Source organism: Cupressus sempervirens, chromosome 6, assembly GCF_028749045.1.
Source record: "Cupressus sempervirens isolate cs-2001-9-10 chromosome 6, ASM2874904v1, whole genome shotgun sequence".
In the NCBI taxonomy this organism is placed as follows: Eukaryota; Viridiplantae; Streptophyta; class Pinopsida; order Cupressales; family Cupressaceae; genus Cupressus; species Cupressus sempervirens.
This window is the reverse complement of record NC_143123.1, coordinates 404,194,523-404,266,611: the sequence shown is the minus strand read 5'-3', so window position 1 is coordinate 404,266,611 and position 72,089 is coordinate 404,194,523. Positions and strand designations below refer to the sequence as shown.

General features: G+C 33.6%; 2 pseudogenes; both read right to left on the bottom strand.

Moving 5' to 3' along the window:
* Nucleotides 1-33,831: 33,831 nt before the first annotated feature.
* LOC149552772 (casein kinase II subunit beta-1-like) lies at nucleotides 33,832-60,442 on the bottom strand (annotated as a pseudogene).
* A 2,655-nt stretch (nucleotides 60,443-63,097) lies between these two features.
* Nucleotides 63,098-65,452, bottom strand: LOC149552771 (U-box domain-containing protein 45 pseudogene; annotated as a pseudogene).
* Nucleotides 65,453-72,089: the final 6,637 nt, after the last annotated feature.

Genomic DNA, 72,089 nt, shown 5'->3' with positions numbered 1-72,089 from the left:
GCACATGTTGTTTCCTGGATAGCTTGGCACCTTAACAAAATTTTATTACTTGGCACCTTAAGTAGCTTGGTACTTTATGTTACTCGGCACTTGTTAACACTCGACACTTGTTATCACTCATCACCTTGTATTGCTCGGCACTTATACTTCACTTGGTAACTGATCTTTACTTGGTATCTAATTTTCACTCGGTATCTGATTTTCACTCGGTATCTGATTTTCACTCGGCAGCTGATCTTCACTTTTCATCTAAAAACTTCTCGGCACATGAAGTTCACTTGGCATGCATGATGTACTCGGCATCCAATGTGGAATATGTTTAAGTGTGTCGGCACTCAAGTGTCAAAAACCATTATGAGGTTAACAATCTCCCCCTTTAACATGAGTGACAAAAACACTTAACTGACCTTATAAGTACATTTACTAATCTGATTGGTATGTACATATTGAAAACTTTGATAAAAAATTTGTAACTTACAGTTTTACAATATATACCTAAAAAATTTTGTAACTCCCCCTGAGTTGATTGTGTCTTATCTATATATCAATGCTCCTCCTTTGTATTTGTTCTCTCCCATTAATTTATCTCATATCTGTATCTCCCCTTATTAATCTGTATCTTCCCTCTTTTTTTTGTATGACTCCTTTTTTATCTATATCTCCCCCTTTTTGACACTTACGTCAAAGAATGTTTAAGGGTTAAGACCATATTTGGCCAAAAATGTGCTATTTACCTCCATAATCATTCTAAGAGCTGCATCCCAATTGTTCAAAGCAATTTCTAGTGACTTATGCTGGATAGCAGTCTCAGTAGCAAGATGAATAAGTCCATCTAATGTAGAAATATTTGGATCTTTCTTGAGTACATTTTCAGCATATACTTGCTCTTTATGGAGTATTTCTAAATGTGGGGTAATGGAGGACTGGAGCTGTATCAATTTGGCCTTGATATTAGCCTTGTCCGCTGTTAATACAACTATTTCTTTGTTTGTGTGAAGCGTTTGAGAAAAATGCTTCACACTTTGAGCTGGATCACTTGGTAGTTGTATGCTTGAAATGTTTAAATTTCTTTCCAAGTTTAGTATCTTTTGGCTTGTTTCTTGTGTGAATTATGAAAAATCACACAACTTTTTGTATAGTGAGAATATATTCTCAAGTACCTTCTTCACCTTATCAATAAGCTTTGCCAATTCTACTTGTGAAAGTGTGATTTGTCTTGATATTTTCTCGTTCACTTTCCCTTGAAATTTCTTTTCTGACCATTCCATAAGTTTTGCATTGGTTTCTAGGTCTTCATTTGTTACCTGGTCAACAATATCTATTAGTTGCTCTGTGATATGCTTTGTCTCATCTGGTGATTGCAAATTGAAGGCATCCATAAAGATGTCCTTGATCTCATAAAGTGTGTGCTTATGTTTATATTATTTCCTGAGTATTTCCTATCTTTTCCTTCTATTCAGTGCATCCTGCACTTCATTGATTTGATCAATGGTTATTGATTTTGAGTAATAACTTGGTATAACTATCTCTTCATCTAATTTAGGGTCTCCATAGTGAAGTACCCTTGCAACTCTAGTAGTACTGGATGATGGTACTGAAATCTGCAATGGCTGGTGTGAAGGAGTCCCCGAGGTAGGCAAATTTATTAGTGTTTGTATTGCCTCCTATTCTTTAGGAGTTTTTACTATTTCCTCCTCCTCCTATCTACCATGATCAATTATTGTTATTTTTGGAAGTGCACCTTGTGTTTGTGCTATAGGATTAGATGTAATAGTCTATCCTATTTGTTGTTTGCCTTGTTCTACAACTGCACTTTTCTTTTGTCTTGCAGCATCAATTATACTTGTTGGTATTTCAAATTGACTACTAGTAGTTGTGATAAAAAGGTGGTTCTTGTGTATTCACCTTATCTTTAACTATATTTTCTACTAGTTTCTGTAACTCATCTATACTAACCAATACTGGATTTGTACACAATATTGCTTGTTGTGTTGATTGGTCAAGAATTCTTTTCAGATCTTCTGCAGTTAGTGGATTGATATTCTGACCAAAAGTATCAGGAACATCAGTAATTGTTATTGTATCTGCAGGTGAGATGGATGCTTGTGGAGGGCTAGGGGTTGGCATTTGTGTGTCTTGCACACTCTGATCTGGTTGCTCCTCTTGCTCAGCTATTGCCATTGTATCCTATTTTTGTGTCTTTTCCTCCTCTCCATCTTTCTTTTCTTCTTCTCTCTTCTCTTCTTCTCTTTTCTTTTCTTCTTCTTCTTTCCTCTTTCTCCTCTCTTCTATTGGTATGGTTACTTCTTCCTTGTATTCTTCCTGAACAAAATCTTCAATCTTTTTGTACAAATTCTTCCATGATTTCATTGTTCTTTGAACAATCTCTTCCATTCTGTTTTGAAGTATAAAGAATGCCCTATATTTGGGTGTGAACCTGTTATTATGCCTTTTGACTGCTTTGCTAACTTGTTCTCTAGTCAAATCTAGCAATACACTAGCTAGGGTTGATACCCTCATCTCCTTCTCCATTTTAAAACAAAAATGCCATCTGTCTTCTACAATTTTTGACAGCTCCTTTGGCAATTGGCCATCTAGTTCAAGTGGAGTGTACTTGAACTGTGCCATCATTCCATACACTGTTTCTTCTATCTTATTTTGTTCTTCTTTTTTAAATTTACTAAAATCAACTTTATTTAAATTAATCAAGTCACCACTTGCAATCTTTTTGCATAAGGTATCAACTGATGAATTGCTTACCTTTCTATTTGCTCTTCTTCACCAGTGTCAGGTTGAGCCACATACCTTCTTCTTTTCCTCAGCTCTTCCTATGATTCCTTGAATTGTTTCTTCTTGGTAACTTCCTCTTTAGTCTTTTGAGTAGAGGCTCTTGTTGATGCTCGTGTTGTTGACTTTTGAGGTGATGGAGTGGCAACTTTCTTCGTTCTGGGCTTGGCTGAAGGTTGTTCTGTTGCCTTCCTCTTTTTTGGCCCGGCTTCAGTTGATGCTTCCTTGGCTTCTTCTTCCTTTGCACCTTCCTCCTTGTCTTCTCTGAGACCTTGAGTTAGCTCCATTGGCCCTTGTTCCTACTCATCTTCATCCTCACTATCATCTTCTTCTTCTTCTGCCTCAGCCTCAATTTCCTTGCCAAACTTCTTCTTGATCTTCTTGATTAATTTGTCTTTCTTCTTTAGTGTGGAAGCAATTTTTAATTCCATATTTATTTTTGATCTTACCACATCATAAGTGCCAAAATGTGGTGCATTTTTATCTGCTTCCTCTACCAATAGTGCAGTTATTGCTGCTGATGCTTCGTCAATATTGATTTCGTAACAAAATGGCCTTAGCCATCTTACCCTTGGTATTACTGCTTGAATGTAAGTAAAATCTATGTCAACTAAGAAACATATATCATTAGTATTCTTTTCTACTAAGGATGCCGGTATCCTTGACCTTTGCTTCATGGATTTCTTGAAATCCTCAAAATAGCTTGTCATCAAAGTATCAAAATTTTCTCCCATTTGCTCAATATATTCATTAATTTGTGCAATGATGGTTCTATCATTCCTCCATGCTACTTTACCAAAAGAAGGAAATTCTTTCTATACATAAAAGAATATGCAAACTAGGATTGCTCCAAATTTGCAGCTAGATTTTCATTTATCTATTGTAATTGCAGTTCTGCAAGATCATAAGTATGATCCTTCTTCATCAATTTGTAACCTACATCTACTGCAATGCATGGTACACTGTTGAGTCTACTGGATTGATAAAATTTGTGAGCAATGACTCTAACAGAAAATTCAACTAGAGGATCCTGTATGGTATGAATTTTCATTCCTCTCTTGTTCCATTGAGCACCAGTATTCTTTTCAATGACCTCCTTTGATTTACTTCTTAGGGTTTTGTACCAATCTAGGGTTGGGTACCCTGTTACTCTATGTATAATTTCGTTTGTCAATTTGATGGGCATATCTTCTAACCATAAGTTTCCTCCATGGATTCTGCTTAATACAAGTCTAACCCATTCAGTTTTGAATACGGTGGGAAAACTTAAAACTCGGGTCAAACCCTTTCTTTCAACGATTTTGAATTCTTCTTTCAGTACTCCATCTACACATAGTTTATCATAAGCTTGTCTAATTTGCATATCTCCTAGGGCTCCTATCTTGCAATTGTAACATTTTCTCACATCTTGAACCATTACAACTTTTGGGGGAATGTGGGAAAGAGCTCTGGCTGGGTTGTTTTTGTAGGAAACTTCAGGAATAGGGCAGAAATCTGGTTTCTTAACTTCATTTGATACTAACTGGACTTCAAATGACTCTTTTTCCTCGACTTTCTTTGAACTTGACACCATTTTTGTAAACTAGGGTTTATACAACAAATGGGTATGAAACTACATAGCTCAGCATAGACGAAAATACCTTTAGATCGATGAAAAATGCTTTGAATGAGGTTGCAATCTGCTTGAAACATTGGATTCTTGCTATGAAGTCACTCAGCTCTCTTTCTTCTCCTTTGCTTCTTGATCATGATGCAAAAAACTGATTAAAATTGTGATAATATACCCTAATTTCATCGCATTAAATGCTCAACTGCCAACTCGACTTCTAAAGAAATTTAGACCTAACTCAGCTTCCATTGTAGTTTTCCAACTCGGCATCAGTTATCAGCTCAATCGCTGTTGGGAGCTTGACATCTGCTTTAAGTTTAACTCGGTATCCAAAGTTAGCTCGGCATCAACATTTACTTTTGTCTTGACATCTTGTTTCATGTAGATTTATACTTTTCTTAGCTTCTTTGTCTTGGGACTAATGTATGATATAGCTTTGTATATCAGTCCTGTGTACTTTTTAAGCTTAGTTTGATGAAGTGTGATCACTTGACCCATTGGGTGAAGTGATCCCTCCACTTGATGTGTTGCACTCATCTTTCTTTATCCAAGTCTTGTTCATTTGCCCCCTTATCCTTTCAATGTCAATCTTTTGTTTTCCTTTGTTATCTTCAGTCTTGGGTGCCTTTGATCTTGTAGGACAGTTTCTGCTAATATGACCAGTTTTCAAACAACTGAAACATGTAGTTTGATTCAACCATCTTTTGTAGTTCCCTTTCAAATGTGTTCTTATGCAGTTCTATGGTATATGTCCATATTCTTGACAATAGTGATAACTATACCTGGTGTTGTAATCCCAATGATAATGACTTCCATTCCCTTCTATTTTTGCTGGTTAATTTGATGTCCACATAGGTTTTGATCTACATTCAAATGCCCTATGTCCATACTTTTTGCAATTATAACAATGTCCATCAAATCTATGAGTCCTTATGACATTGGATCTGCAATTTTGTGTCATATGTCCTTGCATGTTGCACTTGTGACAGAAACTTTTGGGTATGTTCGATTGATTGAATCTTCTGCTCCTACACACATTAGCTGTATGTCCCTTCTTATTACAGAAATGACAAGTGGGTTTTGAATTCTTACCTTTATCACTTCTTTGTTCAGCACTCTTTGATGATTCCCCAACTTCAGTGCTATTGTATCCTAGTCCTGATGTGTCATGAGAAGATTTTGGTGATTTCAGCAACTGTTCAAAATACTTGATGGCTTCACTTGATTTGTTGAGATTCTCAGCTACCTCTTTTCTCTGTTTAATTCATTCTGCATCCGTTCATTCTGCATCTTCAGAGTAGAGATCTCAATATCTTTTACATTGAGTTCATGTTGAAGGTTCATCATTTGGTCAAGTGTATCCATCTGCATGTTTGAGATCCTTGTCAGTTCAGTACATTTTTCTTCAAGTCTATTTGCAAGATTTCTTTTGTTATTTTCCAACATCACTTTGTCTTCACCTGCTCTTTTCTTGTGTTCAGTAATTTCACATATCATTATGGCCTGTGATTCATGTTCCATCTTGAGAGATATTATCTCATTTGCTTGAATTTTATTTTTCTCCATTAGTTCTGCTATTGCTGCATTAAACTCTTTAGTGTCTCCACTAGAAAATATGTTGGTGGTATCAATCTCCTTGTAGTGTATATCATTTTCAGCTATGGCTAGATCTTTCCTCTTTTTTAATGAGTTTCTGAGCTTGTTTCTAAATTCCTCCAAGCTATGCAAAGCATGTTGCACATCTATCACCTGATTTTCAATGATCTTTCCAAGTTTGAAAGCTTCCATCTTTAGATCTTTTCCTCCAAGTTGTTAGGCTTTTCCTTAAGAGAACCTGGATTTAGCTCTGATACCAATTGTTGGAATATTCAAATATGGAAAGAGTACTTATGAGAGGGGGGGGTGAATCATAAGTATCATACTTTAATCAATAAAACTTTTAACTAAAAGTAAATTGCATGCATGTAAATACATCAAATAAACAGGTAACAAAACACATGCATCAATAAATCATAACACTGGAATTTGGTAGCCCAAAAACCCTCCAAGAATAAGAAGGTAAAACTGGGGTGGGGATGATACCCACAAAAATTACTGCAGCAATATTGTTCAACCACTTTTGATGGTTTTCCCTATTAAAGGCCTGCCCTATTAAAGGCTTTACACTGTGTCAATAGTGACCTGGTTAGAGGATTTCAAACACTTAACACGAAGTGTTACCCTATTAAAGGATTTCATCACCTAGTTAAAGGATTTATCAAAAATAGTTGTTAAGCTAACCTATCACCATAGGATTTTCATTCTAATAGAATTGCTAGAGAGTATTAGGTACAATAAACCTGACTGATTACAATCATTGATTGATGATTGCAGGCACTTGTTCTATTTTCTCTGATCTGGATCCTTTTGTGATCTAATAATCCTCACTTCTAAAAATATAATTCCTTCCAAACCCTTGTATGTCTTCTCACACCTCTTATCTCATTACCTCTTACACTTTACAATGAAGTTTCGTCTTCCTTATAAAGACATTTGAAAATTTAGGGTTAGGTATGGATCTACGATCCACGTTCAATCTTCATTTTCTGCTCAATACTTATCTTTTGCTAATTGGTTGCATGCCTTTAGCATTTTTCTTATTGGCTGCATGAAAATTGCATAGGAAAATAAAAGATTCGATCTCATCATTAAATTCTTCGAGATTTACCTTATGTCGGCTGTAAAAATTGTTTGCATCATAGTTTGTGCAATTACAAACTCTTATGCTGATCTACTGAGTTACTCGGCTCCTAAAGTATTGCAAATACTCGACACATGCTATTTCTTGGATAGCTTGGCACCTTAACAAAATTGTATTACTCGGCACCTTAAGTAGCTTGGCACTTTATGTTACTCAGCACTTGTTAACACTCGGCACCTTGTATTGCTTGACACTTATACTTCACTTGGTAACTAATCTTTACTCAGTATCTAATTTTCACTCGGCAGCTGATCTTCACTCGTCATCTGAAAACTTCTCGGCACATGAAGTTCACTCGGCATGCATGATGTACTCGGCATCCAATGTGGAATATGTTTAAGTTGTTGGCACTCAAGTGTCAAAAACCATTATGAGGTTAACAAGAACCAACAAGAACCACATGGGATTCCATGATCATTCAAACTCACAAACCATTCATTGATAAATATGGTTTGATTCCATCTATTCAAACCCAACAACAAACATAATTGACAAAAACAAGGGGGATAGATGATATGAAGTAAAAGTGAAAGGGGATAAATAAGAAATAAATCAAGGGGATAAGAAGATACAATGTACATAATTAATTAAGAAAAGATATAGAGCTTAGAATGGAAAAAGTCAAACAAGGTATTAAAAAGAAACAATTCGACTATTGGAGTCATGTAAATTATGTATTGTATATTGTCTTATAAAATAAAGTTTTGAGGTTCTATATGAACCAATTCATAGCAATATGGGGGTACTATTATTTTTGTAATGTAAAGATCTAATCATGACAAAGTTTTTTTGACACTAATGTCAATGAGGGAGATTGTTGGTCTCTCTAAGTTTTATTGTCTATTAATGTCAAACACTTAGTCATATGTAAGGCAGAGTTAGCTAGTCATCACTGTGACTAAGTTACTCTATATAGGCCAAGTCATGTAAAGACTTGTAAATAATCATGTATATAGTGAGCTCTATAGGATCTAAGAAAGTCTTTGGTCATTAAGTACTTCAATAGAAGTTCAATTTAGTAAATTTTGAGTAGTCAAAGCATATAGATGTTGAGTTATATAGAAGGAGCCAATTTAGTTGAGGCCAAGAAATAATATGAAGAACAATTACAACTGAGCATTAGAGACAATATGTGCCAAGTAAAATAGACTAAACAAGATTATCTAAAATGGTAGAAACTTTGAGGCAAACCATTTTGAGACAACATTTAATGATCATGGAGTTTGTTACAATGGTTATTACACATTTTGATGTAGATCACCGATCCCTATGAAGGGAAGACAACCAATATGAAGAGTTAAAAAGGGAAACATTGAGAAGACTATGATTAGATTAGATTGAAAAGATCATTGTTGAGCATAGATTGAAGAAGCTAATCAAAGAGGGAGATTGTTGAAGAAGACTATGTGTTTCAATCATTATTTTATCACTGATGTTAAATCTGCTATTTACTAGTAAGACAATTGCTTATATAACATTTAAGTACTATCACTTATTTGATTTATTAAGAGGATTTGATCAAAAGATGTAAGAATAGCACCTAGAGGAAAGGTTAAGTTATGATTATGTAATGAAGTACAAGGATAAGTTAAGATAGTGATGACATGATGTATTGATAATCTACTTAAAGTTACAAAGGTTGGTTACACTAAGAAAGTTTAGAAGAACAAGTCATACAAAGTTTTTCCTGCCAAGCTTGACCAAGTGGACAGTAGGTGCCGAGCAAAGTTAGTGCAAGCTGAGCAGAAAATTAGTTAAAACTGAGTAAATGCTTATTCTAGTTTATGTTGAGTAGAATAGTAGATGCTAAGTATAGTTTGTGTCGAGTAATTTCATAGTGGATGCCAAGCAATGCAGTATGTGTCGAGCATCAAAAGCTAGATAATGCTGAGTTGCTACAATATTTAAAAGATCATGAATTTAATGAATTTGTGCTGTTAAGTTTGTTTTCTTAGATTTTGTGAACGAGGTGAAAGATAAGGTTGATGAGCTAGTGGCACAAAATTCAAGATAAACCATTTGTAGGCAAATTCAAAGTGGATTCTTAGAGAAGTTTCTAGCAGACATATGAGATATGGGGTAGATACATTGTATCCTACCTAATCCATCAAAATTGTAAGTTGGATGATGGAGAATGAGTAGCAAAATATCTTAATTTCTTATTTATAGGACTAGCTGGTCATGAAGCAAGGTTGTCATGTGTGAAAACCTAAGGAAGACAAGGAGTCAAGGGTTTTGCTTCATCAGGTGACCTAAGAGAAGAGTCTACAATGGCATGTTAAGAAATAAGGCTTAAGGAGAAGAATTCTTGAAGGGTGAACAAGTAACAGAGCTGCAAAGTGGTGCAGGAGCATCATGAGTGTACGGTCAATCTTGCATCATTCAAAAATATTTTATTCTCAGTATTTTCTATTTTAATAAGGACTAGTAGATAGGGTGGTTACTATTTATGGAAACTTGTTATTTTTAGTAAGTTTTTCATATGAGATTGGAATGTTCTCATTTTCTACAAGATGGTTCATTTTAGAGATATAAGCCTACCAAAAAAAATCTCATTGCTCCAGCTTAAGTATGAAAGAAGTTATTGTAGATTTTCGATGGAACAATTTGCAAAAAAATCTTTAGGCTCATTGTTGGAGACCTTAGAGTGCTCATATGAGGTCAAAAAACTTGATAGAAGGGCACTAGCACAGTTCCAAGCCTGTAGATCAGAAGCTAGCATTTCTAAAAGGTGGTTATAATAGCCAATAGGAGCAACAGTTCATGAGTTATGACCTTCCAAAGTTGAACTACCCAAAACTTATAAAGTAATTGTCAAAGATGTATTCAACCAACTCTATATGTTTTGCTAGGGTTTGTCAACTTTAGGTATTAAGTTTGAGCATCTAGAACCTTCTTAGGCAGCCTAAAACTGCCTATTTAAGAAAGGCTTGAACATTGTCTAGGATAGCTCTGGGTGATAGTTAACAACTTGTCTTGCAAATTATTGTACTAAAAGTGCCCATGTGAGTTAGTATATTGTACTTACCAATTCTATAATTCTATATTTGTGGCACAAATAAGAAGTCCATATTTTGTTCTCACATTTGCTATTTTTTCTTTGTTTCTGTTATGAGTTTATGGTATTAAGGGGAGTGTCATGTCCCCTTTTCAAATAATTAAAAAATAATAATCTTTGCTAAGACAGGCAGGCCCAAGAAAGTGAAGTTTCAGAAAAAGGGAGTTAATCTTTGGAAACCGTTGGACTAATAAATGATAATTATTATTAAAATATGTTTCATTAACCTCTCTTGGACGTGAGTTACAGTTATGCCCTTTTTAAAGAGGTTTGGAGGCATTTTGGGGGGATTCCAGACTTGATTTTCACTCATTCTTTGTTATTCTTCAGAGGCTGCCAAACCTGTGGAGAAGGAGACCCAAGAACGGGAGTTTGCAGGTTCCCAGGGAGACCCAAGAACGGGAGTTTGCAGGTTTCTAGGAAGGCTAAGGACGGGAGTTTGAAGCCATTCCATGTGCATGCTCATACAGAGTTTGCCTTTGTGCTGAACAGTGCAGATTTGTGAGTTTCCGGGTGTATTTTTGTAAGAGTTTGGTGTTTCCGGTTGAGTATTTCATATCAGTTTTGGTTGCTGCTGTATTTTATACTTTAAGCTGTTAAAATAGAGCTGAATATATATATTGGGACGTGATTAAACTTTTGAGATAGATTATTAGTGTTCTTGTGGTGTTTCCGAGCATATTTTGTGCTATTTCGGGAGCCCGATGAGCATAGTTTTGGTCCTACATTTTCGAGCTGTTGTGTAAAGGCTATACGGATCTGGAAATATCAATTTGTGGGCTGTTATGCTGCTGAAAGTTCTGTAAAAATTTCCATTTTCAGATTCATTAATAATTTGTGAAGTTGTGAAGCTTTTAGCACTATTTTCAACATACCCGATTTGGGGTTTCTTAAGGAATTTGGTGGATCTTTGTGATAGCAGTTGTTTGATTTTAAAGATCTGATTAGAGGTTGGAAATATCATGAAAAATCAGAAAAGGGACATTTCAGTGGTATCAGAGCCATGATCTTGCCAGCCTGAGGGTTTGTAGAAGTTGCAGGTCAGTTTTGACAACTACCCAGATATTGCATTTCAGTTTTGAGAACTACCCAAATCTTGCATGTCATAATTTATGATTGCATGTTGCTTCTAATCAGCTGCATGTAAAAATTTATGGTTGCATGCTACTTCTAATCATTTTCATGTTAGTTCTTGGTGAATTTGGTGGTTGTAGAAGTTTGCATTTCAGTTTTGACAAGTACCCAGATCTTCCATGTCAGTTTTGACAACTACCCAGATCTTGCATGTCATAATTTGGTGGTTGCATGTTGCTTCTAATCAGTTGCATGTCCAAATCTATGGTTTCATGCTACTTCTAATCATTTGCCTATTAGTTCTTGGTGAATTTGGCGGTTGTAGAAGTTTGCATGTCAGTTTTGACAACTACCCAGATCTTGCATGTCATAATTTGGTGGTTGCATGTTGCTTCTAATCAGTTGCATGTCCAAATCTATGGTTGCATGCTACTTCTAATAATTTGCATGTTAGTTCTTGGTGCTTGAAGAAGTTATATCCTATTGGGGTTACACTCTACTTTATCCAGAATGGACAGGTATAGTACAGAGTCTCAGAGGGAACGATCTTGGACAATTGATAGCCAGAGTCAAAATAGTAGAAAGGATGGTTATTTAGACATTCGAGATAAACTTATGAAAATAAGCCATGACATGTCTAAACAGTTGGTTGAGCACCACCGTATAAATGACATGTTATCTGACCCAGCTAAGGTGGATAAGTTGACTGGATTTCTATTTGGCAGATTTTCTCACAGGACAGATGACACAATTCCCAAGAACTTGCATGAGGAGTTTGAGAAACTAGCTGATAGCCAGGTAGTGGTCTCAAATTCTACTTTGCCACAGGAGGTGGTGGGAAAGGATATTACACAGATTGATAGTAACAGTCAACTTGATACTCAAATTGAGACAATTGTTTACAGGTTGTCAAAGGGTGATGCCACAGGTATTCAGGATGGTATAGTTACAACAGGCAGTGACTACAGTGTAGTGGGTTCAGATGATGATTATGAGGATGTTGTTGTGCAGGATGGTGAGATACCTAGTAGAGATGAGCAGACATTGAGCATTCATGAATTTGCTGAGAAAGAGTACCAGGCGCAGTTAGATGCTTCATCACATGAGGTTGAGGCAGGTAGTACTTCACATGATTTATCCCGCCAGCTGAAGGTGAGTGAAGATAGTATTGTGACTTCATTACCTTATCATGACAGGTATGTGGAGTTAGTTGGTATTGGTCATATTACTCAGGTGAGGAGTTTGCTTGAGTTACCAGTTGATTCTAGTTTACGGATATGGACACAAGATTGTTATATTGGTGTTTGGGATTCAGTTGACTGGAGATCTTTAACACTTTTTGGTCGCAGTGTTTGTTTGGGTGCTATCATGGATTTGATTAGCAGATTACACGGTGTTGTCTTTTCTTGTGCCAGTATCTTGTCTGATGTTGGTATTAGTTTTTATACACCGGTGTTGGGCTTTGTTCATATATACAGTCGACCATACTTGCTGGAATGTGTTGATGATCTTTCATATTTGGCAGTGTGTACAGATGAGTCCCAGGATCATATTGGCATCGATGACATCCAGGAGGATGTAGTGGGCAATTTTGAAGACTTAGTTTCTTTGGGTACAGAGGAGTTGGACAGCAGTGCTACAAATTTTGATACTCTGTATGTTGATATGAGCTTTAGAGTTGATTCACAGGACATGGATGGTAATACTCTAGAGACTAGTAACTTTGAGGATACTCCTTTAGACAGTGCATCAAAGGAGGTTTGTAGGAGACAGTCAAGCCAATGCCATCATGTGTCTAATCAGTTGAGAGTTAGTGACCGAGACATTGCTATCACTTGCCAACATTTTGATGCTGCTCGTCAATTATTAGCAGTTTATGGATGGGGTTCTCCTACTAGTGATGAGCAGGAAGGAAGTTATCTTTCCTTGACAGAGATCCACTCTTTATGGGAGGCTATTCAGATTTTGAGACAGAATTATATGCAGTTGGTAGCTGATAGAGATTATCTTATGGAGTGGGGTAGTACAACATATGATGCATTGTTGGCCAAGGAAGATGAGGTGAGTGAGCTTACTGAGCAGCTTGAGGTGACTTTTGAGATTCTTGAGAGTACACAGTTGGCTTTCAAGGAGTCACAGTTTCATTTGGCTAAGGTGACCATGGAGTTAGAGCGACTACAGTCTTTATCTGATTCTATACAGTCACAAGCTATGGTGTTTGGTGATTCGAGGATGTCCATGACTGAGATTGTCAGAGACAATGGAGATGGGGATGCATCCATCCTTGATACTAACATTGGCATATCAGGTTCATTCCCACTAGAGTCGGGTTTAGTTGAGTTGGGTATTGTAGCAGATTATTGTATGCCTGACAGGGTGGTGGCCTCTAGTACTGAAGGCACAGAGACTAGAGATGTATCAAAGGTCATGTGTGATGTTGGTGAGTCGACAGTTGGCATGGTTCCTGATAGTAATACTACTCCCTTGGTGATATCTTTGGAGGTAGTAGTCAGTTCCAACATGGTTGATGATCAATTGCAGTTAGTTTCATCTGGATTACAGTCTGAGCCACTGACTGAGATTGGCGCATTCTATCGGCATTACACTGTGAGGTACGCTCATCAATTTACCTTTGATGACCATGTTGATGAGATTATGATACAGAGATGTACTTTGGTTCCTAGTGCTTATCATCAATTATGGAATAGTTTGATGCCTCGAGATGAGAGTTGTGATGGGCACGACATGGCGACAGGTTTTGTAGTTGATAGCTTGATAATACATGACTTAGAGCAGGAGTTTTGGAGTGATGCTTCAGCAAGTGTTGTTATTGATTCTACTCCTTTGGCTATGATATCTCCTGACTTAGCTAGTGATCAGTCACAGTGGGTTGTATCACTTGTTCATGGTGAGTTGTTGACTGAGGTTGGTTTTTTTAATCAACATTATATTGCAAGGTATGTACATCAGTTAACAATTGATCCTTATGCTGAGGAGTTGATGGCAGGAAAATTTGGTTTGGGTTCCATTTCTTGTTGTTTATCTTGTGATGGCTTTTCACCATCAGGGGTGCATGGGAGTTATGGTTATGAGACAGTGGCCAATGATCTACAGAGTTGTGTTGACTGCAGGAGTTGTATAGTGTGTGGATTCTCCATACTTGGTATAGTTTCATTTGAGAGCATTCACCATTGTTGCAAAGTTGGATTGTACATTCCATATAGGCCAGTGGAATGCATTGATGGTATTTACTATGTTGGTAGTCCACTTTACTTGGGTTTTGATATTCTAAGAGTTTGTGTCTCATGGGTTTTTGACTGTGGTAATGGTGATTTTGGAGTTTGGTTGAGCTATAATTGCCAGTTTGATTATGGATTCCTCTTGGTCATATTGCAGAGGATCTTGCAGGAGTCTGTGTTAATTGGTAGTAGTATAGTTCATGACTACATTTGGGATCCAGGAGGATTGATTGGTTTATTGTTCAGCCATTGCTTGAGGACAAGCAATGTTTGGGAGGGGAGGACTTGTCATGTCCCCTTTTCAAATAATTAAAAAATAATAATCTTTGCTAAGACAGGCAGGCCCAAGAAAGTGAAGTTTCAGAAAAAGGGAGTTAATCTTTGGAAACCGTTGGACTAATAAATGATAATTATTATTAAAATATGTTTCATTAACCTCTCTTGGACGTGAGTTACAGTTATGCCCTTTTTAAAGAGGTTTGGAGGCATTTTGGGGGGATTCCAGACTTGATTTTCACTCATTCTTTGTTATGCTTCAGAGGCTGCCAAACCTGTGGAGAAGGAGACCCAAGAACGGGAGTTTGCAGGTTTCCAGGGAGACCCAAGAATGGGAGTTTGCAGGTTTCCAGGAAGGCTAAGGATGGGAGTTTGAAGCCATTCCATGTGCATGCTCATACAGAGTTTGCCTTTGTGCTGAACAGTGCAGATTTGTGAGTTTCCGGGTGTATTTTTGTAAGAGTTTGGTGTTTCCGGTTGAGTATTTCATATCAGTTTTGGTTGCTGCTGTATTTTATACTTTAAGCTGTTAAAATAGAGCTGAATATATATATTGGGACGTGATTAAACTTTTGAGATAGATTATTAGTGTTCTTGTGGTGTTTCCGAGCATATTTTGTGCTATTTCGGGAGCCCGATGAGCATAGTTTTGGTCCTACATTTTCGAGCTGTTGTGTAAAGGCTATACGGATCTGGAAATATCAATTTGTGGGCTGTTATGCTGCTGAAAGTTCTGTAAAAATTTCTATTTTCAGATTCATTAATAATTTGTGAAGTTGTGAAGCTTTTAGCACTATTTTCAACATACCCGATTTGGGGTTTCTTAAGGAATTTGGTGGATCTTTGTGATAGCAGTTGTTTGATTTTAAAGATCTGATTAGAGGTTGGAAATATCATGAAAAATCAGAAAAGGGACATTTCAGGGAGCACCCTGTATCACAAAGTATGAAGGCCAAGCAGAATTGAGGACTAAATAGTGATTTGTAATCTGCAATTGAAGTTGTAAGTTGTATTAGATCAAAGCTTTACTGTTACTCTCTAACAATTGTATCAATCTAGGGTAAATCTTTTGGATTAAGGTTGACCTAATAGTCATTTTTAAATCCTTTAAATGGGTGACATTTCAAGTGAATGATCTAAAGTCCTCTAATAAGGCTCGCTTCTAACAAGGTGGTTGAAATCATGTCATATCCCCATTTTAAAATAGAATTTTAATAATAATTAGATAATAAAATGTTATTAAATAAAAAATGATAATAAAGTTATATTTATAAAACTAGGAAATAATAATTATTTAATCTATAGTATTAATGAAATAATATTTAGTATGATATTTTAAATAAATGAAAATAATAATTTTTCAAAAAGTAAATAAAGAAATAAAATTAAATACAAAAGACAATATTGTAGAAAGTATGTTAACTTTCCAAATAGAATTTTATAATAAAAAATAATAAACACAAATAAGTAAGTAAATAAATAATATAACATAGAATAATATAAATTAACTAAATCTAATGAAAATTCAAGAGAGATTTAACAAATAGACTGGACTCCTTAAAAAAAGATATAAAAGGGAGGAGAGATTATTTTAGAGGGGGGAGAAAAGGAGGAGGAGAAGAGAGGGGTTCAAAATGGAAAAATGGAAGAGGAAAGTAATATGATGAAGAAAATAAGGAAGTGACTTTTTGAAAAGGTATGAATGATATTGAAAGGATGTGAACCTTCGAAAGGGTCATAATTATGAATGGTTGTGACTCTTCAAAAATATTGTGATTATAAAGTATTGAGATTTTTCCAAAGGATTTGTATAATGAAAGGTTGTGACTCTTGGAAAAGAGAAATGGTAATAAGGTAAACATTTATTATTTTAAATGTTTTTTAATATTAATTATGATAATAATGAGGTAACATAATTATATAGAAATACCAAGGTAATAAGAATGAACATTTTCTTTCACTTGACATAATTAAATAAAAGAAAAATAATCTAATCAATGTTATTGATTAAGAGATGATAATGACTTGAAAACAATCTCAAGAATTACATTAATCAATAAGAACTAGGTGGATAAGAGGGTAAGGCTAAGTCCTAAGAAAGAGGGGAATATAGTGACTCTTAGGCTTAGGTTTATCGAGCTATGAGACCCCACAACAATGTTCAAGGACTGAGGTATGGTATAGCATCTAGGCATGGTGAGGGATGGAAAGCACTCATTTGTAAGGTGAGGACCAAGGTCCTGTCAAGCCTTTAATGTGGTCTCCTTCTCCAATCCCTAGGTGACCTAGCCTATATGTACAATGCAATAGATTGGGTAGGAATATATACATATATAAAGAATCATTAATAATACAATAGTAACTAAATTGATTATTTGAAAAAAAAAGGACAATATTATAAGCCCTTGCAGGTAGGGACATTACAGTGGTATCAGAGCATGATCTTGCCATACTGTAGGGTTAAAGAGGATCTAGAAAAATAATTTATATGAAAGACTAATGTAGAAAGTTAATGACTATTAGAAAGGATTATAACATATCCATGATAGCAACCTAATAATTTGGACTAAAAAAATATATATTTTAACTCAACAAAAGAAATTATCTAATTGCTTGAGGACAAACAATTTGAGGAAGGGCAGACTGTCATATCCCCATTTTAAGATAGAATTTTAATAATAATTAGATAATAAAATGTTATTAAATAAAAAATGATAATAAAGTTATATTTATAGAACTACGAAATAATAATAATTTAATCTATAGTATTAATGAAATAATATTTAGTATGATATTTTAAATAAATAAAAATAATAATTTTTAAAAAAGTAAATAAAGAAATAAAATTAAATACAAGAGACAATATTGTAGAAAGTACGTTAACTTTCCAAATAGAATTTCATAATAAATAATAATAAACACAAATAAGTAAATAAATAATATAACATAGAATAATATAAATTAACTAAATCTAATGAAAAGTCAAGAGAGATTTAACAAATAGAGATGACTCCTTAAAATTAAGATATAAAAGGGAGGAGAGTTTATTTTAGAGAGGGGAGAAAAGGAGAAGGAGAAGAGAGGAGTTCAAAAAGGAAAAATGAAAGAGGAAAGTAATATCATGAAGAAAATAAGGAAGTGACTTTTTGAAAAGGTATGAATGATATTGAAAGGATGTGAAGGATTGAAATGGTCATAATTATGAATGGTTGTGACTCTTGAAAAATATTCTGATTATAAAGTATTAGGATTTTACGAAAGGATTTTAGTTATGAAGTGCTGTGACTTTTTGAAAGGATTATAACAATGAAGTGTTGTGAATTTTCAAAGGATTTGTATAATAAAAGGTTGTGAATCTTGGAAAAGAAAAATGGTAATAAGGTAAATATTTATTATTTTAAATTTTCTTTAATGTTATTTATGATAATAATGAGGTAACATAATTATATAGAAATACCAAGGTAATAAGAATGAATGCTTTCTTTCATTTGATATAATTAAATAAAAGAAATAAACATTTAATCGATGTTATTAATTAAGAGATGATAATGACTTGAAAATAATTCCAAGAATTACATTAATTAGTAAGAACTAAGTGGATAAGAGGGTAGGGTTGAGTCCTAAGGCAAGAGGGCAATATATTGACTCTTGAGCTTAGGTTTATCGAGCTATGGGATCCCACCACAATGTATGAGGACTGAGGTATGGTATAGCATTTAGGCATGGTGAGGCATGGAAAACACTCATTTGGAAGGCGGGGAGCAAGGTCATGTCAAGCCTTTAATGTAGTCTCCTTCTCCAATCCCTGGGTGACCTAGCCTATACGTACAATGTAATAAATTGGGTAGGAATATATACATATATAAATAATCATTAATAATAAAATAATGAGATTTAAATTGATTATTTGAAAAAAATAAGACAATATTATAAGCCCTTGCAAGTAGGCACATTACAAATCCTCTAACAAGGTCACATTTAACAGTGTGTATTGTAGCCTTTAATAGGGTTGGCCTTTTATAGGGCATCGCTTTAGAAAAGTGAAAATAGTATCATGTTACTGGTGGTTTTTTCCAAATTGGGTTTCCACGTAAATCATTATGTCAAGTGTGTTGATGAATATGTTGTGTTTCATGCTTTACATGTTAGCAAGTTGATTTGATAGTAACGTTAAAGTTTTTAGTGATTGTATAATCTTATGGATGCATGCATGAGTATAAATGTTTTATGAGTTCACTAAGCTGTGAAAAATTTTATTTATACATCTAGACCCTAGGATAACTGATTCACCCCTCCCCTCACATTATTCTAAAATATTCCAACAATTGGTATCAAAGCCATCTACTTAAGAGGACTAGTTTGAAGGTGCTAGAAGCACAAAGATCAAGATGTTAAAAAGAGAATTACCCAAGCTCAATAGAGATAACTTCTTGCATGGCAAAGTTTGATGAAGCTACACCTTGGAAGAATTGGAGATCATGCACAATATATAATTTTAGTGGTGCATGTTGATCTTGTTGGTGTCCCTATTGCTGAGGATATGAAGAAGAAGATAGAACACAACCAAGCAATGTTGGAGATTGCCTCTGCCCTAACTTATGCTAAATTTGATGATATCAAAGGTCTTTATAGTGCAAAGAAAATTTGGGATGCCCTAACCACTATTTATTGAGGAGATGAAAATGTCCTTAAGAGCCAAAGCTAAAAGTGTTAGAGGTAAGTTTGATGATATGAGAATGAAAGAAGGTGAGAATATTGGTCAATATGTTGCCAGGATAAAAGAAGTTGTTAATGCAATAAGAGGAGCTATTGGTAAGTTAGATGATGACACTATGCTGAGTAAATTTTTAAGGAAACTGTTGCCTATTTATGTTATTAGAGTTTCTAAATTTTAAGAACTAAGATGTATTCCAAGGAATAAACTATCACTTGAAATTCTGGTAGGTAGACTCATTGTTTTTGAGCTATCTAACTTTGACAATTACAAATTTGAAAAGATTGAATCTGATTTCAAAGCTAAGGAATTTATTGCCCCACTTTTTGCTCTCTAACCAATTTGCAAAGTGGAAATTTATGCTTTAGTAAGGTCCTAAATGTATTCAAGTGTAAGTCCCCTTAGGTGGAAGGAATCTTCATCAAAAAAATTATTTTCCCCTTCTCCACATTTCATAGCTAGGTGGTTTCGTTCTTTTGTGTCAAGGGATGTTGTGAGTAGCTTAGTGCCTAATCTAATGGAAATTCATGAAACATGCAAAGATTATTTGCAAGAGTAATATTTGGTTGTGGCACATCATTTTCTCTATGAGAATAAAATCTTGCAAAAATCCAAACTTCGTCTTCTCCTCGGTGGGTTTTCAACCCATGAAGGCAATTTCCAACCAAGAGCACCAAATGATGCATATGGGTCAAAATAAGAGGATAATAAAGCGTCCTATGAAAAATTAATGTTCCTCTTACAATAATATATCTTGAGAAGTATTTAGGATGTGTTTCAGCTCATATAATCATTCCAGGCAAAAAACTAGAAATTGACTTCTCCTCGACAGGTTTTCAACCCATGAAGTCTATTTCCTAGAAAAGGTAATTTTGAGGGGAAAAAAATAAAAGGTGGGCCACTTATGATTTTTCACACTACTTTTCTACATTTATGAACTCAAGGAAAAACATAATTGAAAGGTAAAGTTAAAAAGCATATCATAGGCAGAGAAATGGAAATCATCTTCTCCTCGGCAGGTTTTCAACCCACGAGGACAATTTTTTGGATTTTAAAGAAAATCAAGTTCGTGAGCAGATTAAACCCATATTTTGTGTGCAAAACATCTCAAGATGATAATGGAAATAATCTAACCATTATAGGAAACATCTATTCAGTAGAATTCAATCAAGTGTATTTTTTTTATAGAGTACTCTGTTCATAACTTCTCGAAACTTAATGCAAAATGGGAAAGTAAACATGAGAGATAGAAAGTTACCATTGAGCCAATAGAAATAGTGAAAGGAAAACTAAATACCCATTAAAAAAATACATTTAGTATCCCAATAGATCTCTCCTTCAGGTCATTTGTTTGGTGCAAATTCTGAAGATCAACGAATGAATTGAAGCCCCTATATAGGTGGAAACGTGAATAGTTACAAAACTACCACTCTTTCTTGAACTATTTTTCTATTAAAATTTCATCATTTTTTCAAAAGGCTAATATATGCACATTTTCTATTCCTTTCATTTTCTAGATTCAAATTTTAGTTTCAAATAGAATGGCAACTAGATTTGCATTTTTTGATGGATTGAATTAGATTAAGTCTTCACTATAGAATTTCATGGACACTTCTCTTTGTTTCTATGATATGCAAGATTTTTAGAAGAGAGTGAGATTAAATCCCATTCATCCCTTTACTGAGAAGGTCTAAGGATGTGGGCTAGTTGAAGTAGTGAGTTTTCCAATTGCAATCCAAGTTTTGGAGTTGATATCATAATAACTCAGACAGTAGATAGATTGTGTTTCCAAATGACATAGTATTGATCTATATTGATAGAAAAAATGTGGTAAATTGCCTTCAAGTTTTGGAGTAGGAGAAGTTTTCAAAGTTGACAATTGGTAGAGCTATCTCTAAATTTTTTGCAAATAAAATGATTTTGAGAAAGGAAATCATGCAACCATGGTTTCAAAAACCATGGAGCACCAAGAGTAAGGTTCCTAAGACTCTTATTGGTACTAATCTCAAGCCTAAAATTATCGAAATCTTGGTTCTCTTGTACAGATTGAAAGGTGAGGTAGAAGCTTTAAACTTCATTGAACAATATTTCTTTTTGGTGAAAATTATCTTCTCTGACAGCCAATTTATTGATTGTGCTCATGAGGTGAGTGAGATTCTGTAAAATGCTCTCAGTGCTACGAAATTCTATGACACCTTCTATATGTCATCCTTTGTAATTTACATGTTAGCTTCTCTACAATTATGGCCAGGTCTCCCAAGGGTATAAAATTTCCTTGATGATGAGAAGACTTATGAGTTCTACCCATGCTTGCAATTGGAAAATAGTTATGCAGAGTATATAAGAGTTAATGATGCATTTACCATAAGAATTTTTTGGGAACTTCAAGGGTGCCTAGAAATGATATTTAGCCCCAAAGCTATGGTGGCCATTAGTTAGTTCAAGAGTTATTTTATCTAGTTCTCATTATTTCCATATTTGCATCTTGCAACTTTTGATGGATTCCCCTTAAAACTATTGAGATATCCAAGTGATATGATTGTGTTGATTCAGATCATGAGGCAAGTAGTTCAAGTGAATGTGTTGAGTGGGAGTCTAAAGAAGAAAGGTTATGGGTTTCCTATGAAGGTGGAAGCTTTCAGTTGTGAGTCCCATTCTAATCCAAAGAACATGTTAAAGGTGTTTGAGATGAAATATAAATTGTAGATGTATGAGGTTTTGAGGCCTATGTTTGATCCATCTTCTCCAGTAGCTGCTTCTGCTTCTTCCTCACAAGGTGGCATATCAGGTGTAACCTTGGCCATAACTCAAGGACCAGCTCAACCAGCAGGTGGAGGCGATCAACCTCTAGATAAAAATATTCCTATGGCTAAGACTTGTCAGGATGGCTCCCCCCCAGTGATAGGTACCTAGCCAAAGGCTAAGAAGAAGGTGAATAAACTAAAAGGTAGTGTCATTACTCTAGTTCCCTCACCTCATAGTAGTCCAATTCCATCTACAAGCACCACACTTCTCCTCCTAAGAATCCCTCATGTGCAAGTAGTGGACTTAGGAGATGGGGTAAGTAGCGATAGCAAGTATACTAAGTTCGATAAAGTAGCCAAGAAGACTAGAGAGACAAAGAAAGGCCAAGAGTCCTCAAAACTCATTTCACAAGCCCAAAAGAATCCCTTCTCTTTGACTATGAAAGTAATCACTCTGATCAAAAGGAAAATGTTTAGCATATAGTCTCTTAGGCTGGGCTCAAAAGTAATAGGCACAGATTCATGGTTGGAAGATACTCAAGATAGGAAGAGAAAGAGGAAGGATGAAGGTGCTCCCAACAAGGATACCTTATCCCTTGTTGTTCATTCTGGATCTGTATTGACTAAGGTTAAGAAACAAAAGCCATTTTTTATCCTTAGGTAAGACCCTAAAATAGGGCATTTAACAATGGAGATAGCCAAACCTACTAAAGAAAAAAGGATTGAAGACATGACTATAGATGATTTCACCATGCATTTAGTAGATCTTAGGGAAGCCAAACATGATACCAAAGTCAACTTGTGGAAGTCCACAAATGAGGTGATTGAAGGACAACTAGAAAGCCTTAAGTTGTCAAAGGTCTGGATGAAAGCATAAATATAGGAATTTAATAGTTTCATAAGGAAATTAGTCACCCCTTTGGCAAGCATATCTAGGATGCCCAATACTAGAGATCCCACCACTGTAGATGTCTAGACACTTATCTCCCAACTCTAAGAAGATAAACATTATGGGAAAATCGGTAGAGAGTGGAGCAAGAAGATCAAGACAAAGGGACTCTCCATTATAGAGCATATTGGTAATGCCATATTAATATTGGAAATAGAGAAATAAAACATATCATCAAATAGATCCACCTTGGCTGCAGAAAAAGTCAAGAGTGATGATTGTATTTCCTTGTTGAAGATGATCATTCACATGAAGATAAAGGAGGTTGTTGAAGCAAAGATTTTACCTAAAGGAGATGAGCCCCTAGTTGAGTAGTTTCAAAGCATGTAGTTCAAATTTGAAATGATCATAGTAGTAGAAGAAGGACTTAAAGAAATCAAAGTCAAAGTAAAAAAGGAGCATGATAGAGATTATGAACTATTAAGAGGTTTTCATATGGACTTGCAGACTAGTGGGCAAGGAAAGGCAATCATTGGAGTAACTATCATGCAAACAAATTTCTCCAATTTCATAGATGATCTAATAGGAATGGCATCTAGTCACTAGAATAGTATCTCCAAGATTTAGAGGCTTGGTGGATGTGTGCACATGGCCATGGAAGGATTATAAGATAGGTTGGGCACTTTTAAAGATCTAGCACAAGAGTATTCTAAATGGCTCTTGAGATACACTAATATACACGTCCATAAACATGAAGAGCTAATTCCAATCATTATTGTTGCCAAATCCTATAGAACAAAGGTAGAAAAAGGAAAGAAGGTGAAGTGATTCATATTCTTCCTTTCCTTTTTTGTTATGTAAATCATTGTAATAGACAAACTGGATCCTTGCCATTTGTCATTTTTGAGGAGATGAATCGATTGAACTTCTATTGTAATGGTCGTCTTAGAATCTCATATTTATGATAATGAAAGATTAATAAAAGGTTGGCAAATTTTTGGTGTGAAGTATTTGATGTTGTAGAGTTAATTGAATGCTATTTCTATATCAATTATTTTCTATTCCATTTTGTTAATTGAATGCTATTTCTATTAGTTGTTAATTGCTTGTTTTTCTCTTTATTTTGGATTGAAATGAGGAACAAAAAGAGCTCCATTCCTCTATTTTGAAACAACAAGATGAGTGTGATAAGTACTATCATTATAGACTTCAAAGAGATCTTTTAGATGTTTTCATTCAATTTAATCTCTCTCTCTCTCTCTCTCTCTCTCTCTCTCTCTCTCTCTCTCTCTCTCTCTCTCTCTCTCTCTCTCTCTCTCTCTCTCTCTCCAATTTAGTTTCTAGATAGATCAGTTAGTCATAGTATATATTAACTACAAGTTCATAAGATGTGTAGGTTCATAGACTTAATCAATCTTCAAAATAACATTTCTTACTTGAGTTAAATCTAGTATAGGTTTGATTGGGTTTAGCTCTTCTATTCTTTGGTTAAGAACATACCCTATTTAGATTTAGGAGTAAACAAATTTCATTGCAAATTTTGCAATAGGGAGCTATATCTAATAATTCAGAGGAATGTAAGTCTTTTCAGAAGTGACTTTCAAACTATTGTAACCAAATGTTTTTCACAAATTAGGGCATTGAAGAGTTAAAATTAGAAAGAACAATTTGTTTACCAATAGATTTTTGGTGACTCTATTGGGGAAACAAACTGTTGCTTGACTAAATAAGCCTTTAACATGAGGGAAAATGGTAATACCTTATGAAAGCATATTTCTAGTACTCCAACCTAATCTTGGGTTTCAAGATGACTAAGAAGATATAATCTCATCTCTTAATACATTTTTTTGGAGAAATCAGAGGAATGTTGAGCATTACAGGAATGCTAGCTAAATATTAGAAGAAGAAGTATCTAGGGCAGAAGCACTAGAAAGAGTTGTTTAGATGAGAGAAATATGAAGGGTAGAATGATAGTTAAGATGTAAAGCTTAGAGATAATTAATCTAGCACCTTGGAACAAACAAGGTTCCTTAGAAGTACCAAACAATAGAAGGGGAAAGACCTAATTTTTTATAAGCTTACAGAACTTTGTTTTCCCATCCTAGATATTCCTAAGCGAAAAGGTGAAAAGAAAAGTTAGAGAAAACTACCTTTTCTTGTTAGAAATCCAATCTCTTCACATACTACTTACCAAGTATTGGCCTTTCATAGAGTTACTGCTCCCCCAGTTGTCAATTTTTTGCCATAGCTTGCTAGAACAATTATGGTTGCTCCTTGGGTTGTAGCAAAAAATTCATTAGTACTGATGGCTTATCACCCACTCCCATCTAGTTCAAGGAAGAATTTCTCTAATTTTTTAGGTGATGGGAAAGTTACTATAGATGAGCATATTAAAGCCTTTTTTGCAGCTGCTCACATCTTAGGGGTTGATCATGAAGATTTTGTTGTAAGACTATTTGTAGAGATCTTGATGAAAAGTGCAATAGATTGGTTTTATCATCTAGATGATGGCTCAATCACCAATTGGGATACAATGAGGAATGGCCTTCGAAACAAGGTTCAAGATCGCAGAAGATGAACATGTCTTGTTAACACGTTTGACATCCATTAAAAAACAATCCACCATGAGTATGAGGGACTTCATTGCAACTTTTAATAAGATCAGTAGTAGGATCTCGGCAGCTAATAGACCTATTGTTGGCAATTTGAAAACATTATTTATAAGTGCAATGCCACCAAACATCAATTATGATTTAAGAAGGTCTCATCCCACAAATTTATCAGATGCACAAAAGAAAGTAGTCAAATTTGAAGATGATTTGATATCTACTAGGAAGTGGAAAAGGGAACTCCAAGCCAAGGGAGGTTCAAGTAATACCACCTTATTTGATGAATTGATTCAAAAGCTATCAAATGAACTGGTGGCAGTAAAGAGACATTTGTAAGAATTTTCCTTAGGGAAAAATTCACCCAAGATCAAGGAACTCAAGCATAAGCACAAGAATGGAGCAAAAGAGTATGATTAGAATAACAATATCAACTAAATTGATGTAATGTCATCTACATACATACTAGGAGTGCCTGAATATAAAGGCCTCTAGAATGCTTCTAGAATGTCTAGGAGTCAGATCACTGATAAGTCTCACAACAAGGCACATTTCCACCAAGAGTGGATTATCCTCCATTAAGCACAGGAGTTAGTGTGATGATGAAAGGATAAGCCTACAAAGGTGTAGTACGTAAAATTATGTTGTAGACACCATGTGCTAAAATAAGAGTAAATATAACTATGTTGTCTACATGACAACTTAGTTAATTAAGCAAACTCTAGTGTTGTAGACACCATATAATGAATTAGAGTTGCTTACTCCAGTGTTGTCAACATTACAACTCATAAGAGTATGCAAACTCCTAGGTGTCAAACTAATAAATAATAAAATAATGCATTGACCTAAGTAAACATAATTAAAGTGTAATAAGTAAATTCTTATTTACACCAACACCCCCTACCTTAAGTGCAACTTAGGGGAATGTACTTAAGATTATGAAAGCTAGAATAAAAATGCATGATGGGTCCTAGCTACTAGGCCATGTTAGGTACCCATGAACAAAATGCAATGAAAACTCTCATAAAGTGGAAAAAGAGGGAAAACCTCATGGGAAAAACCCTCCCCCAAAAAGAGAGATGAAAAATCAAGATGCATGGATGGATGGAGTAATCAAGACCCCTCCATTATGACATACATCAAGTATATACAATAAAGAAGTATGAGAAGAACACAATCCCAATAGAGGAAAAGGTCCCTCCCATAAAAAAGAAGAAGAAAGGAGACAAGGTACACCACCCCCCACCCCCAAATGTAGAATGTCAATCAGTGATAGTTGCTCCAATGTAGAAGCCAATCTAGGGTTGTTGAATAATGTTCCTCCCCTTTGGAAGAAAAAATATGATAGGTACAAATTAGAAGCTTCCCCTATGTGTAGTAAGAATCTCGATGATGAATGGTGTCTCTAGAACCTACTCAACTGTCCCTATGTCAATACTAATAATCGCCCCCTCCAATGCTACTGAAAAGAACAATGTTGGATCTAGCAAGAATGGGTGTAGAACCTATCCCAAAGAACCATATGTCTCCTTGAATGATAAAAAGACCTCCTACAACTGCTATACATAAGGATCCACAATCATATCAAACTCAAAAGATTGATCATGTAGAAAATGGAGAAGAGGGTTAGAGTGGCCCCTCACAACAACTAAAGAAAGATCTTCTTCATCAAAGAGAAGATGTATATCATCAATGATGTCTCCTAAATCTGCTATGTATGACTCCACAAACAAACCCAAAGTATCTGAAATGTAGTCATCCCTTGATGTTGGAGCTGGAAGACAAGGTGTACCCTGTTGTTTTGATTTGCATTGACCTATCACTACAACAATGTATGGATGTGGAATGTGCTGATGCTATGACCTCTTACTGAAACTGTCAATAGGACCCCACACATCTGTATCTATTGAATCACTATCATTGTTGTCACTATCAGTTTCCACAATGTATGAAGTATGGAGAGGATTAGAGGATAAGCTAGGTGAACTTTCCTCAAAGTAAACATTCCTCTCTATGAAGATCTCATGAGTCTCAGGCTCCATAAGTCTATATGCCTTAACACTATCATCGTATCCAATGAAAGTACAAGGCCTTGGTGGTGGTGCCTTGCATTCCCTTGAAGATATGTTTGCCCATGCTAGACAACCAAATACTTTGAAGTGTTTCACAACTGGTTTTTCGGTGCACCATGCCTCAAAAGGAGTCTTTCCATCTAAGGCATTATGAGGAGATCCTAGTACATTTGTACTTTTTTTCTACCAAAATTTTGGACCAAAGCTATCATTTCATTTTTTTCCATTTCATTCTTGTGTTGGTCAAAAATAAAAATTCTATAGCCAACTTGGTCAAAATTTTGACCAACCTATGTTTTCCCAAGTTGAATTTTGACCAACTCAATGCTATAACAAAAAAATAAAAAGCTTCATTCATTCACAGGTACAAAAATAAAAATTCATTCATTCATAGGTTGAGCAAGGGTGGCAAATGCAAATGCAAAGAGGAGTTGTGTGAGTAGAGGCTATTAGTGTTCGCTTTGTGCTTTGGTCTCTTGAGGGTTTCATTCATAGATTGAGCAAGGGAAGAAAATGTAAATGCAAAGAGGAGCTATGTGAGCAAAGGCTATTGGTGTTTTCTTTGTGCTCTAGTATCTTGAGGGTTTCAAGCCCAAGGTTTTTTGGTCATTGAGCATGGCACCTTGGTAAACAATGGCATCAAAGTAGACAGTATAGAGCCAGACAGAAGTAACCATATAGCTAAAACCTTTTAGTTGTATTTACTGTGATATGGTCTCATGGAGTAGTGGTTTTTGCATAGTAGGAAAATTAGACTGTGTTTCTTAATGGCAATGCAAGGCAACCCATCAAAAAGATTCCTTCAACTCTTTTTGGAATTTTTTTGAGGTAAGTATTGAAGCCCTTCCTACACTTGATAAACTAAAACATTAGTTTGATTTCCTCATATTTTTGTATAGCACAAAGATGAGAACAATTTAAATTTGCAATAGGTTGTTATTCAACTTATCATAGATGTTGTAGATTTGTCCTCTCTCTAAAATGGGAAAATCTATTTTATTAGATTAATTAGCAACCTTTTTAAACTTATGGAGGGAGATGGAATCCAATGCTACACAATGATCCTATACAACTTTGCTAGGAGCTATGAACCTCCCTATAGGAGAGAAATAATTGATTGTTATAGAAAAAAACTACACAATGTTGCCAGTAGCTACGCACAATACATTTTTACATTAATCATCTCTTTTTTTATAGAAGAGGGAAAGGGAATCAATTGTTATGAAATATGACTATACAATGTTGCTAGGATTCATGAATCTACATATCTTTCATATCATATTTTTCACTTTTACCTTTGGATTTAGAATCTAGTGTTATACAATACTTCTATACACTATAGCTAAAGTTATGAACTTTCAATTTTTTCATGTTAAATTTTCGGCCCCTTTTACCTTAGAAGGAGAATTCATGCTATTAAGGGCTCTAACAAAGTTTCTAACATGTTATATTCATAATTATTTGAATATAATATAGAGTTTCTAGTAAGTGTGGCCAACCTCATTAGTCTCTTATTGATTATCTGAACTTAAAATTACATTTGATGATGTTGGACTATAGGCATGTGAGTCCAATAGTCCAAGTTAGATCTTTGATGCATAATTTACACATACCATGTTCTTATTAACCTCCAGAATCTTTGGCCAATTAATGGTTATAATAGTAGATAGAAGAGATAGGAAATTGGGATGAAGAACTAGATTATTTATTTCATCAGATCACTTTTTGAAGCATTATTCTAGGTTCAAGAGGGTTTATATTTAAAAAGAAAATCCCCAACAAGGTTAATTGTGCCATATAATTGTAATGCCAACTCCAAAAATCATGGTATAAAATAGGAGTATTCAACATGAAAGAGATCCATAAGAGTGTCCAGATGAAAGAATCATTCTACTACAAGACACTCATAAAGTCAATGGTGGGATAGACTACATTTTTTAGACCAACAACAAAAATGATGGTGAATCATTGTAAACATAGTCATATAAAAAGGTTTTTTGGTTGCATTTGTAATAGTAATTTTGCATCTCTCCAAATTTTAGGTTTTGGCACTTATCTATGTATGTCATGTCCTATATGACATTTAACCATATGCAACACTCCTATCAAGATGAATTCTACCGTTTCTATATTGGCATGTTTCATAAATTTGAGTTTAGCATAATATAAGATTTCTTAGCTTTTGAGATGGTTCAGAGTTTGAGTTTTTAACTTGATTCGAGGAAAACATTTACACAATAGTCTCAAGTGTCCTATCCAAAGACTCTAAATTCGTATATGAAATCCACTAGTAACTCATACTTGAAAAATTAGTGTAAACTTACATGCAAATCCCAAAAAAGAAACCTAAGTAATGTTATATATGAATAGCATAAAGTATAAATGGTAATTGTAGAAAAATAACTCTTCTCAACCCTCTAACCATTCCAAACATGAGCTAAAAATTAGTCAAATGAAAAGAGACCTTACGAGTTATACTTTCATGAGTTTTTTTTAAATTTTATTTTAACCAGGTTCATATAGGATGAGGTTTGAGGTTGGTAAGGAAGATGAAGTGTCATCTTGCATTTCCAACCTATGATGGCTAGAATTGACTTTAATTAGTAGTCTTCATCATGCTTTATGTTTTCTCTCTAATTTTTTTTCAATTAATTGGCTGAATTTGTTCGATCAGAATCAATTATTAGGATTTTATTTGGACATCCTTTTTCTTATTATGTTAAATTTGTGAATAACTTTTATTGGTTTGAATTTTTATGTCAGTGTTTTTACCACCATTTAATTTCTACATTTAATCTAGGCAGCTAGTTTTATGTGCAAGCTTAAGTGGCATCATACCTCTTGGGGTCTAATGATGCTTTTCACTATTTCAACATTAGAATTGAGCATTTTTTGTATAATCTCTCTAGATTCATTTGTTTATTTTTTACAATATGAAACTCACGTGATAGTTTAAAACTAAAACTTAGCAATAATGAAATGTCACTAGAATAAACTTCTGATACAAATAAACAATGCTAGTAATAGTTCTATGAAGTGAAATAATGCTAAATCAATCTCTTTTCCCCAAGCCCAAATGCATAGATCCCAATCATCCAACTGGACACGATATTGATATGCCTCAAATGGATGATCTTGGAGGTTTGTTCAAGTCTGAAAGCAATCCATTGTTAAAATTTATAATGAAGTAATTTCTTGAAAAAGTAAATCTCCTTCAAATAAAAAATAATTATTAACTAAACTATTAAACAATCAAGAGGCATCCCAAGGGTTGCAACCCTTATAGATTAGGGGTATATAGAAAGATAAATCTAGAGGAAGGGTGGGCTTCGAGTGGATATAATCTTTTTTCCCTTTATGTAATATAAATCAATGTTTTAACAATCTTGAGGATGAAATACCTCATAGATCAAAAGTTTTGATGAATATAAGATGCTACCCAACTTTTCTACCCAATTTTGTCCAAGGGTTGTGACCCTTACAGATTAGGGGTATATAGAAAGATAAATCTAGAGGAAGGGCGGGCTCCAAGCATATATAATCTTTTTTTTCTCTTTATGTAATATGAATCAATGTTTCAACAATATTGTGGATGAAATCCTTCATAGATCAAAAATTTAGATGAATATAAGATGCTACCCCGCTTTTCTACCCAATTTTTTTCTCTTATCAAAACTTGGCTAAAAGGTGCTTTTTTCAGACAATTAACAAGATTTGTTACTGACAATTATATGCTACCATTTTTGAGTAGGCTCCCTCAAAGGATTTGTGGCACATAAGATAAACTCTAAGGTAGGTGAAGTATTTAATATAACTCTGGAAGTTCCTCATAGTTAAACCCAAATCCCAACATCCCAACATCCTTCTAGCTCATTTAAATCCACATCTATAAGAATTGCTATCCTTGTACAAGACTTAGAATTCTGATTAAGGGGATTCTCCACAGCTTCAAGAAGAGCATGAAGTCCCTTCATCTCATAATTTCCAATAGGTTCATCAACAAAACCTCCCTTATCCTAGCCCAGAAGGCCTCTTTGAGGACTCTACCTTTGACATTGATTTTTGGCTTCTTAATACTCTAATTACATCTCTCTAGGATCAAAATCATAGTTAGCAACATCATTATACATAGATTCATTATCATGATTATCATCAAAATAAAATGCTTCATCTTCTTCATTGCAACATGTAGTTGGGTGAATCAACATTTTTATAGATTTGGGACATGAGCAACTAGGTCTCTACAATCTGCATTTGTAAACTTTAAGAAACTCCTATATCCTCCTTTGAAATCACCAATCTTACTGATTTGGGTTAATAGGAGCAATAGGATCCAACTTTAACCCCACCTCATTAACGTCCATTTTTAATCTTTATCTATCATAAATTCTCTTCATTCTCCTTCACTACTCTCTCACACTCTTACTTGTTTACAAGCCCATTAACTATGACAAACTCATCATGGTTTGGAATTTACCATTTGAGTTTTTTTTTAAAGAATAACAACTTCCAATGTCATTCAAAAATACACCTTAGACCTACCTCACCATATGAAACTTAGACCTACTCAACATACACAAGGACTAGAGCTACACGTAACCCTTGTTGTATAGTGTTCCATTCACATCTCTCTCAAACCTACCATTTTTTTATTAAAACAAGGTATGCTTTCTAAAGTATAACTTACCTGTAAGACATGATCATGGAGAAGAAAAGAGATTTTAGCACTACATAAAGAGAGCATGATTGATCTGCATTCGAAACACTGAACAAAAACTATTGTGTGCCCATGTAACTCTAGATATGCTAGGTCTCTGTTATGAATAGTTCAAAGGAGTTTTCAAAAAAATATTAGAGACAATAAAATTAAAAAGTTTATTGTGTAATCTTCCATGAGTATGTATTCCAAACTTGAATTATTTTTTAAACAACCATGCTACTTAAAATCTTGTTTATCTGCAAGACATTTGCATTTAGTAGAAAGATTTTACTATTGCATGACGAAGTGTGATCCATTTGTGTCATATAGAAAGAACAATGTGTTGGATTTCATAATTTTCAAGCTAATATATTAAAATTTGATAAGTAGGAGATAATTTCCATAGCAATTCAAATTATGATATTGCTATCAGGATTTAACTGTGTGATTTTTGAGTCAAACTGGAGTAGTATTGGGATGGATGACCTCCCGGGAAGTCTCGGTGCTTCACCCCTATGAGCATCACGTAGATCCAATGAGTGTTAAGTGTTCCATTTATTATCATGATATATGGATTCATTTTGAATCACTAATCATGAAACATGGGTCAATGAGTTTGACTCAAAAATCACACAGTTAAATCCTGATAGCAATATCACGATTTGACTTGCTATGGAAATTATCTAATACTTATCAATTGATGAGCTTAAGGGGCTTTCTAATGAATGGTTCATAAGGCAAAAAACTTGGTGAAGGTTTTACAAATGGGGTTGCAATCTTTGGATTTAACCATGGAGGGAACTCTGTAGTTAAGCGTGCTCAGGCTGGAGTAGTACTGGGATGGCTGACCTCTCGGGAAGTCCCGGTGCTTCACCCCTATGAGCATCACCTAGATCCAATGAGTGATAAGTGTTCCATTTATTATCATGAGAGATGGATTCATGTTGAATAACTACTCATGAAACATGGGTCAATGAGTTTGACTCAAAAATCACACAGTTAAATCCTGCTAGCAATATCACAAATTAAAAGTTGTCAAGCAAAAACTTTAAAGTTTGTTTCAATAATATAAAGGTAAAATTCAAACAACCAAAACTCAAAATTCAAATACTCTATGATTTCACCATTTTTTACATGGGAATAATGGAGGTGACACACAATAAACTTATATCATAAGAATTCAAATGAAAATAATCTGTGGAATAGGCCCCTCATTAAGAGCCATTGGTCACAACTAGTTACATTTTACAGCTTTATGTATTACTCATCTTCCATCTTGTAGATTTTAAACCCAGATGCTTTTTGGATATTGCTTTGCAATGGCTCATCTAGCACTTTTTTGAATTTTAAATCCAAATATCTTTGAAACATAACACTATACTAGCTTTGATGGCTTTACATGTCCATATGAAATCAAAAAAGGATGTGGAAATGTTGTTCCAAGATATACCCCATCAATATCTGACTTAGTTGAGGAAATTATATGGGCTTATAATACCATTACTGATGCATATTTGTATCTCAAACTACTAATTTCCTCTCAAAAGGAAAATTGTTAAAATACCTCTACATAGATTTAGCCAAAAATGAAAATATTATATATGAAATTAAATGAAAACCCTAACATATACAAATGACCATTTACTCATGCTATAAATGTATGAATTTTATAAAGACTAAAATTTATGCAAACATTCTTTATTAAGGATACTACCTTGATATTTGGAACTTGGATAGTAAACATCTTCACATTTTGGACAGTAAATTTTCAGTGTGCTTGTGCATGGAATATCTGATTGGCCCATTGGGAGACATGGCTAACTTGAATAGTAAACTCTTGGGCACCTTCCAAAATAAGTATTCTTGTACTTCTCTAGCTGCGCATATCATATCAAGAGCAAAAAAAGGATCATATGCAACTAGCAAAAGCACCTAAATCCTATTTAGGTTCAACTAATTTATGATCACATCATACCATAGAATTTATCCCCTTGCTTGTTAAAATATAAGGGACATGGATCAAACCAAAAAGCATCTCAGCAGTAGACTCCACCAACTCATTCTATTCCTCGCTTAATATATCATCTATAAGAAAAAAATATAAAGTATTTTACTCATTTTTTATTTCGATACTTAAAATTAAACAAATACAAAAGGAGGTGTTGCATATCATTCATATAACTAATTTCATGTACTAACTTTTCCAAAATGCAATGAATGGACTTCATAGAAACATCATGAAAAACAAATGGTATTGAAATTTATTATAATGAAGGGAGATTTAATAAGTTTGCTAGCTCCTACAATGTTGATGAATATTTGGAGTTGTATCACCTTGATTGGGATGATCAAAAAAATGTGCCAAAGGCTCCAAATAGAAAGTAAGCATTAGTAAGCTCCAAATTGAATCCTAGTATGCACTTTTTTGATGGAATTAGTAAACACCAAACTTGCATATGGATGCACATCTTAAGATGTTGAATAAGATTTTATATATATAATCGATCAACAATTAAGATAAATGATAATTGTTGAGATTTTAAGTTGATTTGAAACATCTGATGATATTTTGTAAGTGCTTGTCCAAGCTAGATGGTGGGAAGGGGATACTTAATTAGGGCAAGCCTAAGAAGAAATAGGCACAAAATAATGCATAGATAAATTGTGCAGCTTCAAGTAGAGTCTAGACAATGATGTGTATGAAACCAATAATTTGAATTAGTTCTTCTTAGCGGTCATATTTGGAGTTTTATTAGCATCTATAGAAATTTCAAGGTTTCTAGGAGGCGACAATGTGTTTCTGAGGTGCTTCTTGAAGGTAATAATTTAGCACAATCAAATAGAATTTTTACTTCATCATTTTAAAGTTTCCTATAGTACCTACATTGTTAGTCTATGACTAAAAGAAAATTAAGTGTAGAAGTAGACTTAGATGGGGTTAACAACTATCTAATGAATTCCACAAGAGCCATGGTTAAATGCCACAATCAATTTCATGTTAACTAGTGGTAGAAGTATCAATTTCCTCTTGCTCAATTACTTCCAAGCTTGCCTTAAATACTTTCTTGGTTTTCTTGGTTGGCACTAATGGTAGGAAAGCTTGCATTTGATAATTTTTATCAACCAAACACAAAACATTATGATAATATTTGCACAATATGGAGCTTTTGTTCTTGTGTACGATGGTAAAGAGAGCAACACCAATAAGGGTGGTAGTAACTGGAATTAGGTTTTTTATTCTTTCCAGAAACAATTAGTGTCGTTCATATCCAAATAGGTTAATGAAAGATGTTATAGTGACTTAGATCCAAACCCAAGCTGTGTGGTCCATGCAATAGACTCCCGCCAATAGCATAGGCAAACTAGAAGCGGTTTACCAAAATTCTCCAAAACTACTGATATATCTTTGTTTGAAACATCTTGCCTTTTTGTTATCATAGATGGTAAAGTCCCCTCCATATAGATCTACTTTTTACTATAAGATGTTAGTTTTTGGTTCAAATTCTGGTTTAAATTTTGGTTTGACATTTTCTCAAAAGTTTTTTGGTTTGAATTTTCTGTTCAAGAATTTTGTATAAATATAAGAAACTTTTCCTTTGTAAAGGTTTGCACAAAGTTAGGTGATTTAAAAATCCCTAACACAACACATTGATGAAGGCTATTTAAGTCTTGAGAAACCCTAACCAAGGTTTGAAATTCATTAATTTACGACCATAGTATGGTTACATAAAACTGTGCATGATTCTACAATAAAAATTATTAGTTTTTGCCTTGTTTGGATGAAAATAGCAGTGTGGTTGTGATCTTGTTGGATGGAATATTTTGTACATTGTTTTTTCTTTATTTTATATGCATTAGATTTAGTTTTTTTAGTCTGTGTGACTTTTTTATTTAATTCTTTCAAACTTGACTGTGCACTACCAGTTTTGGGGTGTTTAATGGAAAATGGGTTGTAGTTCTTGTTTCCATCATGGTAAAACCATGGTTCTTTGGATTCCAATACTATAGAACCTAACTTGTAAGACTATGCAAGCAAGGTCCTAGCAAAAAAATGTAGATATTTATTTGACAAAGCCCTAGGCGAGCTAGGCAGTGCTCAACTAGGAGTAGCCAATAGTAAAAGTGCTCTCAAGAGAAAAAGAAGAAATCTCATGAATTTCCCTTTTGAGGGATTCAAAGGGAGTGAAAATAGATGCTATTTTGTGAAGGAGGATTTTTAAAAAGTTGTGGAAGGTGGAGAAAAAGTGGGGACAACAGGGAGGTTGCCCAAACCCTTAAAAACCCTCATTTTTAACAACTCTGTTGTATGGTCATTTGAAGACTTGAGAACTCAAAAATCCTTGAGAATGGGTCTAATGTAGAAAATGTTATTTAGAGAAAGTAAGTTGAATCTTTGAGGGGAAGGAGTTATAATCCCTACAAATCTAGAAGGAGGCCTGATTGGGGCTTTTCTAGTAGATCCTATTTGTGAAGAAACTATGCAATTAGGTATGAACCCATCCTTACCATCAATTTAGACATGCTAAAAGTGTTCTAAATAAAATCTTAGATCTTATTGAAACCTTGGTTGGAATAGGGAATTCTTTTGAACTATTTATGTTCTTTGGAAATTATGATATCTATGTGAAATATTGCTACTCAATAAACTTTTTTTTTTTGTTATAACACAAGGCCACTAAAAAAGAGGTCCCACTTCATATATTGTAGGGTCATTGCCACAATATTTTATCATCTACTTGGTGTTTTTTCTTGCAAGGTTGGGGTTTTGAAGATTACAGTGCCATAAATTTGGTATCTTTTAGCATACGTTCTTTCATTATATGTTGTCTAAAAAACCTAGATCCAAGACATATGTTTACCTTTTTAGTATAGATGAAAAATTTGAATATTATGCATGATTGCTAAGGATCTGAAATTGAAAAAGCTTATAGCAATAGGCATAACCCCAACTATACAACTAAAGCTTTCCTTGAAATTTACTTTAAAATGAATAGGAATTATCTTAAGATTATAGTACTAGTTAAGTAGATACTTGGATATGATTATTGCAATATTTTTTAACAAGTTACTTCTAAAGTGAATGATATGCCCAACTAGTTGTATAGGTAGAAATTTTCAATTCTTCCTCGTTATTTCTCTTGCCCTCCCCTTGTCTTGCTGCCTATATGTTGCTCTTTTCTAGACATATTGACCCTTCACCAAATAGAGATATTTTTTTAACAAATGGGTTCTTGTAGAGTAAAATTTATTAGTTGCAGTGGCTATCTACTTCAAAAGTGACTTGATATTCCCAACTAGTCATATAGGTAGAAATTTTTAACTCTTCCTCATGATTTCTCTCAAACTTCCCTTGTCTCGTTGCTGGTCTACTGGCCTTTCCTAGAATTTTTGACCCTTCACAAAATACAAATCTTTCTTGTAGAAATGCATTCTTGTAGAGTAAACTTTATTAGTTATTGTGGTTATTTGTAATGCTCAGTTTATTCTCTATCTATCTATCTAGCTTTACATGTGCTTTTTGTATTGTAGTAATATGCCCACATGCTCATACATGTAGAATCATTCTTGTTTTCTTTCAGGTCCCATTTTTTTGCCAATTATAAGTTGATTTTGTTATCAAAATACATGGTACCTTAAAGAAAGAGTGATATTACGTTTACCATATGGAAAAATGTAAGCATCATCCCATTGCTTGAAGTCTCCAAACAATAGATGTGCACATTGTTAACAACTAAACAACTATATATATTAATATATATGATTTTTCCCTTGATTAAAAAATGGTTTGTGTATGGTTAGGGACTGCATGCACTCATATTAATACAAACAAGAAGACTTTTGAATGGGTTAACTTGAAGGAGCCAAATGTTGACAAAGTTAAAGTTTTTGGATTGTCTAGTTGGGTTTTCTATTGTTGTATCACTGAACATATTTAGACATAAGGTGTTAATTAGTGCCTAAGTAGATTTACATGGTTAGGCTAAAAGGTATTAAGTAGTGATTCAGCTCAAGGTTTCCCTCTCTACTATGAAGCACTATTATATTTTGGTTTAAGAAGAATTAATATAAACATCATAAGGTGCAAAATGATTTCCATATGATCTCTGCTAGGTGGTGTTATTTTCATATATGTAGCAAATGGGAAATCACTACCTTGCACAACATACTATACCATACAATATCAATTCACTACCATATAAAACTAGCTACCACATAGTAAAAAAATGTTTTACAACCTAAGCTTTATCATCTCTAGGTCACATAGTCCACAAATTAAAGATTTTCTAGATTCCCTCTTTTATTCTTGTTTCTCTTTCTTCTATAAATGTTTTTGCAGTCTACTTTTCCTTCCTCTATCCATGGGTTCCATCCAAACATTTTAACAATGACAATATGCATTTCTAATTGCGCCTATGAGCTGTGACTGATATTCTTCAATTTTTATTAGATGTTGTATTTATTATCATTTTGTTCAAGTTGCATTTGTTGCAAATAGTCATTTTATCAAAGTGTGCACCATTCAATCCCAATTAATTATTGTGTTGAGTTCAAATATTTTGCATCCAATCTTTAAAAGGTGGCATAATAGTTGCTCAAAAAAAAATCTGATTCTTTCTTTACATTAATGATTAGTATTACATCTTGCCTATAAATAATAGATTTGCAAACATTTTTTAAAACTATTCTCACATATGCTTCTAGAATAACATGAGTACTATAATAAGTTGATAACATCTTCTGAATTGCTGCCATGCAAATATTCTTACAATGTTGAATGGTTTACTTCTAGTGCATGCGACTATTTTTAGTATTTCTTTTATAAAAGTGAGTTTTACATTGTAGGCCTCTCTAGAAAAGACTCTCTAGAAAAGAAAAATATTTCATGCCGGGACTTACATATTTGTCTAAGGGAGTCTTTGTGCTTGTGGCGAAACACATTTCCATTAAATGCAAGGTAAATTCTACTTTTGTACTTGGTTCTCATAAGAAGCATTTGTTTGTGACTCCAAATTTTCTAATTTCCCTTTTTAGTAGTCTTTTCTACTATCTTATGCATCAACAATACTATTTTCATATCTAGTGTTACAAGGTTGCATTCTCAAAAATGGCAGATGAGGTAGCCATGCTACTTATGTCAAAGAATAGAAGCAATGCACAAGCTTAGTCCTTGTAAATAAGTTTTTTTGACACAATAATTGATGCTCCAATAGCAGAGAACCTTCACCTCTAGAATCTCCAAGATGTTGTTTCAGTTTTCACTTAATGGCTTTTAGAAGTGTCATCATAAAGGTTTTCATTGGTTAATTCCCTCTTTTGATTACTCAAGTCTTGAAATTGAACACTGTGACCTGGTTAGTGAGCATTGTTCAATTTCTTAACTGTGTTATATGCATTCCCTTGATCACACTTTTTATGTATTTCATTAAACTATGGACTATGGTTGATTATTTTATTATGTGCAAATGAATACTCAAAATTAATGGCTATTTTTAGTTGTATCCTTGATATCAAGGTCTATTTTTTTAATTGTCTTAATATCAAATATAATTATCCAAAGAATTATTTTGATTGTATGTTGGTTATCATATACTAGATTTGATTCTGATGTACTTTTATATAGCAATCATATTTTGCAGTTAGACAAATTTAAGTCATCTTGTCCACATTCATCTATGCAAGTTGAACCTACCCAATCAGAGGTATTTAAGTACTCCCTTACTTGGAAGGAGAATATTGTAAAATATAAATGTAGATAGAAAAAGATTTAGCTAAAGATTAATTTTCTATTCAATTGATAATTTGAATTGGTCTGGCTAGTATTTTATAGGCGAGTTCTTCATTTTTTCTTTGCATTTGAAATTGTGATTATCATGAATTCTAAGCATGGACATGGTTGTTTTACTGTTTTCTAGTTAGCTTCATGAAGTAAAATTTTATTGGCATAAATTTATAGAATTATGTAAGGATGCTACATTATAGATTCACACTGTAGACAAAATTTTGTTTTTAGTTCCATGCTTGGGAGTCTAGTCATCGACTAAAATTTTAGACATGGAGTCACATCTGTATCAATCTATCTCATCCATCTTGCAAAGGGAAGAATGATAGAATACTAAAGGATATTTATGTAGAGTTTTTAGTACAGCGAGATAGAGATCTTACTATTTTCCAGTTTTCTTCATGAACTTAAAATTTTATTGACTTAAATTTATAAAATTATGTGAGAATGCTACATTATAGATTGACCATGTAGATAGAATTATCTTTAGATCCATGTTTGAGAGTCTAGTCTTCAAGGAAAAGCTTAGACATGGAGTCACATCTTTAACAATCTATCTGATCCAACTTGGAAAGTGAAGAATGAAAAAATAATAAGGATATTTATGCAAAAATTCATAGAATAGTGAAAAAGAAATCTTTCTTATAACTATTTTTAAAAAAAAAATTATCTCTTTTCTATATAAATCTTATGCCTTGTTTGTTTTTAGTAAACTTCAAAAGTAGTTGTTTCAGTGTTGAAGTTCTTGTGGGATAAAATGCATAATTTTCATATAGCGATGTTTAGTTTAGGACACTTTTCTTCTTCAACTTGTGTACTATACTATACTATACTTTGAAAACTAACTATTATGAATATGAAATTCCTTAGTTACTTTGATTATATAATATATCATTATTCACAGTTGTAAAAATTTCTGTCCACTTTGGCAATATCAAGAGTGCATAATGAGGCATGTTAGACTTCAATAGTTTTGCTTTGTCTTACATAATTGGATGCTTTCATTTCAAAGAATACATGTCCATGTTATATGTTTATGTTCTTCTTTGTTCCATGTTGTATCAAGCAATTGTTTCTTATCCAAGCCATTTAATTTGCAACCTTTTAAATTTCTGCAAAGATAAAGTTGGAGCAGGATAATTTTTCTTCTCAAAGGTGTCCTCTTTAATTTACAATTAGAGGAAATTTATCCTACAATTAAAACATTTATCTTCTTTAAAAAAATTAATCATTTAACCAAATTAAATAGTAACCATAATAAGATGCACATAGAAAATTACACTAGATATGTTAACTACATAAACCCTTGATCAAAGGGAAATCCCTAGTAGGAATGATGCCCACAAGATGATGTACTAATATAAATATTAATGTGATCAAATTTCCACAATCCATAATAGTTTTGTAAATCAATTTCTAGATTAGATTATGTGACGATTTTTACCATCAACGTTTCGAATCACACTATGTGATCCATCATCAAGATGAGAGAGCAAGAGATGTCAAACAAAATAAGTGCTTATAAATATTCCTTATTAGAGGATGGACCCTGTTAGATTCTATTACAATATTTAGTACATAGAGTCCATGTTAGGAGACTTTGAATCCATGTTGGGAGATTCCAACCCTATTAGGAGTTGTAGTACAATGTATGCAAGAAGAGCCCACTTCCCAAACATGCAATTTCAACTACAAGAAGAGCTCACTACTCAAACATGAAATTTACTATTATGTTCTTCTTTCATTGTTCTTTCAACTAAACCAAACATTATCAAACCTTATAGACTAGGTCTTAAACCTCGAACCTAAATATCAAATCTCATATCACTTAGCAAAACCTTGGTAATGAAGTTTCCTTCACTTCCGCTCTACTCTACTTAACTTCACATTCTACTCTTGTGTTGCTTACAAAATATCTTCCTCATCAATACATATCCATATCATGATAAAGGAAAATTTCCTTCTTTTATATTGAGTCCATAAAACAATTTCCTAAGTTAGCTTTTAGGCCTTCTCAATTAATCATTATAGGACCACATTAAGAACATGTTACACTTAGAAATAAAATCAATCTTCTACCTTGCAACATGAATAACTTTTAGCAGAAGAAATATTATGACAAGAAAACTTAGCCACATAATCACTAACATGTCTTCTACACATCCTCAACCTTAATTCTTAGAAAAGCAACTCTTTTAAGAGATATAACAAGTTTACCAAAACATGGCTCTGTAACTCTATCTCAGAATAGACATCACCAAAACTTACATAACTTCTTCGAAACTTATCATTTCTTCTTCGAACATTAACTACATATACTACATACTTAGATGTATCTCTCATAACCTCGTATAGTTAGAATGCTAAACTAGTCATTGGTACTAACTTGATCTTTCTACTATTCTTCTATCAGATACCAAAGAAAACTGCTAAGTTGACATTAATGGTAAACTCAATCATGAATATAGCATATCATCATGGTAACATATCTACAATACTCCCTTATAGGAATATCATTAGCATTCATGCTTCCAACAATCTCTCAACAATCTCCCTCATTGGCATTGATAGCAACATAGATGAAAAACATTTAGTTTAAAGAATACCAACAAATGATTGTTTAACTTTCTTTTCAAATCCTCTTCATTAATCATTCTCCCCAACTATTTTATTTATTATTTGTTGCTTCTCCCCCATGATGTTCTTTTTCATGATGTAGTACTTCTCCCCAACATTTTTTTCATGCTAAACTTCTCCCCCATTGACATCAATGTCAAAGGTTTCAACAACCAACTTTACTGCATCAAACTCTACTAAAAATGATTCTTACTTAGCTCAAGTGTCCAAAGTCACTATTCAAAACAACATCAACTAAGAGTCCTAGATGACTATATCCATCATAGATACTCCCCCATATAGGAATCATCAACATTCAGTCTAGACAATAATGGTGCTTTGTTACATTAGACTGATGCACTCTTACATCTTCTACTTTGATGTAGGAAGGGGCATAACCCCTAGCATACCTCACAAATACTCAAAAGTCTCTTTGGGAAGAGGTTTAGTGAATATATCTACAACCTTCTCCTTAGTGCACACATACTCCAATCTAATTTTCTTGTTTGCAACTTTCTTTCTCAACATGTGATACTTGATAGAAATGTGCTTAGTCCTTGAATGCAATGCTAGATTCTTAGACATATTTTTTGTGCCTGTGTTGTCACAATGTATGACAATAGGTTCACTGATTTATATCCTTATATCCTTTAGCATCAGCTTCATCCAAACAACTTGACTGCAATTTTTTTTTTGCTGCAACATATTCTACTTCTATTGTACTTTATGATGTACAATCTTGCTTCTTGCTTAGCCAAGAAACCAATCTTCCTCCAACAAAGAAGGCTCCACCATTGGTGCTCTTTCTATCATCCCTACTACCTACCCAATCAGCATTAATATAAGCACTTAGAGTGAAATAATTAGATCTATCATACCACAATCTAAACTTTGATGTTTATTTCAGATATCTAATATCCTTTTGACTATTGCATAATGTGCTTCTCTAGGATTAGCTTCGAATCTTTGAATAATTCCAACTATATTTTCTATATCTGACCTTGTGTGAGTTAGATATTGCAAACCTCCTATTATAGATCTGTACTTTTTTTTTCTCAACAGTAGGTCTCTCATCCATTGTAGATAGCTTGAGTCTAGTTACTATAGGTGTTCCAATGGGTTTACCTTTTTCCAAACCAAACCTTTTCAGTAAATCTTTTAAGTACTTAGCCTGAGAAATAAAGATTCCTTCTTTATTTTGTGCAATCTGCAATCCTAGAAAATATTTCATTTCTCCTATCGTACTCATCTAAAATTCTTTCTTCATCTCTTCTACAAACTTCTCACTTTCCTCATCATTTCCTCCAAATAAGATATCATTAAAAAATATTACCAAAATTATTAGACCATCATCAATTTCTTTCCAGTATAGATTAATGTCAGCCATACCTTTGTTATATCCAAGCTTTGTCAAATGATTGTCCAACCTTGCATACCAGGTTCTTGGTGCTTGCTTTAAGCCATACGATGCTTTCTTTAGTTTGCATACTATATCCTTATCATTTATCAAAGGACAACCTTCAAGTTGTTCAATGTATACCTCATCTTCAAGTTCTCCATTCATAAATGTTGACTTGGCATCCATCTGATAAACTTTGAATTTTTTTTGTGTTACATAGGCTATGAATAATCTTATTGCTTCTATTCTAGCCACTAGAGCATAGGTCTCATCATGATTTGTTCCTTCTTGCTATGAGTAACCTTTACATACCAATCTTTTGTTGTTCCTTACAACTTCACCTTGTTCATTCATCTTGTTCCTGAATACTCATTTAGTTCCTATCACATTCTTGTCTACTAGTCTGGGAATCAATTCTCATGTCTCATTCTTTACTATTTGATCCAATTCCTCTTTAATAGATTGCTTCTAATAGTCATCTTTATATGCTTCATCTACATTCTTAGGTTCAACTTGAGATATCAAACATAGATTTTCATTGACTCTACTTCGTTTCGTCACTTTTTTATCTTTTCTTCTAATGATCTACTCAGGTGGGTGATTCTTTATCATATTCTTTTTTGAAGTAGGAGTTGCTATCTTAATTCTTGGCTCTACCAAAGGTTTTGAGCTTTGTTCCTACCTTGGCTCTCCTTCATTCTACAAGTCATTGTTAGTCTCAAGAAATATTTAATCATTCCTTGGCTTAGTAACAACATCATCATCTGAATTTTAATAAACTATTCTCTCTTATATCCTGAATTTCTCATCAATTCTCACATTTGCACTTTCCATAATAGTCTTAATTCTCATATTATAGCATCTATAATCCTTTATTTTCAATGAATAACCAAAAAACATACCTTCATCACTTCTAGCATCAAACTTACCAATATCATCATCTCTTTTGATATAGCACTTACTTCCAAAAATTCTAAAATACTTAACTATAGGTGAGTGCCCAAACCATAGTTCATAAGGGGTCTTGTTTGTGTCTTTCCTAACTTGTACTATATTCATAGTCTAGACTATTGTATTCATAGCTTCTCTCCAAAAAAATTTGGATACATTATTGTTAGCTAACATAGGTCTTGCAACTTCTATTACTAACCTATTTCTTCTCTCTACAATGTCATTCTATTCAGGGGTTCTCAAAGCTGATTATTGTCTTTTGATTCCATTTTCTTCATAATACATGTTAAACTCATTTGAAATAAATTCTCCTCCTCTATCTGATCTTAAACATTTAATCTTCATACCATATTCATTCTCAACTCTATTCTTGAATACTTTAAAGTTATCAAATGCTTCAGATTTCTCTTTAAGAAATGCAACTAACATCATTCTAGAAAAGTCATCAACTAGAATCATAAAATACCTTTCACCATACAATCATTTAATCTTTGTAAGATTGCTAAGATCTGTGTGTTCTATCTCCAAATTTTCTGTAGTAGTAAATATATTGTAGGGAAGAGAAGTTCTATTATGCTTTTTCAACACACATTCCTTACAAATTGTGTTAGAATACTTTACAATCTTAGGTAAATCTCTAACAGAAAATATACTACTAGTCTTCACAATACTGTCAAATTTTATATGAAAAAATCTCTTATGCCATAACTATCATTTACCTTTGCAACCAAACATGTCATTTCAGTAGGATTCAACTAAAATACATTACCTCTAGATCTAGTTCTTGTTCCAATTACCTTTCCATCTTTGTCTCTAATCATGCATGTCTTTTCTGTGAACTACAACTGATAACATTTTTCCACTATTTTCCCAACACTCAAAATATTGTGCTTCAAATCATCAATTATATATACACCCTTAGTGTTAGTTTTACCATCAAGAGTTATAGATCCAATACCTTTAACTTGGCATGCTACATTATTTCCAACTCTAACAATGCCTCCATCCTAACTTTTGAAGTCAAAAAACTTGTTCATATCACCTATCATATGATGTGAACAACCACTATCAATTATCCAATTAGATTTCTTTTCAACCTATGGCACAAAAGCTACTTTATCTGGACTTTCTTCTTTAATTGCCACAAATCCAATTTCATCATCACTTGCACTTACTGCTTGTTCATCATAATCATTTTCTTCATATGCATACAAACACTCTCTATTTCTTCTAGGTTTGTAATTTACTTTATACTTTTTCTCTCTTTTAGGACATTTAGATGCATAATAACCATATTCATCACAAGTCCAACATTTAAGATTTTCTTACCATCTTTTTCTCTTCTTACCAAAAGGACTACTCCTTCTTTAATTTTCCTATCTTCCTCAAATCTATTGTTGCTAGAAAAATCTCCTCTAGCACTTGTGCTCCTTGATAAAATAAGTCAGATATTCAAGCCACTAAAAGTTGTCTCTATTATGGTCAATTCTCCAGACTGTCTAAGTTCATTCTCAACTACTTCAAGTCTTCCAAGAAATGTCTCCTTTGTGAAATCTTTGGTACAAGATATCAACAACTGTATCATCTGAACTGCTAACTTAAGTGGTGTTGTTAAAGTCTTCAATATCTTCCATATAACCTCATCCTATTTTTTGGTTCCTCCTTGAGATCTGATACATGCAGTAATTTTTTATATTTTTCCTACATATGTTCTTATAGATTCATCTTCCATCATCTTAGCATCTTGAAATGCACAAATCCAACTTTTTAACATCAACTTCTTACAATCTTCATCACCTTAAAAACTAGTTTCTAAAGCTTTCCAAATCAAATGTGAAGTAGCAAGTGATTTTACTTGATTGTATTCAACCTCACAAAGTGTAGTCAATAGTACTTCTCTAGCTCTCACGTCTCACATAAAAAGGTCTCTTTCATCCTTGGTACAATTTTCCAAATCCTTTTCAGTAATGATTGTCTTTGCTGATTTTGTCAAGATCCAATATCTTAGACCCATACACAATAGATATGTCTTCATCTTTTCCTTCCAGCTATCATAATTTGTTCCATCAAACTTCACACTATCTTTCCTAAACATGCTTTCCATGGATCTCCCAAAGTTGTTAAACTTTATCTTTAAGGACTTGATGCTCTGATACCAATTGTTAGAAACAATAGTCCACCAAGATTATTATTATTATTACTTCTTCTTTTTTGGGGGGGAGTTGGTGGGGGTGAATCAATTATCCAACAATTAAAACATATATCTTCCTTAAACAAACTTAACCATTTAACCAAATTAAATAGAAACCACAATAAGATACACTAGATATATTAACTAGGGAAATCCTTGATTAGAGGGAAAACCTTGGTGGGAATGATGCCCACATTATGATGTACTAATATAAATATTCCTTGTTAAGACTCTATTACAACATTGAGTATATAGAGTCCATGTTAGGAGACTTTGAATTCTTGTTAGGAGACTCCAACACTATTAGGAGTTGTAGTACGATGTATGCAAGAATAACCCATTGCCCAAATATGAAATTTACTATTATGTTCTTCTTTCCTTCATTCTATCAACCAAACCAAACACTACCAGACATTGTAGGCTAGCTCATGAACCTTAAATCCAAATATCAAACCTTGGATCACTCAAAAAAACCTCTGAAATAAATTTTCCTTCACTTTCTCTCTGTTATGCTCAACTTCACATTCTACTCTTGTGTTTCTTACAAAATATCTTCCTCATCCAAACATATCCATATCATGATAAAGAAAAATTTCCTTGATTTATAATGAGTTCATAAAACAATTTCTTGAGTTCATTGTTAGACCTTCTCAATTAATATTTATAGGACCACTTTAAGAATACGTTACACTTAGAAATAACATCAATCTTCTACCTTGCAACTTGAATAGCTTTTCATACATGAAATATTATGACAAGAAAAATTATCCACATCATCACCAACATGTATTCTACACATACTTGGCCTCAATTCCCATAATACCAACTCTTCTAAGAGATAGAACAAGTTTACCAGAACATGCCTTTGTAACTCTATCTCAAAACAAACATCACCAAAACTTACATAACTTCTTCCAGACTTATCATTTCTTCTTGTGATTTTAACTACATATACCAAATACTCTTATGTATCTCTCATAATCTTAGATAGTTAGAATACTCAACTAGTCATCTATAACAACTTCATCTTTCTGATGTTCTTCTATCAGATACCATAGAAAACTGCTATGTTGACATCAATGACAAACTCAATCATGAATGTAACATATCATCATAGTAACATATCTACAATACTCCTCCCCCATAGGAATATCATCAGTATTCATACTTTCAACAATCTCTCAACAAACATAGTATGGTTTTTGTAGAGACTAGAAGAATAGCAGTTAGAGATGCTATGTTGCATAGTAATTGTGTAAGGGTTAGGTGATGTAGAGTTAAGGATATGTTCCTATGTGTCCAAATGACATAGTCAAGAGGAAGAAGTTTGAGTCAGAGATGTACAAAAATTATGTTTGATTTACTATGAGCAGCGCAGAAGGAGAGCATCTATTTGGTAGTTTCTAATGTTTTCATTATATCTTTTATCCAATATATAATGAGGTGATGCATAGTTAACTTGTGACAAAGAATAGTCAAGTGGTGATGTTAGCCAGTGCACAAGACCTAGAGTCACTCATGTAAATTTTTGTAATAGATTGTTAGCCCACAATGATATTATAATTATAATTAATTATATATCTTATTTTAATTAATTGGGAAAGCCTTAAGGTGGACTTAAGGAATTATTATGAAGATATGGTATAAAGGAAATATGTTTTCCTTGATTGTGAAAGAAGTGATGAAGTGTATCAATTATCTATTGTGAACTCTATTTGAGATGTACAAAAAGGCATAGAATGTTGATTGAATGCGTGTAAGCGATCCAAGGGATTATTGGATGTGCAGTTTGTCATCTGGTTAATAGATCAGAAGGAGAAAAAGTCCAATTGATTGGATATAGATAGAAGAAGGAAGCACAATTCAATTCTAATATTCTACAAGGAATAATACATAGACCATTTGGATAGTGGGTTCATTGGTTTTAACCTTGAAGCTATTTGGGCATTGGGTCCAGATGTCTTCCACAACTCCTAATAGGGTCGACACAACTCCTAACAAGGTTGATGCTCTAATACTCATATGTACTAAATGTTGTAACAAAATCCTAATAGGGTTGATCCTCTAATAAGGAATATTTATATTAGTACATCTTGTGGGTACCATCCCCACTAGGGTTTTCCCTCTAATCAAGGGTTTCCTTAGTTAACATATCTAGTGTTATTGTGTATGAGTATCTTGTTGTGGTTTTAGTTTACATTACTCATATGGTTAAGATTGTTTAAAGTTATTATTTGTGATATTAGTTGGCTAACTAATTCACCCCCCCTCTCAATTATATCAGTGGACTATATATTCTAACAGTTTCAACGTGAGTGCAAAAGCATTTGAACATCACTTGATGTCCTATTGAATTTTTTTTTGAATGCAGGAAGAGGTTTGTCAAGTTCTTTTAAGATTCCGATGAAATAATGGTGGCATAAGGAAGGGTTAATTTGGAATTAAAATATTGAGAGAAAGGTTCTCTCTATATCAACCCATCTATTGATGGAATTAGTAGAAAGATTAAGGTACTAATTCATCTCATTAGGGCCAAGGGTTAGTAGGAATAGGTAGCAAGAAATATTCATGTTTAACATTGTTTCTAAATAGAGCATCCTTAAATGTGGACTTTTTCTTCCATTGTTTCAATGTTTAGATTTTGAGAAAATTTTATCATGGTGGGATGAGATATTATGGATGGTAGGGAAAGCTTCCAAGGGTGGCATTTGAGTCCCAAGAAATGCAAGGTGTTGAGGGATATCCATTGTACTTATTGGTAATTGGGATGTGGTTGCACTATGAGTAGTGTTGGGTTGAAGTGCAGGCAGCTTACTCTTATTTCAAATTGTTTTTCCAAGTTCTACAAAATCTACAGAGATGGAAGATGATCATAACTATCAAAGTGATTCATGGAAAAGGAGTCATGTTCACGTAGTGTTTGGTGGCTATGATAGTTGATGAGCTATTAGTCAGGTAGAGATAGGTCAGAATCTTGAAATCCAAAACCAAATTTGGGCCTAGTCGGTGAACTCAAACTTACCAATGCCAATTTTTACACTGTATGAAATCAAACAATGCTAGGATAAACCATAGTATACAAGAAAATATCTTGAAGTTTCAAATGGGCCCTCATAGCATGATTTATCTATTGATAATTCTTTTTTGTACACTACCAACAGAGTAACAATTCACACTAACAAAAGTTTGGCCAATATCACCGAAAGAGAAGAAAGAAAAACAAATTCTACTCTTAAGCTCCCTATAGACTAGATCTCAATTGTGCAAGGAATAGGAAAAGTTGGATAAGGAGGTGATTGTATTTATAATAAGGAAAGTTGAATCTTTAGCAACTCTTTATGCATATTGGTTTGGGAAATGATTCACTACAACTCGGTTGGGCAAATATCTTTGGATTGAACTAGGGAGATACAAAAAATAAATAACAAAAATGCAAGAGCCTTCAAGGTTAGAGATTAAATCTAACTATTGTCTATTTTTGGGCTATTATTGTTAAAAAAAATATATCCTTAAATGGAAGGATAACTTAAATACATGCTCAATCAATCAATCTAACATAAATAGTTGTTGTAAATGGAATAGTACCAAAGTAAAAAAAGATCATTCAGTTTTATCTAAGAAAAGGAAGATAATAGAAATAAATTAGAAATATCTAACCACTTTCAAAGATAAATGAATCCCATTGCAAGAACTCCAATATTCTTCTACTCAAAACACAACTTATAAATATCAGCATGCATTGGGCGAGATAGAGAAAACACTTCCAAGAATCCAAATTGTAGAAAAGATAATATTTTTTTCATTTATAACAATGGTATTATAATGAAATAGAAGATAAAATCATCAATTTTATTGACTTTAGAGAAATTGAAATTCTTCTTATTTATACACAACTATCTACAAATTTGGGAGGGAAACCAACTCCTTATCCCAAGTAATTTTACCTACCACCTTTATTTCCTAAATTTACAAGATCTATTGATACTTTCATCCAGAAATAGCTATGGAAAAGAAAATTATACCCAAAAAATCCATGAAAGAGAGGATGAAAATAAGTAGGGAATGAAAGGGGCTATTTCCCAAAGAAAATTTGATCTATAAATACAAATTTTAGCACACTTTTTTCTCAAATCTTTACCAGTTATCTCCTCAAGGTACTCATTGATTGATAAGAGCACTCTATTGTTCTAAAATTATTAAATGCATTAGGTATGAAAGGAAATACATATTTTATAAGAGGATTTCTTTATATGTCGTCAAGATCTTTCTACCACATCATTAATAAGTTTGTCAGTCAATAAAAGTGGTCGAAGGTCAGCTTCAAAAGGAATCCCTACACTTCCACCCACATATTGGAAGAACTTCAGTTTCAAAACTCCTAGATGCTGAACATTGAACGTAAACTACCATGTAATGCAATTTCACATGACCAAGTCACAAGAAAGAGGGAATCCTAGACCTTAATCAATACTTGGTAGAGTTGTGGTAATTCTGAAAGAAAGTGAAGCTCCTGCTAAGGAGCTATTGATTCACACAAAAGGATCCCTCCATGCTAAAATTATTTCATGTAGCAGAGTGCTTGTTATGCACCCTCCCATTTCCCAACACCTAGAGGCTTGAACATGGAAGAGGAAGCCTCATCAATCATGAAAGGTAAATATTTTGGTCATGCTCTTCCAGAGTATCGATCATGCAAGCATCCTTCTATTTGTTAACTTGTTGCTTCCAAAACTTCCCTTCTTGGGAAGCCTCATCTCCCATGTTGGAAACTAATATTTCCATGGTTTGGATCTCAAGACCAAGCTAGCCTAGAATTCTTAAGGAATCATCTTCTTATACTTTCTTCAAGATGCCCATTTTAGCAAGCAACATCCATCTGATGGAATTTACACTATTCTTTGTCCTGCCATAAAATCTAAAGAACTTTTCCAATCCTCCAAAGTTGGTACTCATTAGCACCTATGTAGAATAGACATGTGTTAATATCATGATCCCTTTCAAGAAAAAAATTTACTTCCTTTATCAAACTCAATATTTTCATCATTTTGAGGATATATATGTCATTAGGTAAGGAACATGAAACTCAAAAGCTTCAAAAATAAATTAACTCTTGATAAAAGATGAAAGTATGGTATCTAGAAACCATAACTCAAACGCATGAAAATTATCACTCAACAATGATAGAAGATGGAATCCTTAGATCTTGTGAACCTATAATTTCAAATCTTGTGAGTACAAAATAGATAGTTTCAAACCTAACACAATATCAATCATTTTTTAACTATCAAAAACCAAATATGTATCACTCAAAAAAAACTTCCTATGACGTGGCTTATGACACTTAGTTATCCTTACATAATTGACAAGACCACATATTCATTATTTTCTCACATAACACATGGGATCAATAAATAGTGAGTACCTTTCATGAGATAACTGTTTAAATTTAGAACAACATCCTACTTGTTGTAAAGGATGCTAGACACTCAACCCAAGGAGGGATGTGGCATCCAAGTAAAAAATTAAGGATGAAAAAGAACCATTAATAGTCACCCAAAATGTAGTAGAACCACTAGTGCAATGCCAAGAAGCCACCACTTCCCCTATCAGGACTTAAGTCACATGTGTGCATGTAACAATGATAACATACCAATATTCTCTATCTTTAAGAGCCAAAACCACAAACCAAACACCTAAAGAAACCATTCTTAAAACTCTTTGTCCAAGTCAAACAAAAAGACCTTAACTAATGAGATCCTAGCTCATGAGAAACCAAGAAAAAAGAGGGTACCAAAGGGCACCCTAATGGTGAAAACCACTTCCTAGTAGGGAAAGTGCCCAAGAAAACTAGAAGTGAAACTACACCACCAAACTAAATGAAACCAAAAAAAATATGATAGAACCAAAATCACCTTCTCTGTGATGTAATGTACCTTAAAATATGAATTTTGAATGACCCTACATATGCCCAAAACTCAAACTAAGAAGCTCATTCTGTCAAAAGAAGGTTATCCTACTCTAAAAATGAATAGGGTGGAGTTAAAGCAACTTTTCCCTATGATGAATGACCAGAAGAAACCAAAATAAAAATACAAATTCAACCAAAAAAAATGAAGATTCAAGTGGCCATCAAAACCATGCCAAAAGAGGCAAAGAATCCAAGTGACCCAAAAGAAATAAAAATGAGGAATAGACTACATGAAAACTAGGAAAGATACACTTGCAAACAAAAACAAAAAGAATCAAGGGAGGAACACCAACCTGGAGCATTAGAATGTAGATATATCATATCATTGAGACTCATCCTTAGTTTGAGCCCAAATAGAATCACATCATCCTAAGAAAACATGTAGAAACTTGCAAAATGACTTCCTGCATGTAGGAGACGATGACCGAAATGAAAGCTTTTTTCTTGTAGAGCATACACTAGTACATTTGACCCTATTTTTCAACCAAAATTTTTGACCATCTATTAAAATGTTTTAGATTGGTTGAAATATGGAAGGAAAAACATCTTTTTTTTTAATCCATTCCCTTGTTGGTCAAAATTTTGACCAACACGAGCTTCACAATGTTAAACTGAAAAAGGGATTTCGCTATTTCATTGTTATGCATTTGCCTGTGTGTGGGAGCTGCATGCAAAAATGGTTTTCGCTCTTCTGAACGCCTTAGAAAGATTTTTCCTCGTTGTGAAACGCTTGTAGATGCTCTTTGTAAGTTTCTCTTGTCTTCATTCATCCATTTTCATTTTGATCTGAGATCGGTTGGTGGAGTATTGAGGAAGAATGACTTGCTGTAATAGTGGAAGCCGTGGGCGTGCCCTAGTTTGTCATTTTTTAAGCTTCAAACTTTTGTTTCTTCCAATGAACCGATAGATGCCTTTAAATTTCGAGGAGGAAGAATGTAACATTATATTTTTCAAAGTTTTTTTTTCTTTTTGTTAACTCCTATTTGAATATTGGTGCTCGAAGACCATAGTTTGGGTTCGAAAGACTTACCTCGAATCAAATCCATCATGGCCATGAGTAGGAGCCAAGTCTAAGACACCTTACTGCATGCCCTTGGATATTCAGATCCCACTGAATGTAAGAGACCATGGATAGGAGAGTCTCCAAGTCCCACCGGGTATATACTTCCAGAATTACCTATATATATTTATATTTATCAAAGAAATACAAAATATATAGTAAATAAAATTTGGGTAAATTAAACACACTGCATTGCAAATGATAATAGAGCACATTTATTTTTCTATCAGTAATGGATACTATGTTTTTACTTGCAAAATGACAACTAAGAAACTCAACAAAAGAAGGAAAAGACTGGATGCAAAAGATGAATAATTATAGAAGTAATATATCCTATGAAGTGCACTATGATGAGACATGTCTATTTAGACACCCCACCCTTTCTGAAACTGTTGCAATTGCACCTCTCTGTTCTTATTGAAAACCATAACATCATTAAAATATGAACCAAGTTAAGGACCAAAAATATCATTCATGTAGTTCATTTATATTCTTAAATTTAAAATGATACCATAACACATATAATTAGTATCAGCCATATTGTGTGGTCAATTTTCTTCCTTCACATTCTCTTCGTGAATTGTGTGTTTGCAAATATTCTATTCTAAGACTCTATTGAAGAAAGTATTAACCATTTTGATGGAATTCAAATCAACCTTATTTCTCAGAAGATGGCACTTAACCTCAATGGTTAGCTTAGCAAGTGTTGACAAATCCATTAAGAATAATCATAAGCAATACTCATATATTGACAACATCCCACACTCAAAGTCAAGTTCAATTTCTTAAAAAAATGAAAACAACTTCAATTCTCAGAAGATGCCTTTTAACCTTTATGGTTAGCTTATCAAGTGTTAGTGAATCCATTAAGAATAACTATAAGAAATGGTTATATATTTGCAACATTTTACACACAAAGGCTATCGCATTTTCTTAAAAAAAATCAAATCTTCTTATTTTATTATATCTGAAGAAAGATTATACACACTCAGGTGTGATAGGAACTCTTCAAGAGAAATACATTACCTGTGATAGTAATCAATCACTCAGCTTTACACATGATCATGTATAAATAAACCTATATGCAGTTATCTTGCAGTTAGAACAACAATAACTACATCCAACTGTCTTTATCAACATCATCATTTGTAACATTTTGTCATTTGAAAATTTTGTCTGTGGATCAGTATCAATACATTAGACAGAACAAGGGCATTAATTGATTCAGTAAAGCAGCTGGTCCTAAGCAATTGGAAATGAAATTATTCACACCACATGTTGCTGCCACTTTGATGTACTGTTATCACCAACTGCGCAAGTTGGGCAACTAAGACGAGGGTATAGCCATTATATTTCTAAGTGGTCTTTGGATTGAGAAATAAGTTATTGACATTTATATTTGGGCTCTGAACTTTGACTTTTAAATTTGTCAATTCATTCTGTACGTATCTTTGTGTGAGGGGACTGCTATCCTTGGCTCCAAAAACTTGAATAGAAAGAGATCAACTTGTTCCTGAAAGACTATTTCTTTTATCCGTTCAGTATTGGTTAATGATTCATTCCATGACCTATCATTAAATTTGCCAATTTAGGGGACGTCTCCTGCAAGAGCAGAGGTAACAAAGCAGTGCTCATTAAATCCAAATTTAATGTTCAGGTTGTATAGGCATATCCATGCAACTAGTACATTTGACCCTATTTTTTGACCTAAATTTTTGACCATATATTAAAATATTTTAAATTGGTCAGAATATGAAAGAAAAATATCTTTTTTTTAAAAATCCATGCCCGTGTTGGTTGAAATTTTGACCAACACGAGCTTAACATGAAAAAAAAAGGGTTTCGGATTAGATGTTATTCAACTCAGATTTTCCCATGCCAAAATCTCTTTTCTGATTACACTATTGGGGAGTCGGCTTATTAAGACCTTATTTGAGTGTATGATATGAGTCGACTCCTCTCGAAGACAATAAGCTTCCCTCTTCCACTTAGCAGTGGCAACCATCAAATAATTTTAACATGAAGCACGCGGGAGCTACACAAGCATAAGAATTGGTGAATGTGATCGACTGTATTTTGGGGCTCTTAGCATGTGAATGAAGGCCATTAATGTTCAAATTATGATGAATGGAAATGAGTTCTTTTTCTCACACTTGTAGATGGATATATGGATTTTAGATTTCAAAGTGGTGATTTTATTGCAGAGCATTTATGATTGATTTCCCATCTTGACAGTATGGAATCACGAGGTTATGGATATCAAGATATCTATCATCCAAAGGAGTTTGAGGTTCATCGAGAGGCTTATGAGTTTCATGGAGAATGGATTTCTGATTGAAATTATTGCGGTTAGAGTTGGAGACAGAGGATGCAAGAACACTGCCACTAGTGAAGATGGGATTTTGCTAGCCACTGGGGTGTGATGAATCCAGTCCTTCCTCAGCTCATCAGGGACCACAGTAACCCTAATCTCTTTCTTTTTCTCATTATAATTAGTAAATAAAATCATCTATTGCTATTACTAATTATTCTTGGACTAATTATCTTGGAGTTCTTCTGCAATGCTCTATTGATATGTGGGTTTTTTTTTTCACCCTATCAGTGGATCTATCACTTAATTATCACAAATTGTAAACCATTGACATTGAAAGTTACAATAAATAAGCCCCAAATATTCACTATCCATGATATATATCTAGGACGTCAAGGATTTATTGAAGGTTTTTAAATTTATTGTAACTAATAGGAAGGCATAATGAGTGGCTGACTGTTTCTCTTGGACCTGAAAAAATACTTGATACCTATATATTGTTCAAGTTTTCAATAGCCATACTCATTCTAATTTTTTTCTCAGCTTTAAGTTTTTAAACAATCTTTAGAGATTAGATAGATTTGTTCAATTATGTAATAGTAAGTTTAACTTGGAGTGTCTAGTTATTGCTTTCCATGGGAGATCAACTGTACATTGTGAATGAAGCTGCTTCACAGGCTTCCTGTTATATATCTCAAAATTCAATACAGTTGCAATGTTAAATGTTTTGTATAGTAAATAATACTTCATACATTCACTTGTATGATAATCGGGTGTCTATATACTGTGTAGGTGATTTTATCCCGTGACGAAGACCCTCCAGTTGTTAGAATAATGGATTACAGGTAATCTTTGGTAATATATTGTTTTAAAAAGACAAATGTTCTTTTTCATTTTATTTGATGAAAATAAGATCTACTATAAAGTATGGATTTATGACGACAGATATCCATATTGGTTCTCTATAATGATAGCATTTGAAATTGATATATCTGTTTCTTATAGTTCCCAACATAGTCAGAGATACTTTAGGCACTCATCTTTCTGTTGTCATTGTTGGCTATACTTTTGACTAGACTTCTATTTATCTGTTGGTCATTCATAAACATTAATACAATTTCTTTCTTTCTATTAAATTATGAATTATTATTGTTGTTACTTGCCCAAGGTAAAGTAACAATAAAACAAGGACAATGACGGTCCATACAATTAAAATGGCACAATAATATGTCTTCCATAACTTATTGTTTGTATATGGTTTTGTTAAAAGTTAGGAAATTGATGAGAATGTGGCTGAGAAAAGAGATGTACATATATATGAAAAGTGCTTTACCTAAACAGGTTAGAGGAAAGATTTAATATATAATCTTGTATAGATCAGTGATGTCCAAATCCAATAGTAACACATAATTTACATTTGGATGCAGATTATGTACCATAGTGATTGAAATTTCATGTTTTAATAAACTTTTCACAGTTCTACATCTCGAAAGCTGAGGCAAGATGGTTAAAACATATGTTAAGCACTATTATTCATTTTATTTGGTGACTTCCCAATGATAAATAAGAGAAGCTAAAAATGGTGATTGGAAGGGGTGGAATCCATTGCTGGTCCTCGGGACCAAGTCCACATACCGTGCATCAAAACAAGTAAAAGCTTGGGAACAACTCTACTTAAATGCTACACCCACATATTCAAGTTTACTAATCTTAGCTCAGTCAAAATGTGAAAAGAATAAAATTAGCAGATTTCATTTTCAACATTCCATATTCAAGCATCCCATCTTGAGTTCCATCCATCATAAAAAAGAAGAATGGGTAGAACTCAGATCAAAATTGATATTTTGAACTCAAGATCATCTGCTAATTGATAGCCTATGGGATTTATGTTAAGTGTATTTAAAAAAGGCTATGAAAACATTACATTCTGCTACAAAATCTGGGATTCGATAGTAGACAACCCAAAATTATTTTTCCATTTTATTGTTTTTAGGCCTTGATGATAAACTCTGGAATTTGAATAGAAAAAACAAGGCTATTATAAAACCAAAAGGCAAGTGATTATTAGGGCTATTCTGTATATATTTCTTATTTTGTGTGGGTGGGTAGTCAGTGTTTAGGACATGTTGATTATTTATTGCCTGACTGATCATTCTCTATTGAAGATAGTTTGCAAAACTCATTCATATCTTTAATTTTTACTTTTAAAATCAATACAAAACTTCTTAACTTCATCGATTTATCAATCCAAAAAAAAAAAGGAAAAACTAAAATAGAAAATATTCATTTAGCAAATGACTTATATGTAATGATTACAAGGTCTGATGTTGAATTTAGAGTATGTGATAGATAAGTTGAAAATGAGGCAGATGGCATGACCTTTTACTTTCAATCCATCAAGTCGATTTGAATTTCATTTTCTACTCTTTCATTTTCTCTTTTTTTATTTGCTTGGTTGACATTGATATCCCCTATTACTATCATCTCCATTAGTGCTATGAGCTTTTTTGCTATCTCCAAAGCCTTGCTTATCTTGTCTTCCTAGAATTATCTGGCCCACTTGTTGGAGTGTTTTATCAGCAAATCTGGTAATTGCTGAACACAACCCTGAATAAGCTCTCTGAAGCAACTGATCATTTCATTTCCCAAGCTAGTGATTACAATGTTACAGTCCTTAGAATTATTATCATTTTCCAATTTAGAGATGTAAGAATCTAAGATAGGGATGTAGACAAAATGTCAGCTCTTGTTTAGTGCATGTTTATTATAGTATACATGCTTTTCTTTTTCATCTCTCTAGAGGAACATAGTTGTTATTGCGATTGGGAAAAATAACAGTAAGTATAATATCGTTATTACAATTATGATCATGCAAATTAGAAGTAGGACTCCAAGGCATCTGACCACATACCCAAGACACACTGCAAGATAGCCAACCACATATCCATCTACACCGGTCAATGATTCAATCGCAGGATCTTACGATTCATTCACAAGCTCCTATGATTCATTCACAAGCTCCTATGACTCATTTGGAGGCTCTTGTGATTCATTCGAAAGCTCCCATTTTGCTCCCATTTGTGCAAACATTCATCTAGGCATTTTCAGAATCAAGATGAATGGCCAAATGAATACGAGAACGAATCTTGAAAGTGTCACATAGGAAACATTATCTCCAATTCTACACTCTGAGTTTTTCATCTCCTTCTCTAATTCTTCTTTCTCTTCCTTGAGGAAATAAAAAAGGTGTTGAATCATTGTAGTCCATTGAGCATCTCCTCCTCCATGCTGCTCAATTTTCTTTTCTAACCATCTCATGTGCTTGTCACTTCCAAACTCATCTCAAAGGCTTCAAAGTTACATGAACCAAACATATCCATCGGTTGAATGGCTATGTTCTCAGGGAAGTCCACAAATTCTAATAGATCTTTTATTTCTTTATAAGCTTTCATCATATCCTCCGCACTAACATCCGTCTTCAAATCCCACTCAAACTTTGTCAGTAGCCTCACCATGATATCGATTAAGGCCACTACTACCATCTTAAATGACCAATTGGAATTCTGAAGCTGATGTATAAAACTTCCACCTTTTCCACCAACATTTAATACCTTGAACAATTCCTGGCTCTCTTCAATTTCTTGATAAACTTCTTTCATGCAAGGCTTTCTTTGGTTATAACATTTCAGATGATATTTCCATAAATGGTAGAATTTTATCTCTTATTTTATCACTGCTTTTGGTAGAATTTTGGTCTTCATTAGAATGTTTTTGAAATCACTTTTGTGCTATTAAATTGCTTTAGAGACCTCTTTTCAATCTTGAAATAGCAATGGGGATCTCTTCTGAGTGGTAGATGAATTAGGGTGTTTATTGCCACTTAATGAGTGCTTGAATTGATATTCTTAGTTTTATTGTGTTTTGAACTATGGACAGGATGTATGTAATTGCAACGGTATCTTATTTGATCAATCAGTTTATCTAATTTAATTGGAATTTGATTTATGTTGTGGAAAATTAATTAGGGTCATGCAATACTTGAAATCTTGCCAGTGAGAAGTTTTGAGTCTAATATTAAGGGCTAATATTACTGCTGGTCAGTAACATGGAGAGGCTATTTCTAGTATAGCTAAAGGGGCAGATTTATGTCTACAAGTCCTACAATAGTCATCTTGCAAATATTGATGAGGTTGTCTCTAAGGTAGGCAACTTGTACTTGTAGCTTGGATTTTGCATAGCAATCACATTAATCTAAATTTTATTTGGGCTTTAGTCAGGTCAAATGGAGGGGCATTCAAGACTTCTTTAAATTGGATGACTATGCTTTTGATTTCTTATGTGTCTAAGTTGTCAAGTATATTTTTTGAAATAAGCCCATGCATTCATTGATTCTGGACTTTCACATTTGCTGAGGTTATTTTACTTTTGTGTTTTTAAAGCATCTTAATGCAACCTCCACAACTAGTCATTGAACTAAGACATATCTTCCTCATGTATGTTGGTATTAAGGATAAAGGGACCTGCATGGCACATAGTCATTTAAAGACTTTTTGACATTTTGTTAGTAGGGGAGTAGTGAATGGTATAATCCTCCCATGTTGAGATTTTCACTGTCTAGCCACTTGTCCTATTGACAAAGCATTTTGGGACATGTGATGCTCTATATGTTATCCTTGTTATTTAATTTTGACCAATGTAGGATTTAATTCAATGACAATCCAATTATATATCTGTGTCAAGTAATTGAAGGCTTCTACCAGTATTTATGGTTACATTTCATTTAGAAATTTGATTGTATTACTGTGAGTTTTCATTTCAAAATTTTTATTTTTCCACATATATTTTGCAAATAACTATAAGAAAAGGGGTTACAATTAGCACACAAGCACCTTTAGTCATCTGGTAGTAGGAGGAAAGGATGTATAATCCATTACATTTACAATTTCACCCTCTTTCTTGGGTCATATATTATATTCATGGGTCAATGGGTTTGACTCAAAAAATGTACAGTTGAATCGTGATAGCAATATCACAATTTGACTTGCTGTGGAAAATATCTTAGGCTTATCTATTGATGAACTCAAGGGACTTTCTAATGAATGGTTCATAAGGCACAACACTTGTTGTAGGTTTTGCAAATGGGATTCCAAGTAGAGTGGTTTAAACCATGGAGGAAACTCCATAGTTAAGCCTTCTTGAGCTGGAGTAGTACTGGAATGGTTGAGCCTTTGAGCAAGTCATGGTGCTTCATCTTTGTGACCACTCCCTTGATGCAATGAGTGCAAAGTGTTCATTCATTCTCATGAGAAATGAGTCTATGTGAACTACTATGCATGAATCATGGTTCAATGAGTTTGACTCAAAAACTACACTATTGAATCTTGATAGCAATATCAGAATTTGACTTGATGTGGAAAATATCTCCTACTTATCAATGATTTATGTGTCTTAAGTTTTAACATATTACTTCAATAATAAATACACCTTCAAAGTTCAGAGTTTAGACAATTCTACTTTTCATCTTCCTACAACTTTTTTTTAACTTTTGCTATCTCTAGTCCCTTGTGGACATTAATATAATTTTATTTTCTTTCTATACACAAGGTCTGGTTTGACTATTTTCTTTTGAGATTTTATCCTGAAGTTCATTTGGTAATGCTAAACTATATTGATCTTTAAGCTTCCTTTGGAACTCAATGATTTCTTTTTTGAGGGTGATTTCTATTTACTTGTTCTACCTGTAGTTTCCATCGTCATCTTTCTCATGGGACATGACAATATCGTAGGCACAATCTTCTTGGTTAATTGGAATGTGCCTTCTGATCCATGCCATGGAGGATGCAATTTAAGTCCTTTTTATGATGATAACTTATAAAGTGGCTATAAACCCCAGATGTAATTCCTTCAAACAAAGAGTAGCACAAGAAATTTATTAAGTTTTGCCATAATCTGTACAATATTTATTAATTATTGTCCATTATAGTCTTTATTAATTATTGTGCATTATGGAATATGTGTAAATGGTATTGCATCTGGTCCAATTGAAGGTATTCCTGGAATGGACATACTTTCACCCAAGGAATTCCTAGGTGATCTTCGAAAAAACCAACCTCTTTATAAAGAAGGAGAAAAATGGGATGTTGCTATGGAGATCATCTATTTGGCATCTAACACTGGTTAGTATCTCTTGAACCTATCTAATAATCAATATTCAAATCTACAACTCTGGCCTCATGTTGATATTTGCCTACAAGTCTACAAAATAATGTTTGAATAATATAAGAGGGCATTTGTTGATTTCAAAGTGCATCATTTCAAAGTACATCTCTTAAAACCAACTGACAATGGTCAAAGCTCTTGGTGCATAGCAATGAGAGTATAGCCATCGATTGTTCTTGTTCCTTAGGGGTGCCTGTATCAAGCAGCTATGCTATAGTCACGATGCAACCATCAGTATTGGCAATTGCTATTCTTCCATCTTCAATGGTAGCTAGATTATATAAGATGCTAATGCAAATTTTTGTAAAATCAACTTCACAGACAGTGAGGAGATGAACAATCTTGGAAACGACATCTGCTGACACCATTCTAGACTAATTTTCAGCATTTGTGGATAAATGATTTAATGAGTTTAGAGCATCTTGTCTACATTGGTAGGAGTTTGAGCTTAGTAGTTTAATTAGGAAAGGAATAGCTCCCAAGGAACCAATGCTTTCCTTATTGTCATCCCAACTAGATAGCGCTAGTAAAACTGCCAATGCTACTTCAGCTGCTTTTGAATCAAGAAGATTCAATAACAATGGTACTACACCTGAAGATAGAATTGATGCCTTGTTCCTACAAAATAAAAATTTCAAGAACACTGTAAGAAATTTGTCGTAGATATTACATGAATAAATTTAAACAATTGATTGCTAAAGATGGTTGAATGAAATGCCAAAAACTGTTTCAACATTTCAGATTAAAATTGTCTACCTATTATTGTTCCAAGTTATTTTGAGAAGTGCCAATGCCCCTACTTCTTGAGCCTTCATATCTATTGCATCTGCAGAAGACTGCAGGAAATTCACAAGAGAAGAAATAAAATGATTGGCACCCATATAAGAGCAAGCACCATCATCCTTACACAATAATGCAACTTCCTGTGCAGCTGCACACTGTACTCCTAAACTTGATGAATTAAGGTTTGTAACCAACCTTTCATACTTTTTAGTACTCTATTTTTCTAGATTTTGAGTGTCCACCATATTGTAAGCCAAAGAAGGGTCTATACCACTGATTTGTATCAATTTTCCTTGTATAGATAAAATTGTGGACTCAGAGGAGATGTTATGATCTAAAGTGGGAGTTGATAAAGCACCATCATCTCCCTCACCAAAATTTGCAACTTGGTCATCGTCTGATGATCCCACCTTGACTCTTTTTAACTGACCATCAGTAACACTTTTCATGGAATCTAACCACTCCCATCTCCAGTATATCAGAGGCAAAGAAGTTCAGGGAGGTGGTTCTGGAACTTTGATACCATTTTTCTCACACCAACTCCCAATTAATCCCTTCACATAGTAGTTAGGAGTGACAAAAAGATACGATAATTTTTTCTATGTTTTTGGGCATGTATCATTACCCTCACTGAACCATTTCTCTATGCATACTCTTTCATATGTTTGACCAGAGCAAATGATCACAGGATCTGACATTAACTATAAGGAAATTGGACATCTAAATTCTTCAAGAACTGTTGGCAACATTCCCATGGAACTTCTAAGAGTTTCTTTGGAACCCAATTTGAATGACTAGATTTTAGAATCATCCTGGTCCCTCCTTCTGCTATTAACATGAGCTTCATCCAAAGAACTGCTGACTGTAGGAGAACATGGATCGGAGTACTGAGGATCAGCATCATCCATACATTCATTTGTGAAAAGCTTTTTGTATTTTCTTAGGATGTGTAGGAGGTATGAAATAATTGATTCTTTTCTCTTGTCATCCTCACAACGAGATTTATCAAGTTGCTTCCTCAAACTTCTCTTCTCCATTGAAATTGTTTTAGGAGATACTATTCCCAACCTTGTAGTTGCTTGATGGAAAGCTTCTAGTTCTGATATATGATTTAGACCACTGACATCCTTGTCCTGTTGCAACAATGTTATAAGATCCCTACCGATTTCCTTTTCTGTGGGTTCAAGAGAAAATGTTCCTTGTTCGAGCTCCTTGAAAATTTTAGTAATCTGCACAAAAATATGACCTTTGGTATATATTAAATTAATAAATACTAAAAAATATACCATTGCATAGGATTTTGACTGCACTTTCTAAAAAGAACAAGTATAACACATTATGATAAAGTTAAAATTTATCTTTCCGATCACATTTAATATATATTGGAACAAACCACTTGAACAATAGAATTAAAACATAGACTTACCAACAAAAGGAAAACTACGATGCATAGAATTTACCAAAATATTTCACTTATTCATCAACATTATTTTATTCATAACATAAAATTTCTCTATTTTGAAAAATGTTAATTTAATTTTTTATTTAAGGCCGAGTCATTTTGCTTTTGGCATGGTATTATTGAAGTAAATGCTAAAAATCACTATTGAAAGAAAACTCTATTAAGAAATACAACCCAATCTATTAAGAAATATAACCTGTACCATACCCACATAGAACTATTCTTTCTTTCTTGAATATTTTAAGCTACTAAGTCTTTTAGGTCTCAAACATGAGTGATTTTGATGTGTATTGTGCAGAGTGTTAAATAGGTTGTACACTTCACGTCCAAGTATCCAGCTACTGAGATCATCACAAAAATGGAGAAGCATGCAAAGCCTCTTGGTTTCAATGTTAAAAGAAGAGATTACAAGGTTATGTTTTTTCCCTAAGATTCTTAGTTTTAGTATAGTCTTATTAGTTGATTTGGTGATGTCTGATCTTGGCCATATTAACCAACATGTCTTATCCATCCAGGTCAAATATTTTTCTTTTAACAAACATTCTATAGTACCAATGTCATGCTCAGATTTCCTTGTGAAGGAGGAGTTTGTGATGTAGTGAGCTTGATAGGAAACTTTGGTTGAAATGATAGTCTTCCAGCAAAAAATTGGTGGGATCAGTATGAGAATGGTTGCATTTGTCAATTTTTAACTCTATCAGTAGCATGCAATGAAGGATAAAGTATTTGCATGGGTTATTAAAAGACCCTTGTGCTTACAAACTTGAATATTTATATTCATTGGAAATGGTTTCTTCGATTGTTTTGAACTCTTTAAGGATCCAAGCACATGCTTAGGTCACAGCTCCCCAGAAATTTAATGCATTGAGCTCGAGTAGCATTTTTTTGAAATGATATTCTTGCTTTTAAGAAAAAAGCTAAGATTGAACTGAATCTACCTAGTCTAAGGTAATTAAGACAATAGAAGTAGCACTCCATATTGATTTAGTAATTGGTTCATTAACCAAATCACTTCTTCTCATGATGTTGATGTGTATTGACTGCTCTTCAACTTCTTCCATGTATGATGCAAATTGATATCTTAGCTACTAGTGAAATAGTTCTAAATGACAATTTATCCATAGTTGTGATTCTCTAATATGAGTACTTTCCTTCATCTAGGAATGATTTCTCAATACTAGATGTCATGCTGAGGATCCTTCACCATTTGATCATGGATAATCTTGTGATGGTTATCGCTTTACAATTTACATTATGACTAGTTTGAAGATGTCATGCTGATTGTCCTTTTGAATGGTTTACCCATACAACATAAAGTGTTTGATGCTGATCAAAGCCTATATATGAACTACTTGAGCTCCTCCTTTCCTTTTGTTGGTAGTTGTAATAATTTTTATGCATCCATAAACAAAATCCACATCAACCTCTGATTGAAGACAACACAATTTACAGTTTAGAAACTATCATGTGTATGCCTATTGCTTGATGAAGATAAATAATGACTTAATTCCTTTATTTTTTCATCTCCTGTGCTGCATCTTCTCAGTGTGAAAACAAAGGTTGTGATGTGTTTGACTATTTTTCATCTAGCAGTGCTGATGTATGTAACTTTATATCTTTCTATTTTGATTTGTTTAATTTTGTAACAATATTAACTAGTTCTTGGTGTATTCAGATTGGTGGAGGTTCTTACTCATCTTTGTATTCAAGTCATGGCATGGGTGGTGGATACTTAGGTGGCCGTGGCTCATCCTATTATTAAACTGTAAGTATAATTGTCAGATTTTCTACTGTAAAATTTTAGTCTCTAATAGTAAAGTCTGATCTTTTGTTTGTGAGACCTTACTATGGTTTGAGTAGTAGACTACATAGCTATCTTAGTATGATGTCTCTTTAACACATCTCTATGGCATACAGATATGTGATCATGAGGCTGCCATAGACTAGAATAGAATTAGGCTCTGAGAGGCATAAGTTAATTTTTTAAAGGCAACATTCTTTTTATATGAGAAGAGGCTCTTGTAGCTTGAGGTCAATGAATGAGAATCGAAGTGCAAAAATATTATACAAGCTACGAGTTGGTAGCTTGAGAATTTGAAGAGATTCTGGTGGTAGCATTTACTATTTCATAAATTAAAGATATTAATATCTTAGGTGTGGGAAGGCATAGGATGCAAGATGAGTAGCACATTATTGTTTACTTGTATCTGGAACTTTTCTATTTTTGTAGGAATTTTCATAGAATGAGTCTTGGAGATAGAGGTTCTATGCATCATCTCCAAGTGCATATTACAAGTACATTTCAGTATTATGGATCTTATGCTGATCTACAAATGTTTTCATGCCTTTTTGGCACTTTTAATGATGGGATGTTCTTAGATCAGCAAGATATATCTAAGTTTGAATTGGTATATGGCAAACTAGAAGATTTCCTTTTTGATTACTGCAAAGTGCTTCATTATGCCCTTGATACTGACAAAGCCTGCCATTAGAAAGAATGTTGGACGGTTTTCTTATAATTGTAGAATCTTAACATATGGTTGTTCAAATTTTGTATCTCCTAAATGATTTCCTTTTAGCATATAACTTGTTGTGCATAGTTTCCAAGTTTTCTTATTGTATCAGGCATATTAATGAAGAAGCATATTAGTTACTGTCAATATTTTTCAGGCATTCTATAAAATAGTTCACATGCTTTGCGTATGATATGAGATTTTGCATGCATCTTGCACTCTCTCATCTGGCTGATGATGGATTACGGAGAGTGATCTGAAATGATGATGCTAAAAAACACACAATCAAATCCAAAATGAACTTGCATCATCAGTAATCCATCATCAGCTGGATGAGAGAGTGCAGGATGCATGCAAAATCTTATATCATACGCAAGGCATGTGAACTATTTTATAGAATGCCTAAAAAAAATTTACACCCAAGCGTTGGTAGAAATTTCTACCTTCATTGGTCAAAATTTCTACCTTCAATGGTCAAAATTTTTGACGTTCATTGGTCAAAATTTCTACCTTCAATGGTCAAAATTTTTGACCTTCATTGGTCAAAATTTCTACCTTCAATGGTCAAAATTTTGGACCTTCATTGGTCGAAATTTCTAACTTCTTTGGTCAAAAATTTTGTTCCTTTTTTGGTCGAAATTTTGACAAATTTCTGACAAAACTTGCACAATGGCTATGGAAGTTTTTCGACCAAAGTATAGGTCAAAAATTTGACCAACCAGAAGGTTGGTCAAAATTTTGACCGAAAAAATTCTGACCAATGGGTTGGTCGACTTTGGTCAAATTTTGGTCAAAAATGGGTCAAAATTTTGACCAATAATGGTCAAAAAATGGTCTCAGATGTACTAGTGATAGTTGCAATCATTGAACAAAGTGACGATTAATCCCTATAGGCATCTTAGATAACCTAGTGATCATGATAATTAAATGTTTCATTAATGAACTTTTCCACGCATCCAAACTTGGGACCACATAAATATTTTTCTGTGACAAAAGACATACGGCAATAAGTTCCTACCCAATCTAAAAGTTTCTTTCTCAAAGACCAATAATCCCTACCACTAGAAAGAAAATCCTCATTTCATTCTTCTACACAAAAAGGGCCCAACATCTGGGACAGGGTGTTAGAAATAGGAATTACTAAGAGGGAGGGGAGGAGGGTGAATTAGTAATTTACAAACTTGAGTCACTAATTGAATACTATTTATTACTTTGAACCATACATAAGAAAGTAAACAAGTAATGTTGAATAGCAACAATAACCATGCACAAAGATAACTCATAACACCATATTTTGTTAACTAGTGAAACCCTAACCAAGGGAAAACCCTATTAAGGATGATACCCACTAGATAATATACTAATATATATGTTCCTTGTTAGAGGATGTAGCCTATTAAGAGTCAATGAGAAAATTTAGTATAGAGAGTCCCTGTTAGGAGACATTGAATCCCTATTAGGAGATTCCAACCCTATTAGGAGTTGTAGTATGGTAGATGCAAGATGAGCCCACTACCCAAACATGAACTTCCAATTACAAGAAGAGCTCATTGCCCAAACAAGTAATTAGTCCTCTAGTATATAGGTGTTGTAACTTCTTTCTTGACTAGTCTCTAACCTTAGCTAGATCTTGGATCACAAAATCAACTTCACATATATCATTTCACAGAAAGGTTGCATATCACAATTACACACACTTAATACACCTTTGAATTTGCAAGATGTCCTTTGCATAAATACCATGTCTTTTCACAAATTGCTACTTGGTCAGCTAAGACCATAATATACTTTTCCAACTCAGAGAAAACATCTAGGATGTCAGCCCTAATTGGTCAAGTAATTATTTTGTAAACAAAATAATTCGTTTACCTTTAATTTTTATTTTTATTTCTATTTCACTGGTAAAACATGAATATCTCTTTTCCATATAGTTTGTACTAATGTCTAAGGTTATACACCTCATCATAAACATGTATACTATCTCCATCTAACTTTGCTAATCATAGTGTGACATCAATAACAAGTTACTTACAAAACAATACACTAATGTAAACCAAATTCATACTTAGACAATTTTTTGAGTACCAAAAGCTAAGTATGTTTATTTCTAAGGTTTTTCTACAAGCATATACATCATGTGTTGCCATAAATAGAAGAAATTACATATCTTCATTAGCTAATTGTCAACTATCTCCCCCTTTGTCATTGATGGCAACAAAATAGGGAAAATTGGCTAAGTATCAAGAACTTGTCAAAACATTATAGTATCAATACATTAATTATTTTTATGACTTATCCATCTTACATATGATCCCTCTTTCAATATGATTTCATACCTTACCTTAAATTGATAATATCTTCATACAGTCGTCAAAACTTGCCTTAAGTTGTTCATACCTTTTATCCATGTATCTTTGGTTGTTTTAGCAAATGTGGGAATTGCACATAGGACATATGATGCAATCTAAACTACATTAATATTGGAGTATAAGATGTTTGAGTAGGTGTCCTTGGCCTTGATACACTCCTCCAACTATCTCTCAATAATAGATATTTTCAGAGCAATAGACTCTCTAAATTTTGATAACCACTTCAAAATTTGTTCTTTCCAAAGTTCCAATTTCCTGATATCATTATGAACACTGGCCACTTGTCTTTCAAAGTCATCAACTTTGGTAGAAGGTTGTTTTATCTGGTTTGATAAAGCTTCTAGCTCAGTTAGCTTTCCTTCAATCTTACTATAAAAATCCTTGGTCAACTTATGAGATAAGGTACATTTGATGTACAATACATTTCCATCTTGTTGACATTTTTGAAGTTCCTTGATATACGTATCAAGATTTAGCAAATCATTCTTGATATTCTGACAAATGGTGCTAAATAAATTAGCAACATGTGAAATCTAGGCCTTTGATTCTATAATATTCAAAAAATTTGTAAATTCTTCATCAAAAGATTTCAACACTACTTGTGCCCTCTGTTCAAGATCTACCTTTGTATGCTTGACTGCTAGAGTACTATGTAATTTTTTTGTTACCTCCATTAAGGTTCTTTGTAGGCTCTTAACTTTCTTTTTCTTCTCAATACTTTTTGTCAGAGATGAGATCAAGTTAGTTTGATGATCATCATCACTTGTTAGGCTAACAAGTAAAAGTGGAGTAGATGAACTAGATGGTTTAGATTCATCTTCTCTTTGCTTCTTCTCTACTACCTCTTTGACTCTTCTCTCTTCTTTCTCTTTCTCTTCCTTTTATTTTCTTTTTTTCTCTTTCTTTTCCTCCTCCTCTATTCTCTTCTTCTTTTCTTCCTCTATTTTCCTTTTCTTTTCTTCCTCAACTCTTCTTTTCATATCTTCAAGAAATTTATGCTTGGCTTCTTCTATTTTTCTCTTTTATCCTTTTAATAGCCTCTTCTCCTCTTCAATTTTTTTTAGTTGATCTTAAATATCCTCAGCATATGATTCAGGCTATTCAAAACTCTCAAAAGGATTAGTATCATCAATGTTAATAGTAACATTGGTCTAACCAATTTTCACTATTTCACCAGTTACTAACACTTCTGAGGTTCTACATGCTAGTGAAGGTGCTTCCTTAGACTCTATCATCATCTAAATAATAGCTATAGCTATTTCAATTCTTATTTTATCCTTCTCACCCACCATTATTAGAAATGGTCTCACCTTGTTTCTCAGGTAAGGTGCCAAAATGCTTAGCAAATTCTTGACTTCTTCCTTATCATCAGTTTTGCATATTGTCCTTATCATAGACTTCTTGAATTTCTATGTCTTTAGCTTGAGCTAGTGTCTTCTTCTCTATAAGTCTATCATAGACTTTCTAATTTACTATGCCCTCAATATCCTTAAGTTTCAAATTGTTAGAAATTATGTATCTTATAATAGAGATATCAACCTGATCTTTCTCAATATCATTATACAAATCATAAAAAAAAATCATTTGAACAAAGTTTCCTTCATTAGCAATGGCTGAATTTTTCTTCTCAATCTTTGACTTCTAGGGTTGCCTTGCTTTTCCTGTTATTTGTTTAGATGTAGTAAGCTTCTCTGCCTATTTTTCTTCTTGTTGTTGTTCTTGTTCTTCACTAGATTCCACAATTGTCAACAAATTTTTTTGTCTCTTCCTTGGTCTAGTAGCCTATTGGTTGACTCTTTTTGTCTTGGTAGTCAAAGCTTCCACTAATCTTTTGAATTTCCTCTTCGATTCACTTGGATGTTTTGTTGATACTGTAGCATATGGAATGCTCTATTCTGAAGATGTCTCTAAAATAGACACTAATAAAGGTTACACATACATTATTCCTTTTTTCATTGTT